Raw genomic sequence first — 72,089 nt, 5'->3', positions numbered from 1 at the left:
CTAATGGATTTGTTTTTAGTTTGTCTGTATTCTTTTGCTATCTTTTTGTTATTTTTTTCTCTTCTTTTAAATTTTGTATGTCAGTGGCTTTTTTGTTTGTTAGTATGCTGGTGTTGCTGCAGTTGACGCCATGTTCTTATGTGCCACTTTGGTGCTGTCTAAACCATCCACAATTTTATGCGTATATTACTATATCTGTAGGTCCACCTAGATAAGATTGGCTGGACAAACAGTGTGAGAAGAAAACAACGGGACCAATGGTTCAGGAGGAACATGAGAGTGTGGGAGGTAGGCGAAGGGAGAAGGTGTTGACCAACCCAGGGACAACAGAACAACGAGTGGTTCAAACCAGTGGAGGGAGGGGATGAGAGGACTGGTAGGGAGCAACCAAGGGCTAGGTAACTGAAAGGAATTACTGAAACCAGAATGAAAGAATGAAGGCTGAACATGGTAGTGGGACAGGCGGAAAGCGTAAGGAAACAGAGGAAAGGAGTAGGAGGCAAAACACATACAGAGAAGCCTAAATACAGACATGTGCATATGTAAATATATTTATGACTATGGGGGAAATAGACCTAGGTGCATATATTTATAGGTTCAGTAATAGGGTAGCAGGTGGACATTGGACCTCCTCGTGTGCATTCCCTCAATACAAGAGCACCTTGCTCAGCTAAACGGTCTTTCCATGATACCCACCTTCCCGACATGATCACTGAAGACAGACGTGTGGATAAGCAAATGGGGTGAAGAAAGCTGATGGTGCCTGGCTATCAAATAGATATAGCATCTGGGGTCTTAAAGGCTTGAAGGCAAACAAGCGGCCATCTAGCTTGGAAGCAACAAAGCCCACAGAGAAGAAGCACACAAACCTAGGTGAACATGGGGTGTTGAAGGGATCAGGTAGCAGACACCAAAGAACAAAAACCATGTGTGTGATCACCTTCCCCACATAAACGCTGAAGACACATGTGTGCATAAGTAAGTGTGGTGAAGAAGGCTTACGGTGCCTGGCTATTGAGAGCTACAGCATCTGGTGACTTAAAGGCTTGAAAATAAACGAGCGGCCATCTAGCCCAGAAGCAGCAAAGCCTGCATGGAAGCAGCACACCAACATGTGTGATCATGAAGGGCTGAGGGGACCAGTTTTCCAGCAACAAAGGTGGGGGAAAAAATCATATCATCATAAATGAGTAGAGTGCATGATGGGACCCAATGCCCATCTGTAGACAGCTGGACATCCCTTGCAGAGGGGTAGTGGGGAGGAGATGAGTCACTCAGGGTTCAGTGTAGTGATAATGAAACTCACAACCTTCCTCTAGTTCTTAAACACTTCCTCCCCTCCAACTATCATGTTCCCAATTCTACCTTGCAAAACTGGTTAGACCAGAGGATACACAGCGGTACAATTGGGATCTGGAAACACAAGGAATCTAGGACAGATGAACCCCTCAGGACCAATGGTGTGAGTGGCAATACCAGAAGGGAAGGGGTAGTAGAAAGGAGGAACTGATCTTGGGGATCTACATATAACCTCCTCTCTGGGGGATGGGCAACAGGAAAGTGGGTGAAGGGAGATGCCGGACAGTGTAAAATAAGGTAAAATAATAATTTATAAATTAATAAGGGTTCATGAGGGAGGGGTAGGGGCAGGGAGAAGGAGGAGGAAGGGAGAGGGAAAAAGAAAATGAACTGATTTCAAGAACCCAAGTGGAAGTCAAATTTTGAGAATGATGAGGGCAACGAATGTATAAGGATGCTTTACTCAATTTATATATGTATGGATTGTGGTAAGAGTTGTATGAGCCCCAGTAAAATGATTTTTAAATAAATAAATAGCATCTTGGGTCTTAAAGGCTTGTCTCCAAACAGCCATCTACGGGACATGTCAACTAAGTCAACATGGAAGAAGCATGCCATCATCAGTCACTGAAGTTTGGAATCCGTATAATCTGAAGTCGAAGGAGGATCAGTGACAGAGCTTAAATTATGAGAATCTGGTGCGCAGACGGTGATGGTTGATAGTGGGAGGCCAAGATTCACGTGTGGAACTACACAGGAAAGAAGCCTCCAGAGAACTCCCTCCATCTAAAATTGCGGGATGGGAGGAAAGCCGTCACAAAACAGAGTGCTTGGGAGAGAGGAGTATAGAAGATCAAAGACATAATCTGACCTAAACAGTTAAAACTTCTGGGGGGTCAACCCCAATATAAATTATGTAGACCCCCCTGCCCAAAAAGAATGTACTTCAGAGGACAGCACTCAAGCTACAGCTTGGGGAAGGGACACATCTGATTAGAGCACACAGGAGAAACGAAGAGTGAGAGGAACATATCCTGGCCCACCAAGCCCTGAGGATGATACTCCTGCTCAGAGCAGACAATGCACAGAGAGGACCAAAGGGCTGATCCCACCATGAGACACGATGTCCCTCACTGAATCATAGTGCTAGGGAGGACAACACTGGAGACAAAGCATGGAAATTGTGCCTAGTCTGACCACATCCCACTGTGGCAAAACACTAAGGGCATTCAACAGAGCAGCAAGTAGAGCAAAATGATGAAATACACGGGGAATACTGAAAATAGGCTTTGGGGACAGCATGTGGCACCGCAACAGACTCACCTGGAAAATATTCCTAAAGGTCAAAAACAGACCTGGAACTATTTATAGGCGTTTCCTTTTTTTTTTTGTAATCGGCTTTCTTTGTGTTGCTATTTTGTTTTGGGATTTTGTTCTTATTGTTTTGATGGTTTTGACTTCCTTGGTTGTTTTGTTTGGCTTTGCCTGGTTTTTGTGCTTATTAATGTCTGTATGTCTATCTAGATAAGATAGGCTGGATAATTTGGAGATGAAAACAACGGGAATGGTGGTTTCAGGGGGAATACAGGAGAAGGGGAGGTGGGAGAAAGGAAAGGGTGGTCAACCAACCCAGGGACAAGGGAACAACAAGTAAACTAAAACCAATGGAGAGAAGGGCATAGGATGCCTAGTGGGGCTTGATCAAGAGCAAAGTAACAGCGAGGAATTACTGAACCCGAATGAAGGAGGAACATGACGGTGGGACAAAAGGAAAGTAAAATGAAATAAAAGAAAGAACCAAGTGGCAAAATACATTTATAGAGGTTTAAATATAGGCATGTACATATATAAATGTGTTTATATATAATGATAGGGAAATTATCTATGTACTTTAATCTATATGTCAAGAATTAAGGTTACAGATGGACATTGGGCCTTGACTCAAGTACTCCCCGACACAAGAATACGTTGTTCTAATAATCTGGCGTTCTGTGATGCTCACCTTCCTGACACGATTGCTGAAGACAAAATGGGTGCATTAGCAAATGTGGTGAAGAAAATTGATGATGACAGGTTATCAAAAGATATAGCATCTGGGGTCTTAATGGCTTGAAAATAAACAAACACCCGTCTAGCTGAGAAGCAATAAAGCCCACATGGAAGAAGCACACCAGTCTGTGATCATGTAGTGTCGATGGGATCAGGTATCAGGCATCTAAGACCCAGAACAAAATCATACCAATGTGAATTTGATGGGGGCGGGCAGGGTGTGTGCGTACATGGAGTAGAGACCCAAAGCCCCTCTGTAGACAATTGGACATCCCCTTACAGAAGGGTCACAAGGAAGACATGAGCCAGTCAGGGTGCAGTATGGCACCAATGAAACACACAACTTTCCTCTAGTTCTTTAATGCTTTCTTCCCCCTCACTGTCATGACTTTAATTCTACGACAAATTGGATTAGGCCAGAACATGCACACTGTTACAGATAAGAGCCCCCAAACACAGGGAATCCAGGAGAGATAAACTTATCAGGACCAACAATGGGAACAGAGATACTAGGAGGATAAGGAGAAGATCGGAGGAGAAAGGGTGAATTGATCACAAGGATCAACATATAACCCCCTCCCAGTGGGTGAGGGATGAGAGAGGATGAGGTAAGATATTAAAACAATAATTTATAACTTATCAAGGGTTCATGAGGGAGGGAGAGTGGGGGAAGGAGGGGGAAAATGGGGAGTTGATATCAAGGGCTCATGTGGAAAGAAAATACTTTGAAAATGATAATGGCAGAATATGTACAAATGGATAAATATATGGATTGTGATGAGATATAAGAGTCCCCAATAAAAGTATTCACTTTAAAAACAAAACAAAACTTTTGCAGTAAACCACTCTCTCCCCTATGAGCTGATGTGGTTTCCAAAATTTTCTGTATTTTGGTTTTTATTGTTTTGTTTGATGTTTGTTTGTTCATATTAGAGTGTATCTCAGAGGTGTAGTGTAATTGGAGACCACTCTCTTAAAGGTGTATTATCTGCTTTTCCATTTTTGGTTTAAAGAACCCGAGATTGATGAACCTATTGGGACGGTGAGTAAAATACGGTGTTCTGGAGGAGAGGGCTATAGTAGTGGGCCTAGGGTAAGATGGAGACGAAATCAAGGTGTCCGTGTAGAAAAATAATGGTTGGAAATTGATAGGCACTTCATCAGACTTATTGGAAAACATTTATAAAGGTCAGTAGAAAGGCTGGAACTATTTATAGGCTTTTGTTGTTGTTGTTTTATTTTGCTGATTTTCCCTTTTTTTTTTTCCTATCGATATAAAATAAGTAGAACAAGCAATCCCGGGGGAGAAAACAATGGGATTGGTGGTTCCAGGGTCATGGGATATGAGGAGGCAGGGAGGGGGATGAGGAGCCAACAAACTCAGGGACAAGGGAATACAGCAATCTAAAATTGTTGGCAAGGAGAACATAGAATGCCCAGTAGGGTTTGATCAAGTGCAATGTGTCCGACAGGAATTACTGAGAGCTGAATGGAGGGTGAGCATGATAGTGGGGCAGGAGGAAGGGGAAAGGAAACACAGGAAAGACCTAGGAGGCAAAAGTTATTTATAGAGGCATAAGTATAGGTATGTGTAAATGTAAATATATTAATTTATATATTAAGTTATTATATATAAATGTAAACATATAGGTCAATGTATCTATATTTATATGTTAAGTATTAAGATAGATGGATTTTTGGCCACTACTCAAGACCTCTGTAAACACAAGAACACTTTGTTCTAATAACCTGGCACTCTTTGATACTCACCTACCAACATGATCGCTGAAGACAAAATGGGTGAGTAGGGCAACTGTGGTGAAGAAAACGGATGATACCCGGCTATCTAAAATAAATCATCTGGGGTTTTAAAGGCTTGAAGTTAAATAAGCAGGCATCTAGCAGAGAAGCAATAAAGCTCACGTGGAAGAAGCACACAAGCCTGTGTGATTGTGAAGTGTTGACAGGATCAGGTATCACGTATAAAAAATCCAAAACAATTATATTGATGCCAACAAGGGAGTTTGGAGTGGAGATCCAAACCCCATCTTTAGACAATTGGACATCTCCTCACAAAAGGGCCCCAAGGAAGGGATGATTCAACCAGGGTGCAGTATAGCACAGGCACCGCACAACATTCCTCTAGTTCCTTAATGTCCCACTTCCACCACTGCTCCACATTATCATGACCCAGTTCTACCATACAAATCCGACTAGACCGCGTAGTATGTACACTGATACAGATAAGAACTCTCAACACATGGAATCCAGGACAGATAAACCCCTCAGGAATAGTAACAGGGGCAGAGAGGGCAGGGGTGGGGGAGAAGGGGAACTGATCACAAGGTTGGATATATACCCACCCAAAGGGGATGAATAATAGAAATGTAAGTGAAGGGAGACAACGGATGGTGTAAGATACAAAATAACAATAATAATACATAATTGATCAAGGATTCACAAGGGTTGAATGGCGAGGGGGGGAAGGAGGGCAGAAAGAGGAGTTTATACCGAGTGCTCAAATAGAAAAGAAAATGTTTAGGAAATGATGATAGCAATATGTGTACAAGTGTGCTTAATATGATTAAATTATGGGTTGTTATAAGATCTGTAAGAGTCCCCAATATAATGATTAATAAAAGAAATCAGACTGTGGATATAAGGCATACAGATCTAGGAAAATTGAAAATCATTGAAAATGAAATTCAATGCATAAAGATAAATATCCTTAGCCACAGGGAGCTTATATTGACTGGTATTATCCATTTCCAATCAGAAATCATGGTTTACTTCACCTGGAATGACAAATCCAAAAGGAATGGTATCCTGTCCATCTTCAAAAGGGGCATTTCAAGGTCTATCTTGAAAGAAGTTGTTTAAGAAAAGCAAGAGGATACTGACTGGTTTAAAATCAGGAATGGGATTGCACCAGCTTGTATCCCTTCACCTATTTAGTCAGTCTTTACGTTGAGCAATTAAGTCAGAAGCTGAAGAACCGGCATCAGAACAGGAGAATCAGTCCTTAACGACCTGCAATATTCAGATAGCATAGCCTTGCTTGCTGAAAAAGAAGACTGGAGGCACTTACACAGAATATCAAAGACTAAAGTTTTTAGTATGGATTACAACTCATCATGATCTCAACTGGATCAATTCACAGCATCGTGAAAAACTGAGAAAACGTGGAAGTTGTCAAGATTTCATTTGACTTGGATCCATAGTCAACACTCATAAAAGCAGCAGACAGGAAATTAATCTTTGTATTACACTGGGAACATCTGCTTCACTAGACCTCTTTAAATTACTAAAAAACCAACATATCTTTTGATGGCTAAGATTCCCCTAGTCCATGCCATGATCAGTTGCTTCATATGCATAGGGAACCTGGAAAATGAATAAGAAAGACTGGATTCAAATTAAAACTTGACAAAGAATATTGAAATTATCAAGGACTGCCAGAAGATCAGACATACTTATCTTGAACAAAGTACAGCCAGACTGTTCCTTAGCAGCAAGGAGAGAATTTATTTTTCTCCTTTACCTTAGACATGGTATCAGTAGAGATCATTCGCTAGATAAGGGCATTATGCTCTCTAAAGCAGAAGGACAGTACAAAATAACAGATAAAAGTAAGACCTGCAATGTGATGGAGTGGCAATCTGCTTGCAACCATGATCTCAGTGTGACAATTCTGAGGATGCCACAGTACAGGTTGTCCTTCTTTGCCTTGATGTACATATGAATGTTGTCACCAAGAGCCATAATTGAGTTGACTCAGCCTAACAATGACAGCTTCATGATACAAATGGTTTTACATACATTTAAAATATGCTTGATTCAATTGATGTATCATGTCTTATTAGACAATATCTACAGTGTGTTTAAGAGGAAACTTAAAAGTTGTATAGACTTTACTCTGATATTATAGATGTTTACCATCTCAGAGTTTGTGCCACTACATGCCAATCAGATGAGCTGGTCAGCTATCTCTCTGCTTCCCTAAAAGAAGGCCATATTCTACTCATGAATCACTGCTGGAGTTTAAGCAGATGAACCAGAATGAAATTTCTCGAGCACTTATTTCAGCTTAACAAAATCAGAAAAAATTCTTTACTGGCTCACTTTCTGGACAATGGTGGAAACAGGTTATGGTACACACGTACTGAATTTGAATGTGGAGTGTAAGACTTGAGACTTATGTTCTGCCATTCCATAAGTGAGCTGGAAGACTGAAACTTCACCTCCTTTTGCTTCTTCTTGTGCAAATGTGGGTACTTATTTATTAATTTTTCATTAAATACTTTTATTGGGGACTCATATCTATCACAATCCCTTGTGTCAAGCACATTTGCACATATGCCGCCATCATCCTTTTGAAAGCATTCTCTTCCCACTTGAGCCCCTGATATCAGCTCCCTATTTCTTCCCCCTCCCTTCCTCGCCCCTCCGTCATGAACCATTCAGAAGTTATAAATTATTATTTTCATATCTTTCATCATCCTCTGTCACCCATCGCACCTCACCCAATTTTCTGTTGTTTTGTCTCCCTGAGAGGGGGTTATAGATTGATTCTTGTGATTGATCCACCTTTCTGCCCCCACCTTCCCCTTATCCTCCTTGTATCTCTAGTCTCATTTTTGCCCATGGGGTGCTTGTCTATCCTGGATTCCCTGTTTTGCAGGCTCTTATCTGTAGCAGTGTGCATGTTCTGGTCTAATCCGGTTTGTAAGGTAGAATTGAGGTTACAATAGTGGGGGAAGAAAGCACCAAAGAACTAGAGGAAAGTTGCATGTTTCATCGGTGCGATATCGCACCCTGATCGGCTCATTTCTTCCCTGTGAACTCGCTGTAGGGGGGTCCAATTGTCTACCGATGGGTGTTGGGTCTCCACTCCATGCCCTCCCCTCCACTCACTTAGGGATGATTCTGTTCTGGGTCTCAGGCGCCTGGTACCTGATCCCATCGACACCTTGTGATCACACAGGCTGGTAAATAAAATAAAAATTGAGGACTAAAAGAGATTAGAATGTGGAATAAGTTTTATGTTTTTCATATATAGAAAGGTTTTATTTATATTAATCAGTGAATTGCTGAGCAAATTTTAATCTCTGTGCTAATTTTTGTGTAGTTTGATAAATGTTCTTTCTCTGTGCATCAAGGGACTTGCTTGTTTCACTGTTCTAAGATTTAGCTGTGTTTTAGAGTGACTTTATTAAGGAAATCCTTCTAAAGCAGTATTTTCAAAGTATTTTCTAGCAATTGAATACTGTCCAAAACAATTTAGAGAAAGAAAATCTTACTCCACACCGCCCAAGGCTGATTGCCATTGTGAGCTATGTCTCCACTCTACATTCTTCTTTGCTTCTAATCTGACACCAGCCATCCCTCCCATCCACTCACTCTACATCTCTGCTGGGTTCAATAATCTGTTGAAATGGCTACACAGAATTCACAAACAATCGTTCAGATTCTGGGGGATTATTAGAGAAATCAACAAGTCATAATCAGAAAGAAATAAGGATATAGGTTTTAGAACATGTATACAAAACGGCTGCATTTCCCTTCAAACATCAATCCTTCGGCCGTGCATGTGGTCGCTTGGCTTTTGCCTTGTTCTGTGGTCCACGAAGCTCCTCATCTCTGCCTCAGCCTCAGTGTGGCCTGTGCTCTGCCCCACGGCTTCTGGGATGTGACCTCTGCAGCCTCTGCCACTTCAGACGGGATCATACGTTTCTTCCTCGATGTACAGAAGACTCCTCTCGCTGCCTCTGAGATGGCTCTTTCATAACTGGAGGAATGACGAAACTGACCATTCCCCTCGATTAGTGTTTCACAGAATCAATCTATTTGCATAGTCCTGTACAATCATTTGGTAAAACTGTGAGTCGGCACTGACTAGACGGCAGTGGGATAGAGAAATTGTTAGAAGAGCCATAAATAATTCTGCTTCACCACACCAGGATCCTAACTCTGAAAAATCTTCCCTGTTGAATTGATAATTCATACCCAAACGTACTGTACTGGCAACCCAATCCCTTCATTGCTTCCCTCCTTTAATTTTGCCTCCTCTCTTTCTTTCCTCGCCCATCCTTCTTCCCTCCTCTACTTTCCTTTCTTTCTTCTTGTAATAGATCTATCAGTAACCTGCCTAAAATAATTTCATAGAAAATATTTTGGCATATATTTTCTAAAGGTTCCTAATGGCTCTTCTTGATATACTTTGCTTTCAAAAAGATGGATTTTGTTTTGTGTCCTGAATGACACTGACTAAGGGGCTTTTGCAGGGCTCTGGTGTGCATGCTTGTTTCAATCTCAGTAGGATATTTATGATGACATATTCTTACATATAACTTTGTTATTTTTTTCATATTTTGTTTGTAGTGAACTTTATCATTCTCCAAGCGCTTTTACACATATATATTATCTCTCTTCATTCTCAAGGATAGCCCCATAAACTAGAGAAGTGAAGTACTATTTTCCTTGATTAAAAACACAGCTTCCCAAGCTAACAGTCTCACTAGAGGTCACACAGCAGTTGTTATGTGATAGTAGAAAGAAAGGGCCTGTCTTTGAACTTTTGAATGGAGCTACCTCCTACAAAGTTCTGGGGACTCTTTTCCTCTCCGCCCGTATGCTGCCTCTTCTCTCTGTTATCTTTGCCAAAAATTCAGTACACTTTCTACTTCAAATTAGACATTTGAAAAGTGGACTTTACTTATTTACTGTTACAACCTGAAAACTACATTTCTAGCATTCTTGGATACAGTGTATTTGGAAATGTAAAAGACAGCTTTGGTGATAAAGAGTTAGTTAGCATTTCTTTTTTTTTTTTAACAATTTATTGGGGCTCATACAATTCTTATCACAGTTCATACATATACATACATCAATTGTATAAAGCACATCCATACATTCCCTGCCCCAATCATTCTCAAAGCATTTGCTCTCCACTTAAGCCCTTTGCATCAGGTCCTCTTTTATTTTTTTCCCCTTCCTCCCCTTTCCCCCCTCCCTCATGTGCCCTTGGTAATTTATACATCGTTAAGTTAGCATTTCTTAAGGAAAAGTCCTCCCCCCTTCTCAACTCCAGAATGACAACAGATTTAATATAATGTAACTCTGTCAGATTTTTAAAGATTGAGTCTGAAAGGTTGTACTACAGCTATGGAATTTTCCCTGATGAGGGCATGCTTTCTAAAAGGAAAAACAGCTGTTAAAGTGGTACCCATCCGGGACCATTAAAAACCAAAAATATACTAATGAAACCGAGAGAACAAACGAAAAGCTTGTCACTCAGGTACCTTCCTGCATATATTTGACATATTGGCAGCTCAGTAACATTCCGGACGTTTCTGAGCTAGTCAGTAGAGCAGCGTATGAGCACAAAGTGTGACTTAGACTACGTGGCCTGATGCAGCCCAGGGTCTCATTTAGTTAGCTTGCCCATGATAGGCTGGTTGGCAGGTAATTTATATGCAATTGATTTGATGGTTGGAACAGTATGAAAACCACAACATGTACTAAAATTTGCAATCACGTGACCATTAGTTTCAATTTTCTCCTGACCCAAATTGTTGGTTTTTTGTTTTCAAGGAGGCAACATTAAAATCAATATTTTATGAAATATTGACTTAGTGGTAAAATATGGTGCTTCTTATTTGCATTTCTTTAAGCTTAGAAATTGTTGCAATGTAGTGTTTCACGAAATCTCTCAACACAAAATTAATTTTAAAATGTTTTTCAATCATTTTATTGGGAGCTCATACAACTCTTATCACAATCCATACATACATCAATTGTGTCAAGCACATTTGTACATTCGTTGCCCTCATCATACTCAAAACATTTGCTCTCCACTAAAGCCCCTGGCATCAGCTCCTCATTTCCCCCTTCCTACTGCTTTCCCCTCCCTCACAAACCCTTGATAATTTATAAATTATTATTTTGTTATATCCTACACTGTCTGATGTCTCCCTTCACCCACTTTTCTGTTGTCCATCCCCCAGGGAGGGGATTTTCTGTAGATCCCTATAATAAATTCTCCTTTTCCACCCCACTCTCCCTTCCCCCTCCTGGTACTGCCACTTTCAGCACTGGTCCTGAAGGGATCAACTGTCCTGGATTCCCTGGTCTAGCCAGATTTGTAAGGTAGAATTAGGATCATGATAGTGGGGTGAGGGGGTGGGGAGGAAGCATTTAAGAACTAGAGGAAACTTGTATGTTTCATCATTGTTACACTGCACCCTAACTGACCTGTTTCCTCCCCTCCACCCTTCTGTAAGTGAATGTCCAGTTGCCTACAGATGGATTTTGAGTCCCCACCCTGCACTCCCCCTCATTCACAATGATATGAATTTTTTGTTCTTTGATGCCTGATACCCGATCCCTTCGACACCTTGTGTTCACCCAGGCTGGTGTGCTTCTTACATGTGGGCTTTGTTACTTCTGGGCTACATGGCTGCCTGTTTACCTTCAAGCCTTTAAAACCCCAGACACTATATCTTTTGATAGCTGGGCTCCATCAGATTTCTTCACCACATATGTTTATGCACCTATTTGTCTTCAGAGATCATATCAAGGAGGTGAGCACACAATGATATGATGTTTTTGTTCTTTCACGCCTGATACCTGACCCCTTCAATACCTCATGATCACACAGGCTGGTGTGCTTCTTCCAGGTGGGCTTTGTTACTTCTCAGCTACATAGCTGCTTGTTTACCTCGAGCCCTTAAAACCCCAGACACTCTATCTTTTGAAAACTGGGCTCCATCAGATTTCTTCACCACATTTTCTTATGCACCTGCTTTGTCTTCAGCGATCGTGTCAGGAAGGTGAGCATGATGGAATGTCATTTAATAGAACAAAGTATTCTTGCATTGAGGGAATACTTGAGTGGTGGCCCAATGTCTATCTGCTACTTTAATACTAAACCTTAAATATATGTACATAGATCTATTTCCCTCTCTTCCTCTATAAATAATTTACACATGGACATGCCTTTATTTAGACCTCTATAAATGCCCTTTGCCTCCTAGCTTTTTTCTCTATTTCCTTTTACTTTCCTCTTGTCCCACTATTGCTCAGCCTTCATTTGGGTTTCAGTAATTCCTCTCGGTTACGTTACCCTTGATCAAGCCCTACCACTCTTCCTACTCCGTCCTCACCACCGATTTGGATCACTTCTTGTTCCCTTGTCCCTGGGTTTTTAACACCGCTGCTTTTCCCTCGACCTCATCCTCTCCCATGTCCCCCGGAACCCTCAGTCCCATTGCTTTCTCCTCCAGTTTGTTTATTCAGCCTATCTTAACTATACAGACCTGTGGAAATAATAGCATGCACAAAAACAAGACAGAGCAAAAATAATCAACAAAAGAAAGGAAAACAACAACAAAAAGCCAATGACAAAAAAACCCCACAACAACAACAACCAAAAGCTTGTAGTTAGTTCAAGGACTGCTTGTTGGACTTTAGGAGTGTTTTCTGGTCGAATCTGATGGGGGGCCAAGACCTGGCCCCCAAATCTATTTTTGATATTCCCTGGGGACTTTGTTGTAAAATCATTTTTATATTATATATTTTTAAATGGAAACTATATGTATGGTTTAAGTTTTTACAGTCAATTTTGTAAGAACAACTATAGTACAGTTATAAAAATAAAATGGGGCTCATATTTCTTTCTACTAAAATTAACCTTTTTTTCATATAAAATATGTATTGGCCATCATATTGGGGGTTAAGAGAGCTGATGAAGAGAGATTTATGAGAGAGTTAGGCAAGCCAGAGTTTGTATTAATAAAACAGTTTATCATATCTTTCATCTACATCATCAAATATTGTCCGCTTTTTTTTTTAGCAGTGACCTGTGCACAGGAGACTGACCTCTATGAATCATTCCCTGAAACACTGTGCCTTTCAGATTAGTTCAGGTAGTGGGTCTGAGAGGAAGATTATTTATATTTCTGGCACAGGGACTGCGGGGTTGGCTGCGTTCTGAAGTCACAGGTCCCGACAAGGACTTCTCTCAATCCGCTCCGCAGCTGCTTCTCTGCTGGAGGCGCTGCACCAATGCTCAGCCTGGCCACACTCGGCACGCTGCTGTAAATGCTTTCTTTATTTTGTTCTTCTTACATTTAACTGTAGGAAAGTATCACATTTGACCTTGCCCTGCCTTGTCAACAATTCAACTTTGTTTGCAGCTGTATAACCAGTCAAGTAGGCTTCAGTCGGCAAGTGTCTGAAGCAGCTTTATGGGACGCTCTTGAATGTAGAAGAAAAGAGCCCTACAGTTTGAGGTGGATCCTTAATCCCTATAGGGGAAAATGACTTTTCTTTCCTAATATACTGGGTATGTGCTGGCTAATCCTTCCACATATACACCCACCCTGGAATAGAGGTGCACTGATCATCAATACATCAAATATATTACTTATATATCAGATATATACATTTTACACATTGACAAGTTTATATGGTTCACCTTAATACGTTTCTAAGGGAAAATGTCAGTTATTTTATTGTAACATTAGTTTTACTGTAATATTTTCCTACCCGTTTTAATATTTAAATTGTGCAAATACTTTAGCATAGTACACATCTTGTGTGTTAAGATTATCTTTCTAAACAATTAAGTATACTTAGAAATCACTACTGTACCAAAGGAGTATCAATCATTTCTTCCACGGATGATACCATAAATAAGATTTGGCAACATAGTCATAGATGGAAATGCAATTGACTTACTTTAACGTGTATGCTTATGTCTATATTATGTAAGAATAATCAATTATACTGATAGTTAATTTGAGGAGATATTAAAATTGAGTTCATTGATAATATACATAATTACTTTAGAAACTCTATTAGAAATATTTGTTTCTTTTTAGGTGGTACAGACCTGTTTTTCCTTGTTAAATTTTCTCAGTTTGGATATGCTGAGGCACACAGTACTGTGGACTCCATGGTTTCTCACAGCAGCGCTCTAATTTTTAGAATTACGCTTAGCAGGTTTTTATGCAGTGATACATTATTGAATCCCTCCATCTGCAAAATAATTTTTAAAAGTGGAATGAAAACTTACTGGACAGATCCTGACTGGGGTGTAGGGAGGAGCGAGCGGTGAAGACCAGCTCCTTACAGAGTGCTTACGGGGAACGTGGTAAATGTGATTGTGTCTTTGACTTTGGAAACACAGTTGAAGTCAGCACTGCTGTTCATTGCCATTGAGCCAACCAGAGCTCCCTGCGTGCAAAGTGAAAGTGCGCCCTGGGGTTCCGTCTGGTATGCTCTGACAGCGCGCTAGGTCTGTCTGGGGTAGGTTTCAACACTCAACCTCTCCGCGACTAGTTAAGGGGTTAATTCTTCACACCAGCCAAACGTCTCAAAATGCATTGGCTGCTTAAATTTTCACATAGTTTCTTATAGCAACATTTGATTCTATTTCCATAAATTTCCCTTCAAATTATTAGTTAAATCCCTCCTTTTTGTTAAGTACTACTTTTGAATGTGATGCGTATACTACTAGTGTGCCACTTGCTCAGCTCCACAACCATCCAGACTGTGACTGACGGACAGCAATGTGACGACCCAGTAGAGATGCGGGTGATAATATATCGAAACTCAGACGAGTGGAGGATAAGCAGTGTCCTCCAGGAAAGTATAGTGAACAAAATGAGGAATGGAAATGTACATGCTAATAGAAAGAGTACTTGTGTAAATTCAATGTATTACAGGACAGGATGAGGAGAAAATAAGATCACCTCTTAGAGCAGAACTACAATTAATAACTGCCAACTCAAGCAGCAAGAATTAGCCTGGAATGATGTAGCGGAACTTGCCTTAGACATGTGTTTTAGCACTCGGCAGGGTCCAAGAGGCAAGTGAGGAGAGCAGTGCACCGGATAGACCCTGTTATTGGCAAGGAATTGGATTTGCTACACATACCCGCAACTGAAAAAGAAGTGAGGGAAAGGCGGAGGGCAGGAAGCAGAAAAAGAGAGAGAAAACTATAAGAAAGAGGGAATTAGCATGGATACTGTTCGAATATGGAAAACAAGTTTTAAAAAAGCCTTTAAAAATGAGGAGAGATTGCTTTAAGAAAGAAGTCATACCAAATAGTAGGTAAAATCTGTCCAATCACTTCTGAGAAATGAGAGCATAAAAAGTCATCCGGTGCTGCCGTCGCAGGAACCACACTCAGGGGGCTTCCCCAGCATCCTTACATTTCTCAGTTTCTCTCGCGAGAAGCCCAATCTCAGGGTGCGGGCACTAGGGGATATATTTCTCTTTCTGTCAACTGAAGGAAGATTTTTTTATCTCCTCTCAACATTTGCACACCAACATTGCTTGAAGATATGTTTATGCGTTGGTATCAGTCTTCTATGCTGAGAAGTCCTCAAATACAAAGGAAAAGTTCTGTCCACCATTCTTCTCTCTCCGTGGTCACGCGCTCCTTGTCCTCTCTGCCGGTGCCTTTCTATTGCATCGCTTGAATGATCCAGGTATGACTTAAATGTGTGACTTGAGTAAAAGCAGGTATTTGAGTAAAGGAGGTGTCTTAAAATGCACCCCCACATTAATCCTACTTAACATATGGAGGATAATATTTACAGCAAAGAACAAAATAATGAATAGACTTCTGGGGCAAGATGGCTGAGTGCACACAGGTAGATCACTCTACAATAAGCAGGAGAGGAACAGTACAAAAGAGAGACAAGGTGATATGTGACCGTGAGAGCTTTTTTGGAACGATAAGTAAATCAAGTCTTTCAGATATCAGGGACGGTGTGAGTGGAGACAGGTGAGTAAAGGGGCAGGCTTATTCACAAGGTGCCCCGTGCTCTCTCTCAGGCACCCAGAAACCCCTGCGCCATCCTAGACCCCATCTTGCTACAGTGAGGCAACCTTCAGTAGGCCTGGCATCATACCTGGCTCACTTTGGCTCACCCATGCTCTCAATGGATATATATCCAAAGTTCTTGGGCTGAGGGAACAATTCCCACAAACTGGTCCTTGACTTTATTTTTCTATTTTCTCTTAATAATAGTTCTCAACTTAAAAAAAATGTCCCCTTTTTTTCTAATTTGTCTTTCCTATTCTTTTTTCTTTCAAAAAAACCTTTTTTCTTTCTCTTTTTATTCCTTTTCTCTTCCCTCTTCTTTCTCCCTTATTCTTCATTTTGTTTTGTGGCTTCAAATGTTTATTTCTGACACCACTTGACAGAGTCAACAACTTCTACATTCCCCAGTAGCGTTCTCCAATGGACATATGTCCGCCTGGGTTCCTACCCCACTCGTGGTACCATAATGTGTTAGTCAAGGTTGACTAGAGAAACAAATTCATAGACACTCGTATGTGTATAAGAAAGAGCTTTATAGAAAGAGTAGTTTTATATTAAGAAAACATCCCAGCCAAGCCCAGATCAAGTCCATAAGTTTTATATTAGCCCATATGTCCAATACCAGTTCATAAATTCTTCTTCAGACTCATGCCACACATGCAGTGACACCGAATGCACGAAGATCACTGGGCAGTGTGTGGAAACTCCTATGGATCCAGTGGCAAGGGAACCAACTCAGTGCTGGCAGGGGTCTCCATGTGGCTTCGCCAGCTCCAGGGTTTTGGCTACCTCAGCATAGCTCCATGTTTCTTGTCAACAGCCACTTCTTCCATGGAGAGTATGTGTACCACCTCCCAAGAGGAAGACAGGAGTTCCCAGAATCCTCAGGAGAAGACCAGGCCCACACTGAGGCCTCATTGGCTATAACCTGGTTTACAGGCTAGACTCCACCCCTTCACTCTAGTTGACTGTGGAATATTTAACTGCCACAACTTCCAACCCCTAGTGGTTTTACCATGATATACGGTGGAGATGAATTAATACACGCACACACACAACACACCCAAAAGAAAGAAAAATAGGTACAGACGAGTGAGCAACACTCATCTCTAAACAAAATCTCTCAAGAATGAAAGACTCTGGAACTACCAGACTAACAAGTCAGAAGTATGGCGTTTGACTGCCTTCAACTATTGAGGAAATAATTTGAATGAACTAAAGGAAACATAGAAGTACTAGACGAGTTACAAAAACAACAAAACAGAAACCTAGAATATGAAGAGGAAGACAACATAATTAGACAAAACTTTAAAAGAGCAGACTAATAGAAGTGAGATAATGCAATTAGTGACCTTGAAAACAAATATGCTTTTCTTCCCCAATTTATGAGAACAATTGCAAAAAGAGAAAAGAAATCTGAAGAAATTCTAAGTAGTATATAGGACAATATCAAGAGACACAACTTACATAAGTTCATTGTGATTCCAGAACAGGAAGCAATGAAAAAAATCTACAGAGAAAATAGTACAAGATTTCCTTCCTGGAAACATCCCTAACAATGAAAAGAAGAAATGAAAAGAAATAATAGTATAAAATAACTATCCAAGAAGTTTAGAGAACTCCAAGCATGCTAGATCTTAAAAGTGAAACATTGTGACGTATCATAGACAAACTTGTCAACATGAAGGACAAGGAGAGTTTCTTAAGAGTAATTGAGGAAAAAGAACAGTAATCTACGAAGGAACAGAATAAGAATGAAGTTACAATTCTCAGCCGAAATCATGCAGAGAACCTTGCCTCACAGAGCATCCAGGATCCGCGTTGCTGGTGTTATTGGTGCTGTGGAGTTGATTGCAATTCATGGTGACTTTCTGGACAAGAGAACAAAATACGGCCCCACCCTGCACGGGGCCATCATGGAAATGAGTGTTATGGTTGAGTCCATTCTTGTGGCCACTGTGTGAACCCCTCTCCTTGAGGGCTTTCCTCTCTCTCACTGACCTTCTACTTTATCAAGCATGACGTCCTTTTTCAGAGGCTGGTCTTTTCTGATAACAGATCCAAAATGATGCAATTCTCTATTGGAAGGAGCTGTTCTTCTTCTACAATAGATTTGCTTTTTCTTCTCAAAATTCACGAGACTTTCAATGTTATTTTCCAATACCCTAATTACAGTGACTCCGTTCTTCCTACACTCCACCTTATCCATTGTTGAATTTTTGCATACAGATGAGGTGATTGAAAATACCATGTCTTGAGGCAGTCACACCTTAGTATTCAACGTGGCATCCTTGCTCTTCAACACTCGAAAGAGGTCTTGTGTGGCAGCCTTGCCCAATGCAATATGCCATTTGGTTTATTCACTGCTATTTCCATGAGTGTTGACTGTGTTAAAGCAAAATGAAATCCTTTAAATCATCCTTTTCTATTTTATCCTGTGATAGTTGGTTTCATTTCTATCACCAAGATCATATTTTCCAACTACTCCCCCTTCCTCTTTGTTGCCAGCTGTCCCATTCCAGTCTCCAAGAATTACCAAGACGTCTTTCTGACAGGTTTGATCAATTTCAGACTGAGAAAGTTCACAAAATTCTTCCACTTCTCCAGGACAAGCTTTAGAGATTGGCACGCAAATTTGAACAGTAGTTGTGTTAACTGGACTTTCTTGTAGGTATATGGATGCTATCCTATCACAGACAGCAATATACTTCAAGATAGATACTAAAATGTTTTTGTTACTATGAATGGACACTATTCTAGGCTATGTCATTTCTGTCAAAGTCTGACTAAAATTGGCTAATGTCGGTTCATTTCAGCTCATTAATATCTACAATATTGATCTTTATGTATTCCACTTCATTTCTGTTAACTTCCAATTGTCCTAAATTATACTTCTTTTACTTCACATTCCAATTTATCATTGATGTTTTCAGCTGTACTCTTTTGCATCATGACGCATTAGCAAAGCCTCACCTGACCCACACCATCATTATTGATGCATTTACATTGCGGAGACAGCTCTTCCCCCAGTTGTATTTTGAGTGCTTTCCAACCAGAGTGGCTCGTCTTCTTGCATTATGCCAGATGTTTCATTGCTATTTATAAGTGCCTAATCCCTCAGAAGTGGACAGTACAGCCTATTTCTTCATCATAATCTGTTCTTAGTCTGGAAGATCAGATGAAATGTATTCACCTTGAATGACCCTGCTGGCATTTAAAAATATAGGTAGCATAGTTTCCTCCATCTTAGAAATGGGAAACCACATAGTTCAGCAAACACACAGAAAGACCGTGACCCTACTCCAAAAGAAGAACCACATTGGTGGCACTTGGGTCTCTGAATGTAAAGGTTGGTGTCCAACCAACAACCCTCGAAAATCTCTACCTCCTCATGTAACCCAAATTATATTTTTAATCATATGATTTGAAAATCTGTGCCTAGTGTAAAGGTCAGAGAGTTTTGCAGAACAATAATATAAAAGCATCTATTGTTTTTACTATATACTCTGACTCCATATGCATTAGTTCATTTTATGATTAAGTAATTTTAGTCCCATGTACATATGGGACTAAATTAATGACTTGCCTGTGGTCACTTAACAGGGAATGCGTAAAGCCAGTATGCTTAGCAACGCTTCGTTCCATCAGGACACAGGGACTCTACTTGTTTTCGGTCTTGTAGCTGCGAACTTGAATACATTTCTGTAACTTTTGGGGGCTCAATATTTTCTTTATATAATGGGGATATATTATTCAATGAACTCTAAGAAATATTTTATATGCAATATTTAATCAATCCCTTATGTATCGAGCTTATATGAATTGTGCACCTATTTAAAAATAGGAAACTGAATTACGTAGCATCATAAATCCAACACACTAACTTTTCCTGGATTGCCTTTTCATCGGACAATTCCATGAGGTAGAAATAAGCCACCATCTGTCCTTATTTGATTAGATTCAATTAATATTTTTGCTTTTTCACTGATCACTTTCCACAACCAATATCATGGACACATATATGAATAATTTTCTCACCAACTATTGGGACACATCCTTCTTGATTTTATTTACTCCAGAGATAGATTATACTTATTGTAAACCATCTATATATATGTAATCTACTATCTACTTGTTTTTCTCATTTTCTTTCAGCTTTTTAAAAAGGAAAAGTGAAAAGGGGGTCTGAAATGTTGTTGTTTGTTGAAATCTATTTGTTGAAATCTATTATTTGGACCATAAAATTGATGTCAGAAAAACACAATGTATTTTAGGATCACATATTTTTGTATGTGAGTGCTACAAATGCTCCTCACGCATGTAAAAGAAAGCCCTCTCTAATATGTGCTCTGTGTTGCCAGCAGCCTTCCGCACTCTGAGGCCAACAAGCATTACTCTCATTACGTTGCTCTTTTGTTCACAGATAAAATCTACTTTATTCACGAAATAAAAGTATATTTTCCATACATCGTGCTAGTAACAGCTTATGGACATATAGAGTTCTATGCTTGTAGAATAGGCTTTCATTTTGAAATAGAAATATTTTGTTTCTCCTCCTTTTGAAATAGTAAGACTCCCTAGGGTTAACTGGTTTAGCACTGTTAACTGAAAGATCGGCTGTTCAGACTGGCAGCCATTCTGGGACAGAAACATGTAACAGTCTGCTTCCATGATGCTGGATAAACTCGGAAGCCTCTCTGGGGTAGTTCTACTCTGGTCTATAGAGTCACTGTGAGTTGAAACAATGTCAGTGCAATAGATTTTTTATATTTGAAATAATAATTCCAGAAAAGACTGATTTCTAAATCGATATTGCTTTACTTTTGGTTGCACTGATCACTCCATAGCCTTTTTCACAAATCAGCTTTTCACATAACTTAGAAGGTCAGTAGTTCTGGGTTTTTGCTGGTTTAACGTTTACTCCACTAATCATTTACCTATCCTTCACACCCTCTTTTTTATTTAACAAGACCCAGCGTTTCCCCACCACAAGACTTCTTTTGCTTACTAGCTTCTCATTAAGGTTAGCTAGTAGCGAGAACCAGGGGGTCAATGAGGAGACATCAGGCTATTTCTTCTCCTCTTAATAGAGGGTTAGGTCATGTCACAACATTTTTGATAGTGACTCAACATTCTACACATCTAGAGAAGAGAAAGCTCCTTCCTCTAGACTCCAGTTCAGTCCCTCTCATTCCTCTTGCAAGTCTCTTGCTTTTAGATCTGGCATCCCCTTGTCCTGTGTTCCAAGCTACTAGTGCTCCCAGCAATATCCGTTCAGGGTTTGATCATCAGTCCTGACTGGTTTACTGTAACATTATCACTCATATAACAAGGTCATCTATGTAACAATTCCCTGAATTATATTTTCTCTGTCTAGAAGACCTACTATAGTTTCTGGTTTGGGACAGGACTCATATATTAATAATTACCACTTACAGAAAGCTGTAGTTGACAAATTGCTTACACTTGCCTAATAATCTAAATGCCGGAAGTTTGAACACACGGAATGGCACCACCAAAGAAGGGCCAAACATCTGCTTGCACCCAGAAAGATTACAGCTACCAAAAAATCTTATGTAGCATCATTTTATTGTATAACACTTATTTAATCCATGAGTCTGAATTGACAAAAAGGCAACTTTATTGTTCTTCATCTTTTTAAGAAAATTCATTTCACATGGATTCACCAGTTCTTAATTACATATAGAACTTATGCAAGACACCATGCTGGTATTTTAATGTAATATGAATAAGATTTACACTGTTTGTACCTTGTAATAAAATGAGATTACAGGAGCAGCCAGAATGCTTCTTAGAAGCAAAGATGGCAAGAAAGTTTCATGTACTTTTACATGTTCTAACAAGAAATCAATCCCTAGAAAAGGACACTCTGCTTGACAAGGTAGAGGGTGACAGACAAGAATGAACACCTTCAAAAAGATGATTGACACACTGACTCACTGACTATGACAATGGACTGAAAGGTAACAATTGTGAGGATGGCGAAGGATCTGGGAGAGTCACAGTCAGTCGGGATTGACTCCACAGTGTAACGACAGAAATATATAGAGTGTATAATGAATTATGACTGTGATTCATACCACGAAAGATAAAACGTCTGTTAATTAAATGGGAAAGTTAAAATGAAATGAGGGATGAAGACATTTTGGATTAATGATGTGCTGTTTCAAATAAGATGGAAAATGTGAGATAGTCTTGGCCCAGTGTGTACAATATGAAGAATATGTGAATATATATTTATGATTTTCGCTTTACAAGTTATCTATAAAATCTTTTTCAGTATTTGCCATGAGTATGGAGAATTAGGAGGTTGGGATATGGAGAAAGGAAGAATTTTTTGTGTATAGTGTTTATAATTCACTTTTTAAATAGTATATTATCTAGCTAAAAATAACAAACCAAACTTGGTGCCAAATCATAATGACCCTATAGGATCTAATACATCTGTCCCCTACGGTTTCAAGGCTGGAATCTTTATGCAAGCTGACTACCACATCTTGACGGTATCAAAATGCCCAACCATCTGCTTTGAAGCCCAAGGTTTAATCACCACACCACCACGACTCCTTGCTCTATCTAGACATGAAGGTCAATCAAAAAACATGGCCTACATTTATGGAACATCAGTAATTGCTCATGGAAGGGCTTCATAAAATGCCCACCACAAATATCTATAAGATAAGCCTCAATTAGGGCATGTTGCTGCTGTCGTTAGGTGTCCTCAGTCAGCTCAGAGTCATCGTGATCTTGTGCACAACAGAATGAAGCATTGCCGCACCCGCACCATCCTCAGATACGTTGTCATGTTTCTACCCTTTTTTGAAGTCCTTGTATCAATTCATCTCTTTGATGATCTTCCTCTTGGTGCTGACTTTCTACCTTATCAAACAAGAAATCCTTTTTCAAGAACTGTTCTCTCCTGATAGTTCATCCAAAGCACATGAGTCAGATTTTGCCATATTTGATTATAAGGAGTATTCTGGATGTAATTCAAAGACAGCTAAATTTGTTCTTCTGACAGTTCATGGTACTTGCAATATTCTTGTCCAACACTGAAATTTCAATGCATCAATTCTTCTCCAGTCTTCTCTATCCATTGTTTTAAGTTCCCCACACTGTGACTTGGGTGAGAGGTACTGTAATCTTCAAAGTGAGCTCCTTTGTCTTCAACACTATAAAGAGGTCCCGTGCAGCATATTTTTCCATCAAAATATATCATTTGATATCTTGACTGCGCCTTCCATGAGTATTTACTGTAGATCCAAGCAGAGTAAAATCCTTGACAAATTCAAACTTTCCTCAGTTTATCATCAGCATTTGTATTGGTACAGTTGTGAGATTTTAAAATTTTGAGTCATAAAATCCTTGATTTTTGTTGTTAAGGGCATCAAATCTTCCTCACTCTCAGGAAACAAGGTTTTTCCATCTATATATGACAGGATGCTACTAATCTTCCAATCCTGATGCTGAGTTCTTCTTCATATCGTTTAGTTTATTGGATTATGTGTGCAGTGTAGTGAAAGGAACCATATAATATGCCCTTGTTCTGTTCATTAACTCCCTTTTGTTCCACTTACAGATTCTAATTGAGCCCAATGAAGTGTTCTGGAATTTCCATTCTTCTCATTGTTTTTTTTTTTAAACATTAATGTGTCTTTTTATTTACATAAACATTTGTACAACAGATTTTTAAACAAATAATTTTCTTTTTTTTTTTCTTTTTTTTTTTGACACACAAAACTCACAATTCTGTAGGTTTATTGGGGAAGCGAACAGTTTACAACCAGTCTGGAGTAGTAAACAGTAAGCATGCATTCATTAGAGCACAGCAACATCTCTTCTCAGCTAACAGCTGAGTTTCTCTCTGGTCCCCAGCCTCTCAGCCACATGGTCCCTTGGCTTACTGCCTCTGTGGACCAGGAAGTCCACCTGCCTCACAGTCTCATAGTCCTGGCAATGCTCCTCTGTTCTGTCTCATGGTCTCCAGGTCTCAGCCTCTGGTCTCAGCTTCAGTCCTTTGTTCCATGGTGTCTGCACTATATGGCCTCTGGTGCCTTTGATCTCAGATCCCGTCACTTCAGACATGCTCTACTGGTAGCTCCTTGTCCTCACTCATTCACTTACAGAGTCGATGCCATATCATAGAGAGTCTATAGGACAAGGTAGAACTTTCCCTGTGAGTTTCCAAGACTGCTAACTCTTTACAGAAGCAAAGTCCTATCTTTTTTTTTTTTTTTTTTTTTAACCATCATAGAGGCATTTTTCTTTTCTGTTTAAAAAAAATTTTAACATCATTTTACTGGGGGCTTTTCAACTCTTATCACAATTCATCCATTCATCCATTGTGTCAAGCACATTTGTTCATTTGTTTCCATCATCATTCTCAAAACATTTGCTTTCTACTTGAGCCCTTGGTATCAGCTCCTCATTTTTCCCTCCTTCCCTGCCCACCTCCATCATGAACCCTGGATACTTTACAAATTATCATTATTTTTTTCATATCTTACACTGTCCGATGTCTCCCTTTACCCACTTTTTTTTTTCTTCTTTTACATTTTATTAGGGACTCCAACAACTCTTACCACAATCCATACATATACATACATCAATTGTACAAAGCACACCCATACACTCCCTGTCCCAATCACTCTCAAGGCATTTGCTCTTCACCTAAGCCCCTTGCATCAGGTCCTCCTTTTTTTCCCCCCCTCCCTCCCTTTTCCCCCCTCCCTCATATGCCCTTGGTAATTTATACCTCGTTATTTTGTCATATCTTGCCCTATTCGGGGTCTCCCTTCCCCCCTTCTCTCCATTCTTCTCATTGTTATCGTTGCTGTTGTTGTTGTTGTTAGGATCATCAGATCAATTCCAATCCAATCCTATACTCAACAGAATGAAATCCTGCCCAGGCCGTTTCATCCTCGAGCCCACTGTTACAGCCACTGGGGCGATCTGTCCCATTGAGTGTCTTCTCCCTTTCTTGTTACCCTGCTATGTACCAAACATTACCTTCGCGAGGACCAGTTTCTCTTGACAACATTTCCAAAGTATGTAAGATTGCCTCTGCAGCCTTGACGCTAAAGAGTCCTCTGGCTGTCCTTTTTCCAAGGCAGCTTTGTTTGTTCTTTTGGCAGCACCTGAGAGCTTCAATAATCTTTGCCAGCAGCACAATTCAAATGCATCAGCTCTTCTTTAATCGATCTTTCCTATTCAATGCCTAACATTCACATGAATAGGAAGCAAATGAAAGTACCAATGACTATAAAGAATATTACTCCTCAAAGTAGCCATTTCACTTTTCAATAAACAAAAGAGGTCTGACGCAGGACACTTACTCAATGCAGTATGTCCTTTTATCTCGTGACTGCTGCTTCTGTCCAGTGGTGGGGATTTTGGACCTCTTTGCATTAACTTGTAATCCATAGTGAAGGCCAAAATCCTTGATCTTCATCTGCAAGTGCTTCCAATGCTCCCCACATTCAGCAAGCAAGGTTGTGTCATATGCACATTGCAGGTTGTTAATAAGCATCCCTCCAGTTCTAATGCCAATTCTTCTTCAGTTAAGTCTAGCATACAGATTGAATAAGTATGGTGAAGAGATACAAACCTGATACACACCATACCTAATTACAAGTCATGCAGTATCCCCTTGTTCTGTCTGCACAACTGCTTCTTGATCCATGAGCAAGTTCCCCATGAGCACAACGCAGTGTTCTGGAATTCCAAGCTTCTTCTCTTCAAGGTTACCCATAGTTTGTTATGATACACAGCTAAATACTTTGAAATAATAAATAAAATACAAGTAAACATCTTTCTGATGTTCTCTGCTTTCAGCATGTGTCTGTTTGACATTAGCAATGATATCCCTTGTTCCGTGACTGAATCTCTGACAGCTCCCTGCCACGATAATACTGCAACCATTGTTGGATGATCTTCAGCAAGTTTTTGCTTGCATATGATATCAGTGATATTGTTAAATAGTTTGAGCACTCTTTTGGGTCACCTTTCTTTGAAATGGGTACAAACATATCTTTCGGTCAACTGGCCAATTAGCTATCTTCCAAATTTCCTATCATATAGAAGTAAGTACTTCCAGTACGTCATCAACTTGTTGAAACATTTCCACTGGTAGTCTATCATTTCCTGGAGGCCTGTTTTTGGCTAACATTTTCAGACTTCTTTCTTCATTACTATTAGTTTTTGCAACTATGCTTTCTATGAAATGATGCAGTGCTGACCGGTGACTATGAAATCCATCTCTCCGTCTTCTTTGGATGCTTCCTGCATCATACAATATTTTTCCTATAGAATCTTTGAGTTTAAATCCAGGTTTAAAATTTTTCTTGAGTCCTTTCAGTTTTGTATATGCTTAGCATGCTCTTCCTCCTTGGTTTTCCAACTTTTTGCACATTTCATTCTAATATTTGTCTTTTCATGGTGCAATTTGATATGTTCTGTTCAGCTCTTTGACTTCATCATTTCTTCCAGTTGCCTTTGCCACTCTATGATCACAACCAAGTTTCAAAGCTTCTTCACACGTCCACTGTGATATTTTCTTTCTTTCCTGCTGAGGTAATAACAAATCTCTAACAACGACTTCATAAACTATTTCTTTAAAGAGCATTCTTCAAAGAAATCCACATTTAATTGGATCAGCCTGTGAAGCAATATATGACCTAAGGCTTTATTGAAAATGTTCACACAATCAATTTGCAATTATGTAAAGTAAGCACACTGCCTTCAAGGTAGGGAAGCTTAATAACTACTTGTGGTCAGTGAAAGGGACAAAAAACATCAGATTGAAATCATTTTCATTTCATTATGACTGAAATTTCCATTTTAGTGGACAGATGCAAATGTAGTGCCGCCTTAGAAGCAACATCAGAAGTTTCCCATCTGCAGGAGAGGACAATGAATTGGATAAAATAATTCAATTAATAGCTCAACAAATACCAAATCAAGTCAAATAGCAAGTCTTGGGAGTGGGACTCAGTGCTCACCACTCTCATTTACAATAAACAGTCATATTATTTCTTTCGCAGTTTTCTCTTATCAAAACTACTACTTTCAGATGTTGGTTCTCTTGCATTTATCCGAAATTTCTTAACCATTTTCCCCTCAATTTTAGCTTTTTGTTTTTTTCTCTGCTCTCTAAGAGGTTAGGAGTCCTGGTAGTACAGTGGTTATGCTTTGGGCTCCTAACCACAGGTCAGCAGTTTAAAATGACCAACCAGCTCTGACTGTGAAAGACAAGGCGGCTTTCTACCCCCATAGAGCTATATTCTCAGAAACTCACAAGCGCAGCCCTACCCTGTCCTGTACAGTAGCTATGAGTCAAAATTGGTTGTAAGCGATTGACTTTTTGCTTTTGATTCTAAGCAATTGACTATATGTACCACTCCTTCCACTGATATATTTTCTCACATATTTTTAATTTCTAGAATTATATTATTAATCTGATTTTTCTTTTGTTTTCTGGAATCCTGTTCTATTGTCATGGACAAATTTGGTTTCTCTATAATTTATATATATACAAATATATAAATTTATATGAAATATATATTATATTTACTTATTTTTGGACACCCTAACCCCCATAACTGCTTTAGACTCCATCTTTTACATATAAATCTTCCTCAAAATAACTGATGATTTTTGTTTACCCCTTCAGTTTAGGTTTAAAAAATTTTTTTAAACCAACAACATTATGCATATGAGTATAGTGCTTTTCCCGTTAACGTATAATCTATGCATTGATCTAGCAGAGATGTAGAATTTTTAGAAAACTTGACTTTCAGGCCACAGTTCCGATCTAATGAATCCAAATCACTATTTTAGCAAGATCCCAGGTGATCCATGTGTGCATTGGAGTTCAAGGAACACTGGTTTAGTTTGTGTCACTATAATAATTTTAGGTTCTTCCACAGACCAGTACATATATTGTATATAAATATTTGGTCCCCTGGGTCTCTTAGTTTCACTAGAAAATAATTCTTTCATTGTGGGGGTGTTGGGATGTAGTGAACCAGTACCTTTATGTACCCCTTTGCTATGGTCATGTTTTTTTTTTTAAAGCTTGAGAAAAATCTACTTTAAGCTCTGAAGATTTACCTTTGTCCTAGTTCTTTGGAGAAAGTGCTCAGGGGCTCCCAGGTTCTTTTCTGCTTTTTCCAGGCTGGTTGCCATGTCGTGGGTAAGCTGAGACAACTTGATATCGCTAATGATAATGTTTGCAGTCATGAGCCACTTCTACCCTGTGATGTGTCTATCTTGCGCATGTTACAGAAATGTCTTAGTTCACTATTCAAATCGTATGACTTGTGCACCGATAAAGTTAATTCGATCTGCTGGGGTGTCAGTACTTGGAACTTGACAATGAATCTGTTTATATAAGTAGTCAACCAATCGGAGATTGTTGACAAGGATGAGAAGAGAAGCAGAGAGAGAGAAAACAAGGACCTTTCTCAAAGAGCTATCACAAGGGTCAAAGGCTTTAAACATTGGCGACCATGAGGAACCCAGAAGAGGCTTCGTAGCAGAGTTGTTGGTGATATCAGACAGCTGCCATTCAGAAAGCAACTAAGAGAGCTGAATAAACTACCAGTTAGCTGTGGAGAGGTCAACAGTGGGAGGTGAAGGCCTATAGGCACACTTGGCCTAGAGGGGACTTGTTCTCAGGGGTTGACAGGGGATGGGTCATGGCTGAGAGGAGGCTTGCACAGCCTAGAGAAGAGCCTGTCTAGGAAAATAGCTTAGAACGTTTTGACGGAATCATCCTGATCAGAAACAGCTGTCCTGTGACAAAGACTGCGTCACACGCTCCAACTTGGGGAAGCCATCAAATGATCTTGGTCTCAGTCGGAGCCTGACTTGTTCCGGTTGTATTCAAGTTGGTTCTGATCACATTTTGTCATCTGCTCCTTCTCTAATAAATCACTTAACTCTAAATATGGTCTCTGAGTTCTGTGTAGCTGTTCTGTGATTGTCACAGTTCAAGAATCCTAATTCTTATTGTCCCCCAGAACTTTAGATAAATTCTTCTGGGCTATAAAGCTCATTCTAATTTTTGTCTATTAGGTTCCTTAAAGTCTTGAGCTTTTCATGGTTCCTAATGGTGTAGTGGCTATATGTTGGGTTGCTAACCACAAGGTCAGAAGTTAGAAGCCACCATCCTCTCTGCAGGAAAAATGAGACTTTGTACTCCTGCAAAGAATGACAGTCTCGGAAACCCACAGGGGCATTTTTCACCCGTCTTATAAGGGCAGAAGGGTGTTTTCTTTTGGTTGTCAGGGAAAATGGCCTTGCTCTTCTTATGCCTGTCTCTCTAAAAGAATTTAGGTTTTGTCTTCTTCTGTCTATTAAGTCCATTGTGATTATTCTGTTTTTCATGTCTTCGCTTATTAAATTATTTTTCTTCCCTCATGATAATATATATATTTTTAATATTTACTGTCATTTAATTGGGGGATTGAAGATAGTGCATAAAGATTGATGGAGCATCAGGGAGGTGGATTTGGTGCCTTTCAGAAGCATATATTTCAGTAGGAAGCCCTGAATAATAAAGAATAGAGCCCATTTGTTCCAGAGAGCATGATTGGCTGGGGGAAAAAATTGAAAAGCCACTGAAAAAGAGATGGGTGGAATGAAATCCCCTGCTTTGCTATTTTAGCTTTGCTTGATCCTCTCACCAGGTGTCAATCTCAGTCTCAAACAAAATCCTTGTTAGCTCAACAGAGAGGAGAATTTAGGTTAATGTAGATCATCTTGCCCCATTACCTTCAACTGGTGAAGGCAAGAAACCTTTTAGTGCCACCATGTGTCCTAAATTGTTCCATGACCCACGTAGATTCTGAGAGAGTGATTGGAATAGTTAATCACAGAGGTTTCTTAGATGCGGGATTATAGGAATTATAGGGAAACTGATAGTGCTAGAGATTTCCACGCATGAGAAATATAGTATCTCCAGACAAGCATGTGGTAAATGGGATTTAGAACAGCAGTTCACTAAGGGTGCTGCATGCAACATTACCCCGATCTACGCTCCCGGGAAAAAGGAGCTCTGCATGAATAACGTCGAAGTGCTTACGGACTAAAAGGAATAGTGTTTACACACACCATGCATAAAAATAAATACATTAGACTGTGAAAGATAGTGTCTAACATAATTTTGAATTTTCCTCATGATAAATTCATCGATGAGCTCAACACATACTAAACGTCATTTTAATATTTCCTTTCTCCCAATTTTGCTGGAATCCCAAATAAAGAAATTAGCTTCCTAATAGTGGGTAGCTGGCAAAGTTCAATAGATAAATGATTTTACGGTGTGATGCATTCTCCCTAGAAAATCATAGCACATGTGAGTATATTAAAAAACCTTATAGAACAGTGTTAAGTGCGGTGTTCATTAACTCAGGGCTCCAAAGTCTGACAAAAGAGCTCATTTTTAAAGGGATTTTTGATATAATTGGAAAGATTTTAGTCTTCTGTTGAAATGACGGTCTACAAGTGCTACTCAGAGACCACTGCGCAGGCGTCTTAAGTTGGGCAGGGCAGACATCAGGCGCACACAAGTTCCATTGCGTTCGCTCCACGTACAAATAGACCCAATGGCACCAGGGACTAATCTTGAAAAGCATCTGCTTTTCTCATATGAAGCCCAACCAGCTAAATATAGTTTCTGCTTTAACCAGATAAAATGTTTTCTGTACCTAGCTCTAGCTAACATTACTGGTGCTATTTTAATCGCCACTAGATATCATCTAAGAAACAGCTGGCAATGTTTTGACTGTGACAGGATTGACAGACGTTGTATATGTGTATGTGTCATGTAATTTGAAATTCTCTGAAGTTTTGATTTGTACTTAAAAATAATGTGCGCTTCAATAGATGATAAATCACTCAAGATATTTGAGATACTACCAATCTGGTATTGATTAGACAAACCGAAAGTACATTTAAATTAGGTCTAAATTGAAAGTAAACAAAAAATAGGACGTTCATCTGTTAACATTCTATGCAGTACCACAGGGTCTCTCCCAAATATATTTTTAGATAAAGCCCATCACACCCAACCATAAATCCACAGAAATATGTGGCTCTTTTGCACATAATAAATATAAGAGTCAAATAGAGGAATGCCAATTTGATGGGTGAAGTCTGCTATATTTTGTAATCTTCATATGGTAATAACAGGGAATTCAGGGGTGACAGATTGAATAACTCGACTTGTCATATTCAGGCTATTTTTCTAGTATAACACACAAATTTGTGTTGACTCATCACTCTGACTCCACATATTCTTTATACAAATGGTATGAATTAAAAATAAAAAGGCTGATACTATTTAGATGGTTCTCCATCACCATATGGGTGGGGGTGGTGCAGAAAAAAATTTTCTCAAATGAGAATGGCAGTGCCCTTAACTGATGTGTTTTACCAAATAAATTTAGTTTGTCCTCAAAATGTGGGTGATTCAGACATATTGTCATGAATAAGTCAATTCCTGAGACAGAGGTAGAAAGGAGAATATGAATATGTTTTGAACACTGGTATCCAAGAAGTAATCCATATTTGTACCCATTCCAAAGAAAAGTGACCGAAAGAATATAGAAATCACTGGACAATACCATTAATATCACAGGCAAGCTATGCTTTACTGAAGATAACTTGAATCCACAGTCAGTGCTCACAAAATCTGCAGTCCAAAAGCAAAAGGTATATTGCATTGGGTGAATCTGCTGCACAAAATCCAAAAAAACAAATATGTCACTTTTTAGGACTAAGATGTCCCCAACCCAAATACATGTGTGTGACGATGCCCGGCTGGGTTTTCTAAAGAATCAATACCAATGACACTGAGGTAGCATACACACACACACACACACACACACACACACATACACAAACCACAATTTTTTTTCCACTGTGCAACCCACTTCAGTGCCTGAAGCCCACGGGGGTAAAGCCAGGCAATGGTTCATGGTGACAGTTTGCTTTCACCTGGGACACTGTGAGAGTACAATTTTTTTTCAAAGTGATGTACTTAAATTTTCTAATAAAACAACCTTATCACCTTCAAAATACTCTCCAATACACTTAATATATTTGTCGATTCTGTGGTTCCATTCTTGGAAACATTTTTACAACTTATCTGTTTGGATGGCTCACAGCACCTCTCTCATTTTTTTCTACGCCTTTTCTAACTCACCAACTTGCTGTCGTTTTATGTCCCTTTGCATTCATGAAAACAAAAAGAAGTTGCAGAGTGAGGTCAGGTGAATAAGGTATGCGGGGCAAGAGAGGCATGCTGTTTGTTTGTTTGTTTGTTTTTTGTCCAAACAGGCACACTGAGATGACTGTGAGAGCAGGTGCTTGTCATGGTGGCAAAACCAGTCACTTGTCTACCACAAATCAGGTCTTTTTTGTCTCGCACTGTTACCCAATCTTCTCAGAACCTCAAAATAGAAAGCTCGATTCACAGTCTGGCCTGGTGGAACAAACTCCAAATCCAATATGCCCCATCTTTAAAAGAAAAAAAAAAGCATCAACTTGAGCTTTTTGGGCGAGGTAACAATGGCGTTTCCCACTGACTTGACTGATGTTTGCTTTCATGGTCCTTAGGATAGCACCATGTCGGATTACTAGTAATCACCTCGGGGGGAGGGGGGTAGTCTAGGTCTCTCAGAGCTGTTCTTTGAAAGCACGGCATGCTTCCACTGGACAATTTCTTCCTGGTCAGTCAGAACCTGAGGCACACATGTCACAGTGACCCTTCTCATTCCCAAATCGTCTGTGAAAATTGCCTCAACAGAGCTCCAAGTTATTCCAGATAACTCCCCATCTCTTCTGTGGTTTGTCACCAGCCTTTGAGCACAAGGGCATGAATTTTTTCAACATTTTCCTCTGTTTGACAAACATCCAGATAAAGGTTTGTCATCCATCAATATTTCACATTTTTTGAAATGAGATACCCATTCATACAATTGAATTTTTCCCTTATTAGCTTTGTTCAACATCTCAACAGTTTCTGCGGCATTTTTCCTGAGCAGGAACAAAATTTCACAGTCACATGCTGTTCTCTTAAATTGGCCATCCCAAACAATGAGGTTTAAGAGAAACTGCTTTTATGGGGAAAAAAAATCACTGTGACCAGAGAGAACTTTCCCAGGTGATACTATGAGTGCGCTAAGTCAGAGTCAGTTGCTCAATGCTCACCTAGTGGGGGAAAAATGCATGTGAAATGAAAGTTGGACATTGAATAAGGGAGATAATGAATTAAGATTCACAATGAATTTTCACGGAAGTAGTAGTCAAGAGATTAAAAGATGGAAGGCAATGGCCAAACCTCAAGACCTTGCACAAGACATCTTTAGAGTACTGAAAATGAAGATGTTACAGACCCAACCCATATGAGATAGTTAAGGTTTGTTGTGCCAACCTAGCAGATGAACACACGTGGGATGGATTGAAGGCCGGAGAGATAAATGGTTCAGTGAGCTTCGCCTTTCTAGTTCTCAGGTCTCTTGCTCTCTGATGGTCAGACGAGGATGCAGCTGCCTTAGCCAGTTCCTGCTTCAGTTAACAAAGCTCATTTCCTGTAAGACATCCCTGAGGAGAAGCCACAAGGACCTACCCCGATGCAGCCCTGGGTGCTGGAGCAGTGGTGTGGAGACCCCTGCCAGTGCTGAGATGCCTACATGCTCACTGATTCGGGTTTCCTCCTGCAGTCGGCATCATTGCATTTCTTTTGTGAGATTGAAGAGGGCTTTATAGATTGGTGTCAGATATATGGCCTAATGTTGAAGTTAGGGGTTTGGGCAGCACTGGGTTGGGATGCTTTCTTAATGTACACTTACCCTTTATATAAAACTCTGTTATATACATAGGAGTTTGTGTGGATTTGTTTCTCTAGTCTGCCTAAACTAACTCATTATGGTACCTTGGGAATGGGGTACCGGGGAAACAAATCATAAGATATAGAGTAGTGTTTGTTCGACCGCTCCCTCATGGTCGTTTTCCTTTGTCCAGCCAGAGGTCAGATAAAGCCACACTGTTTACTCGGTTGGTTCTTGGAAAGAATATGGGAAGTTAAAGTTTTGATTATTTTGTTTGGTTGTAGTCTTTGATTATTCCTGTTTAAAATGCCAAAAATGAATGTGATTAATGTATATTTTGAGCTCAGCGGTAGAAATCACCATTTGAATTTCTCAGAAACCATGCTGCTTAAGGAAAATGGCTGACAGAAGGTCAAAATGCCTGACAAAGCCTGGATCTGGTTTAATGCTCTCAGAGACCTAATCCCATATTGTTATATCAATACAATAGTTTAGATAAGGATTTAGATAAGCTAAATAAGGATTGAACTTGACTGTTTTAAGAATTGAGTTTAGTATCTGATTCTATTTTTGTTTATACTGATTTCTTCTGCTTATTATAGATATGATTTATAGAAATGTTTATTGGGACTATGAAAATAGAAAGCTTATAAGCCCACTTGCTTTCAGCCATTAAAATTTGATTTTTAGATATGCCTGCAAAGAAAACTTTGTAAAGATATGCCCCATTCAGTGCTATGGAGTACTCAGGAACCAGTGGTCTTTGTTAGAAGCTGGAAAAAACGTGGAACCATGAAGAAAACTCCTCTCTGGGACTGAAAATTAAAGGGAGCCTGTGAGCAGGCTGAAGTGCTTGCTAGGTGACCATCTGGATCTACTTGTTGAGTGGAAGAGGGAGAAATGCAGCAGTAAAAAGACAGGTTGAGTTTGGCCACTGAGTCCTGTAGACTTGGCTTACAGGAAAAAAAAGAAGAAGATGAGAGCGGGTTGACTAGTCTAAAGTTCATGGCTTAGCACGAGGGGCTAGGCTTGTTGAGTATTGGGGAGAGCCCATGGTCTAAAGGCAAGGTGACTGAGTTAGTTTATTGTGCCAACCTGGCCGATAAACACAAATGGAGTTAATTAAAGGGCGGAGGGATAAATGGCTCAGTGAGCCTCACCTTTCAAGTTCTCGGGTCTCTTGTTTTGTGATGGTCTGACTAGGGTGCAGCTGCATTAGCAGTTCCAAGCTTGAGCTTGCAAGGCTCACTTCTTGCAAGACATCTCCAAGGAGAAGCCACAGGGACCTACCCCGATGCAGCCCTGGGTGCTGAAGCAGCCACGTGGAACCCCTGCCAGTGCTGAGATGTTTAAACATTCACTGATTTGGCTTTCTTCCTGCAGTTGGTGTCATTGCGTCTGCTTTGTGAGCTGGAGGAGGACTTTGTGGATTGGTGCTGGACATAGGGGTTAATGTTGGACTTGTGAACTTGGACAGCACTGGGTTGGGATGCTTTCTTGATGATCAAATAACTTTTATATAAACCTCTCCCTTATACATGAGTTTCTGTGGATTTGTTGCTCTAAAGTACCCAGACTGACACATTCTGGTACCTTGGGAGTGGGGTACTGGAGAAACAAATCATGCCAGAGGTCAGCTAAAGCCACACTATTTACTTGGTTGTTTTTCTGGAAAATATGGGAAGTAGGAAAATAGAAAGTTTGTAACTCAATTTGCTTCAGTCATTAAAATTTGGTCTTTAGATGGGTTTAGGCCATGCCTGTAAAGAAACTTTGAAAAAATATATGCCCCACCCAGGGCTTTGGAGTACTAAGGAACCAGTAGTCTTTGTCAGAAGCTAGAAAAAACCTGGAACCATGAAGGAAACTCCCCTCTAGGACTGAATGTTAAAGGGAGCCTGTGGGCAGGCTGAGATGCTTGCTAGGTGACCACCTGGATCTACTTGTTGAGTGAAAGTGGAGAAATGCAGCAATAAAGAGACAGATTGAGTTTGGCCACTGACCACTGTGGACTTGGCTTACAGGGGAAAAAAAAAATGAGAGCGTGTTGACTGGTTTAAAGTTCATGACCCAGCACAGGGGGGCTAGGCTTGTTGAGTATTAGTGAGAGCCCAAGGTCTAAAGGCAAGGCGACCAATGGGCACCCTGTGGAGGCTGACTGAGGCAGTCCACATTGAGTTGACTAGAACCGGCCAGCTGGAGATTTTTGAGCCTGTGAACTGGTGCATATTGTTACTGACTTTACAGATGGTCCGTCCGGATTTGACTTTGCTTGTGGATGCAGACTTCACAAGTTTCCAACTGGAATGAAGACTCTTCATGTTGAAAAATATGATTGTCTTCTCAGAGAACTGAGTTGATGTAAGTGGGCAGTCTATAAATTTGATACCTGAGATTGGAGGGGGGAGTGGTGGGTAAAAGCAAGAAATGGTTGGCTTACAAACTTTCATAGGTGGGAGAATATATTCATAGGATTATAGGATTAAGGGGTAGGTGTTACTTAACTGCAATTGTTAGGCTAAAGAATTGTATACAGGTGCCAAGTTGACAAGGGGTGGATTGAGATAATTAAGGTTTATTGTACCAACCTGCTTGATAAACACGTGGCATTAATGGAGCGCCAGAGATATAAATGGCTCAGTGAACCTCGCCTTGCTAGTCCTCAGGTTTCTTGCTCTCTGATGGCAAGACTAGGGTGTAGCTGCCTTAGCCAGTTCCCTGTTTCAGCTTGCAACGCTCATTTCCTGCAAGACATCCCTGAGGAGAAACCACAGGGACCTACACTGATGCAGCCCTGGGTGCTGAAGCAGCCGGGTGGAGACCCCTGCCAGGGCTGAGATGCTTACACACTCACTGATTTGGGTTTCCTCCTGCAGTCGGCATCACTGTGTGTGTTTTGTGAGGTTGAGGGTAACTTTGTAGACCAGTGTCAAAGATGTGGGCTAATGTCGGGCTTAAGGACCTGGGCAGCACTGGGTTGGAGTGCTTTCTTAATGTACACTTACCCTTTATATAAAGCTCTCTCGTATATACATTTGAGTTTCTGTGGATTCGTTTCTCTAGTCTACCCAGACTAACACCAGAGCATGTTCAATTTTCTTATATGCATGAAAGGTAGACATTGAACAAGGAAGACCAGAGAAGAATCAATGCATTTGAACAGTGGGACTAGTGAAACACATTGAGTAACATGGACTGCTAAAAGGACAAAGACTTGTCTTGGAAGAAGTAAGGCCAAAGTGTTCTTTCATGACAAGGATGGGAAGACTTCATATTACATAATTTTGAGATATTGGCAGGAAAACCCAGTCCCAGGGGAAGGACATCATGCTTGCTAAAGTGAAAGGGCATCGGAAAAGAGGAAGGCCCTCAATGAGAAGATTGACACAATGGTTCCAACAATGGGCTCAAGCATACAGGGACAATTGTGAAAATGGCACAGCACCATGCAGTGTTTTCTTCTATTGTTCATTGGGTCACTATGGGCCAGATGGCACCTGCAACAAGAAGAATCAATGCGTTCAAATTATGGTTCTCTTGAAGAATATTGAAAGGACCATGGACTTCCAGAACAACAAACAATTCTCTTTAGGACAGTCAGAATTATCCTTGGAAGCAAGGTTAGCAAGACTTTGTCTCATTTACTTGGGACATTTTATCAGGAGAAACCAGGACATGGAGAGGGGCATCATCCTTCACAAGGTTGACTGGCAGTGCAAAAGAGGATGGCCCTTGTAGACGTGGATGGACATAACCATGGCAGCAGGGGGTTCAAACTTAACCACAATGGTCAGAGCGGCAAGGGATTTGGCAGTCTTCCACTCTGTGGAGCAGCGGTTCTCAACTTGTGGGTCCCGACCCTTTGTGGGTCCAGCAAACCTTTTCACAGGGGCCACCTAAGACCAACGGAAAACACCTATTTCTGATGGGCTTAGGAACCAAGACACCGCTCCTCTATCCATATCCAGGTGGGTCCGCCCACATGCCGATATGCCCACATACAAGTACCCAGTGTGAAGACTGTGACCCATGCTATACCATGCTTGAAGACAAAATTTCATTTATTTGTAATTAGAAATAAATATTTCACAATATGTTTTTGTGAATCATCACTGTGCTCTAATGTTCCATTTGTAATGATGAAAATCCATCCTGCATATCAGATATTGACATTACAATTCACAACAGTGGCAAAATTACATTTTGAAGTAGCAATGAAAATAATTTTATGGGTGGGGGTCACCACAACATGGCATTAGGAAATTTAAGAACCACTGCTGTCCAAACCAAATTGATGGCACTTAATGACAATAATATTCAAGAAGACAGAGTAGCTCTTGCTTGACAAAATCTCTCTTCTTATTCACCAGGTCAAGGGGTGTCAGTTATGACAGACAAAAGGAAAATCACCGCAATCAAAATCATCCTTTGAGGCTTTGGGCATCTGCACAATGCCAATGAGACCCTTCTCAGGGACATGTGCCTTTTCCCGTGCAAAGTAGAGATTAAAACCAAGAACTATTTCACATTGTTGCTCTACCTAAATAAATGAAAGTTTGAGATTGAATGGCATGAGTAAATGCACAAGAATGGTCCCGTATCAGGATATTCATATAGAATCACTCCTCCAATGTAGCAACGATGGGGTTGGTCCTTTTCTTCTTCTCCCAGGGCAGCTCTCTTCACTCGGGTGTAATGTACCAGGGAGTTGACTAAACTTAAGGAAGAAAACATTAAAAGGACGTGTCCTCCGGTGTGAAAATTAATGTCTGGGTTCCTGGGTCCCCAGGCTTTCAACAGGAACTTGCTGCTTTGCTCAGAGTTGCGCAGTAGGGTTTCTGTAAGAAACAATACCCAACTGGAAACATAATCGTTAATAAGGGAAAACATTTCCAAGCTAGCATACTAGTTCCTGATATTTAAATGTTAATTAAAATTCCCATGTCATAATTTCTTATGCCACCCATTCACTTAAGGAATGACCTGTCAACTGCCAATCAAATTGAACTCACTTCTCAGGGCAGTTATGATTTTGAGCAGGACAAAGGGAAGTACCCAGTCCTAGGTTCAATGAGTTTCCTAAACAATGTTTCCAGTATCATTTTCAAAGTATGGTTTATCTTCATTGTCTTTCCAATAGATTTTAGCTTTCAAGAAAGGTGAAATCCCCATGTGAGTCCTGATGCTTGATTGGTGTCCTGGGGAAATTTCACAACAAACCCTCATATTGTTTCTCTGGATAGACAGCCAATGCCTAAGCGTGGGTATGATCCCCTTCAGAAGTGCTTTAAACATTTCCATTATTTTTTTTGTTTCTACAAGGGTAAGCCACTATCCATCTGGGAAAACTCACAGTGACTCTGGAGGACGGGGTAGAATTGCTTCTGGGGATTTCAGAGATTTCTACAGAAGTAGAAAGCCTCTTTTCCACCTACTACCCATCTGGTAAAGAGATCCACAAACAGAAATATACATCTTGGTCATGTATGGCTGAGTGATACACTTGTTGTCCCCCTCTTATCCTCTGTCACAGCCAATGTTACCAGTGCTTCTCCTTGGGGAATCTTTTTTTTTTTTCCAGAGGAGAGCGCGAACACAATCCCCCACTACCACAAATTATGCAGTCGAGTTTCCCACATTTGGGGAAATCGCAGGGGTCAGCACATCTGGAGTGCAATGGATAAGCCTCGCCCTGGGAAAACCACCTTCGTGATCACGGCATCTCCCCTGCCAGGTAAGTATTCCTTGGGGAATCTTTTTGCAATTTATGAATGTAAACTTTATTTTATGTCCATTAGTGCTTGGTGTCATTGGTTCTGACAACCACTGTCAATACCTAGGCAAAAAGTTGATCAGTAAATGGCAGGGGATGATGTTGTTGTATGGCCTCAAGTTGATTACCACTTGTAACTCTGTATGACAGACTAGGCTCCATATGACAGAGTAGAACTGTCCATTCTTGTACAGTTATTTATGTTACTAAATCTCATCTTCATTATTCACACCTTTCCCTTTATAGCCAATCTCCACATGCAGATTGTGTGTAATATAGCCAGGGCATAACTAATGATGTGCATCTACACAAACATCTCTCTCAGTGTGAAAGCTACTAGGGGCACAGCTTGTCTTCTTTGTTCTTCTATGATTGATAGATCTAAATAAAATTTTAATAAATTAGATTTAATATGGAAACAAATAGATTTTAATAAAATGTAAAAAAAGAAAATGATTAGGGAAAAGAATGTACAGATGTGCTTTATACAACTGATGTATGTATACGTATGGATTGTGATAAGAGTTGTATGAGCCCCTAATAAAATGTTTAAAATAAATAAATAAATAATAAAATAACAGTAAAGAGTGGAGAAAATATTTTCTCTATATTTCAAAGAAATCATATGATTATATTTGATGATGGAGTATGGCATATCACAGTAATACAGTTTTAAATTTTGTTTAATTTATTTATAATATCCTCGTGTATACATATATTTTAAAATCTGTTTTCTCACTCAAGTGATTCTTTGAAAGCCTCCTTTCCTTCTTTAAGTCTCTTTCTTTCTTAGTCCCCGAATGCACTAATCAAGAGTCCTGATGGCACAGTGGTTAGGTGATCAGACTCTAATCTAAGGTGATCAGATGTCCCACTTTTGGCGGAACAGTCCCGATTTTTAACAAATTGTCCCGCGTCCCGTGGCGATTTTAAAAAGTCCCGATTTTTGGAAAGAATGCACGACAAGCTGGGGAATGGCGGGAGAACGGGAAGGGAATATACATAATGCATAACGCCATTCAAATAACTGCTGATTTGTTGCCTGTAGATGTGGAAAATATTGTTATTAAAATATATTCTCATTTCTATATATACGCTGTGTGCGTTGAAATGCTTAAAGAATTTTGTGAAATTGCGGAGGTCGAATATTAGAAAATACTTGGATACAGTAAAACGCGCGGGTTAGCTCTTTCGCCAGCTGTAGAAAGAATTTTGAAAATATACGATACTTTGAAATTCTACTTTCTATCACAGGATAAATGTCATAGAATTTCAGAATAGTTTTTTGAAAAAGAATCTTCAAAAATTTGGCTAGTTTGTACTCAATCAAGCAACTCTTTTTCAAAATGCTATAAAACTTACTGAAGGTGACAAAATTTCGGTAATCAGAGTAGCAAATGAAGTTAATAATTTAAAATTTCAGTGTCAAGAGCAGTTAGAAAATAATTTTCTTCTGTTAACTATCCATAATAGTATAAGCCAGCTAGAAGAACAAGGTGCAATAAATTGTGCAGATATTATGAATTGCGTTTAAAAGTTCTATAGTAACTGCATAGATTATTTAGAAGAGAGGACGTTACATTACAATGATATTGAACATTTTCATTGGGTTACAATAAAACAAGAACTTAATTGGAATGATGTGCAAAAATCATTCAATCATATTACTCAAAATTTCTAATATAGTAAATTATTCCAAAAATGATCTTTTTAATGAGGTATCATTATTAACAAAATATATTGATAAGGAAAAGGTTAAATCTTGGGCATCAGCAGAAACCACAATAGAGAACAAACGGTTAGAAATACTTCATCATTTTGAAACAAACCATGTTCCATACAATAATGCACTAAAACTTGTGGAATGCACGCTGTCCTTACCAGGAACTAATGCTGCGACTGAACACGTTTTTTTTAACGGTAAATAAAGTGTGGACATCAGAAAAGTCACAATTAAGTGTTGAGACATTAAAAGCCATTTTATGTGTGAAATATAATTTAACAAATTCTTGTAAAAAATTTCTTGACAGCAATCTACTAAAAAAAAATCCACTCAAATGAGAAATATGCCAAAGAATAAAATAATACTATACATAATTTTGATGTATTATATTTGTAAATTTTACTTATGTTGAAATTTTAAAAATATATTACAATACTACTTTTGCGTTCTATGAAAATTTTTGTTGTTCCATATATACCAAATTTTTGATCAAGAACACCTCCCCACCCCGCCCCAGTCAATGGTGTCCCGCTTTACCAATGTTAAAATCTGGTCACCTTATATAGAGCCGCTGTGTATCTGATGGACTGGAAGGCAGAAGGTAGTGCATAATTTTACATTTATTGTGCACAGCTCTTGAGTGGCTTAGTAGCCAATTACTTAAGCTTATAAGAAAAATTGTAACCTCACCTCTTTGTACAGTGAAACAGATAATTTTACAAGTTATTTTGTGTGAAGGAAGTATCATTATATTATGAGAATTTATGTCAGTCACATGTTGTTGAAAATGTCTGACATCTATGAGAAATCCTTTCAAGCTCTGAATTTCAAGCAGAAGAATATATAGCCAGATGAACACTGTAAAAGTGCAATAGCTAGTAAACATAAAGGTATTGAATTTATTAAAAGAAGTAGGAGTATAATAACATGTTTACTTCGTGGAAACAGTGTAGCAATTATCTGGATCATCTTCAGTTAGAGATCACAAATTTTATTGTCATTATTTTCTTTTGAGGACAGCATCTCCAGTGTTCTTTTACTTACACAATCCAAGGAGAGTTTTCAATATACACAAATGATGTTCCATGACTGACACAGGAGTGACATGCGCCCGAGACAAAGAGAAAAGTCCAAGGTGATTTTGGGTGCCATGATTTTGCAGTTCTTTTTAAAATCTCATTTAATAGCTTTAAGATTTTCTCAGGTAATTTCCTTTTTACTTTAATGTAGTGGACGTCTTCCAAAACAAATTCCGTAACTATATGAATGAATACTTAGATCTTAATCTTGAGTAATATTTTCCATTCTCCTGTTCTTATGATTTTTTGTTAGCTTCAGGAAAATGCAATAATATTACTAATATAACAAAGTCACTTTCATAAAGTTTACATGTGTTGGAGTAAATAATAGTGATTAAATTAGCTGAACTAATGGATCCACCATGAAAAACAACCCCACACAATTTATTAAGCCATAATTTTAGCAACTATGTTAATAAAGAACACAAGTGGTACACTCTTGAATATGTCAACTCAGTTTATTGAACATAAGAACTTTATATAACTATTACTTATGAAGCCCTGGGGACATGCTGGCCTGCTAACATTTAAGGGCGGCCTTTCCAAACCACCAGCTGCTCCGCGGGAGGAAGACCAGGCTCTCTAGTCTCTACATGAACTACAGTGTCCAAACCTGCAAGAACAGTTCTCCCCTGTCCTATCGAGTCGCTGTAAGTCAAAATTTGTGCCATGGCAGACAGTTGGTTAAATGTCTGGGAGTTCCGGTGACGTTGTGGGTTACAGGATGGGCTCCCAACAGCAAGGTCCCCATTTACAAGCCTCCACCCTCTCTACTGGAAGCATGTGAAATATTCTGCACTCATAAAAAATTACAGTCTGAGAAGCCCACACGGCTGATGCTGTCCTATCCTATCGGGTCCTTGTGAGTCTTAATTGCCACTATGGTGAGTTTTCTTTTTAAACTTGGCAATGGAGGCAAGGAGGGAGGGACTTAAGGGTTTCATCAATATTTCTACAATGATCTGTGCCCTACAGTGGCATTATACCATAAAATAATCATATATGAAAATTGGGTAGTGTCTTCTCTTGGCTTCTCCATTCAATAACTCCCTCTTTTGTCAAATATCTCACACACATGAGAGCCATTGACTGTCAATTGACACGTGACTTGACTTCTGCCCTCTCCAATTCATACTCTTAAAATACATGCCCAACCTGACAATTTCAGAAAAGTTATCACAGATACCTGGAAGTTGACAGTGTAAGATAATTGTTGAGGAAGAATTACTTTTATCAGTTCTTCCAAGATAGAAGTACTATGGATTTCTCTATTTAGGAACCCAGAATTTCCCTGATTGAATCTTTTGTTTACACATTTTAAAACCCACAGGTTGGCAGGAATTCATCAAGCAGACAGTAGAAAAGCATTTCAGGATGTGTAAGCCAGTGAAGAGTCTTTGAAGTAAGGGAGAATGTTGTGTGTTTGGGAAACGAAAGGGCCTCTGATCTCTTGTATAATCTGTAGTCAAAGGCAGGAGGCCAGATTGTTAAGGGCCTGGCAGAAACCATACAAAGTTTGATGTTTATTCCAAGAGCAACAGTACAGTTTGGGGGGTTAATAGAGCGGGGGGGGGGGGCCTAAATCTAGTTACCTTTTAAAAAAGTATCCTGGCCGCTATTCTGAAAAGAGGAGTGAACAAAGAGTAATCCATATATTGAAACCAGCATATGCCCAGGGGGCAGCATTGTCATCTGTAATTAAACGCTTTGCACAGAAGTGTGTTTGGATCCAAAGACGACCATCCCATTTCTGAGAGAGACACTGAGGTCATAAGGATATGGGCTCTGACCATCAATCTTACAAAGCGCTTTGAGGCTAGCATAAAATTGAGATAATTGATGTATTTGGACCCTTAGTTTATAACTTAGGATAGAGGATAAATTATTTTTTGAAACGTTTTGAACATAGATGAATTTTACTTTAACTTCAGCATCAATCCTGTTGCGCATTTGGCTTAGATTGGAGCAGCAGCCTCAAGAGCTTGTCAAGGGCACATGTGCTGCAAATACACACCTCTAAGTGGCTGAAATGAAATACTGGAGGGGCTTATGTAAAACTGTCTATTTCCATCTTGAAGCATGTCTCCAAAGAAAACAATGTTAGTATTTATAGACTTGATGCCTAGTTACTATTTTTGAACATAATTAGAAGGTGGGCCAGACATGAGCCTTATTTAACACCATCTATCCTATTACCATTCCTGATAATTTGAGTTACAAATAGTTCCTGACACAGACTTGAACAGCAGTTTGATTTTAGAAATAAAAATTCTATATGTAAGACAATTAAAAATAGAGAAAATAAAAGCATGGATTATTAATGTTTTCATGGATCAATGATCAACAGTTAAAATGGTAACACTTCATAATTTTCTTAAAACTCATAATTCAATTCATGCCACACAGATGACAGATCTCAAATCTACAGTATAAGACATGAAAAGAACTTTAAGAGTGTAAGTTACAGACTAATAGATTTCTTTGGGGGCTTCTTCTTCAAAACGCTCTGCTGTTAACTTGCTATTCTATCTCACATTGAACCATAATGTGTGGATGCATGACGCGAACTTCTTCAGTCTTCTATTCGCCATTATCGTGGGAAAAGTAATATTTTTAAAGTGCAAGATATCAATTCTCCTTTCTTACCTCCTTGCATAAAATTGCTCATTTTCTTAACAGAAACTGCATATATTTAAATTCTTCATGTGGTAAAATGAATAAATAAACACACACCAACACATCTACCTCACGTGCCACTTTTTTTTTTTGCTATATATATTCAGTTCCGAGAGAGATGGGGCATTCTGCTGGAGACTTGAAGCCTTGGGCACGTACAGGACAATTTATACTCCAGCTTACAGGGTCCCTGTGAGTCAGAACCATCACTTGTCTGTCAGGTTGTGTGCCTGTGTGTTGCCGTGATGCTAGAAGTGATGCCACCGGTGTGTCAAATGCCAGCATGGTCACTCAAAGTGAACTGGGCAGCGGGCATTCCAGACTAAAAATAGACAAAGAGGGACTCAGCTCCTTGCAGCAAGGAGCCTCTGGGGATCTTACGCAGAGCTTTGAGATTTCGTCACGGAAGACTACTGACTAGAAGAAGAAGATTGTTGGACATAGTGCTAGAGATTGGGCCTCTGAGGTTGGAGGGCACTCAAAATGGGACAGAGGGGAAGCTGATGTCTCAGCGTGGAGTCCATCATGGTGACATGAGTCTGGAAAGGCTGTGGGAGTAAAGCATTTGGAATCTTCATTTGCTGATGCAGCCTGACTCAAGTTAGAGGAAACAGCTGCAAGAAATTGCAAATGATCAGAACTTGGAATGTGCTAAGTATGAATCTAGGAAAATTGGAAGTGATTAAAAATGGAATGGAACATGTAAAGATTGATAGCCCAGGCATTAGTGAGTTGAAATTGACTGGTATCAGAAATCATAAGATTTACTCTGCCAGAAACAATACAATAAAGAGGAATGGCATGCATTCATTGTTAAAAGGTATTGCAAACTTAATTAGGAAGTGCAATGTTTTCTGTGATAGGATTATATATATCTGCCATCAAGGAAATCCAATCAAACAACTATTAATCAAATTTATACACCAAATATAAAAGCTATTGATGAATAAATTGAACAATTCTAACTACATTTTCAACTAGAAATTGATAGAACATGCATTGAAAATATTGAGGCTTGGAATGCAAAATTAGGGGGCTGGGGGAGGAACGGTACTAGGAAAATGTAGACTAAGTCATAGAAATGAAGCATGGGACCACATGTAGAATTTTGTAAAACCAACATCTGTGGGAAGAGATGTCAGAAAAGCTGCATATCAGCAGCTGAAACCAGAGCAGATGCTGATTGTGGAAAAGACTCAGTTGTCCATATGTAATCTGAAGAAAAATTTTCAAAGTCCATGAGAGCTGAAATATGACCTTGAGCCTATATCACATGAATTTCAAAGCATTTCAACAACATATTTGCTGCATTAAACAGTAATGATAGAAGACCCAATGAGTCACGGAAGCACATCAAGAATGTCATTCAAAGTAGAAAGGAACGTGTCATTTAAAAGACAGGAAAGAAAACAAAGATCAAAGTGGATGTCAGAGCAGACACCGAAAGTTGCCCTTAGTCATGGAGTAGCTACAGCAAATGGACAAGATGAAGAAATCAGAGGTCCAAGTAGAACATTTTAAAGGCAAGCTTGAAAAGCAAAGTCCTAAGTTGCAATTTTGAAATATTCTGTGAGCAAAATATTGAACTTTACAGGAAGCGTCCAAAGAAGATGGAAAGAATACACTCATCCACTGTACCAAAAAGAGCTAGTCGACATTCCACCATTACAGGTAGTAGCTTTTCCTTAAGGAAAAAGTTCAAACTGCACTGAACAACATTAGCCAAAAAAGTCTCCAGAATTGATGGAATATCGATCGAAATATTTCAGAAAGTTGAAGATGCACTGGAAATACTCGCTGGTCAATGCCAGGGCATGTGAAAGACAACTACTTGACCAAATTTCTGGAAGGGAATATTATTTGCACACATTTCAAAGAAAGGTGACTCAGAGGGAGAGGTGGGGGAAAGGAAGGGAGATCCAACAAACCCAGGGACAAAGGATCAACAAGAGATCTAAACTTGATGGCGAGGCGGGAGTAGAATGCCTGGTGGGGTTTGATCAAGTGCAATGTAGCCAAGAGGAATTACTGAGAGCTGAATGAAGGTGGAATATAATAGTGGGACAGGAAGTAAGTAAAAGGAAAAAGAGGAAAGAACTAGGAAGCAAATGGCATTTATAGAGGTATAATACAGACATGTGTATATGTGAATATATTAATATATAATCCTAGGGATATAGGTCTATGTGCATATATTTTTATGTTAAGTATTAAGGTAGCAGTGGACATTGGGGCCTTTACTCTAGCACTCCCTCAATACTAGAACACTTTGTTCTAATAACCTGTCATTCTGTAGTGTTCACCTTCCTGACAGGATGGCTGAAGACAAAATGGATGCATGAGCAAATGTGGTGAAGAAAGCGGTTGGTACCTGGCTACCAAAAGATATAGTACTTAAAGACTTGAATATAAACAAGCAGCCATTTAGCTGGGAAGCAATAAAGTCCACATGCTAGAAGCACACTAGCCTGTGAGATCAAGAGGTGTCAACAGGATCAGGTATCAGGGATCAAAGACACAAAACAGTTAGAGTTCATGGCACATGGAATGCACGACAGATAAACCTTTCAGGGACAATAATGGGAGTACTCCATTATTGAGAACAGAGGGAAGGTGGGGGGAGGTGGAGAAAGGGGAAACTGATAGCAAGGATTGACATGTAACCCCCCACATGCACACACACACACAGGGTGATGAACAAACAGAAACATGGGTGAAGGGAGGCAGTGGATGGTGTAAGATATGAAAATAATAATTTATAATGTATCAAGGGTTCATGAAGGTGGGAGGGTGAGGGAGGGGGAAATGAGGGGATGATACCAAGGGCTCAAGTAGAAATGAAATGTTTTGAAAAGGATGGTGACAATGTAAAATGTTCTTGACACAATGGATGTGTGGATTGTTATAATAGCTGTAAGAGCCCCCAGCAAAATTACTTATAAAATGAAAAAATGAAAAAGAATGGTGACTCAATAGAATGCTCAAATTTTTATAATAATATCATTGATACCATCAGCAAGTAAAATTTTGACAAATATTTCCAACAACAGTTGCAGCAGGTGCATCGACAGTGTTCAGGACAGATTCAGAAGAGGAAAATGGAACAACAGATATTAATTATTGCTAATGTCAGATGGCTGTAGGCTGAAAAGAGAGAAAACCAGAAAGATGTTTCCTTGTGTTTTATTGACTATGCCAAGACATTCAACTGTGGGAAGCCTAACAAACCCTGATGTCCTGGAGAAAAGTAGAGTCCCAGCACACTTCATTGTGCTCCCATGCAAATTGTACATGGAACAAAAGCTGATGGTGCCCGGCTATCAAAAGAGATAGTGTCTAGGGTCTTAGAGGCTTGAAGGTGAACAAGTGGCCATCTAGCTCAGAAGCAACAAAGCCCACGTGGAAGAAGCACACCAGCCTGTGCGATCACGAGATGTCAAAGGGATCAGGTATAAGGCATCATAAAAAAAAATCTTACCATAGTGAATGAAGAGGGAAGTGCAGAGTGGAGACCCAAAGCCCATTTGTCAGCCACTGGAGATTCCCTCACAGAGGGGTCTAGGGGAGGAGATGAGTCAGTCAGGGTGCGACGTAGCACCGATGAAAAATACGGCTTTCCTCCAGTTCCTAAATGCTTCCTCTCCCCTCCTCACCCCCCCACCCCCCACTACCATGATCTGAATTCTACCTTGCAAGTCTGGATAGAGCAGAGGTTGTACACTGGTGCAGATGGGAGTTGGAAGCCCAGGGAATCAGTGAAATGATTCTCTAGATAATCAATGATACCTTAGAGTAGGGCTATCTCAGTAAAAGAACATATATTACCAATTTAGAGAAATAATTGGTAGTCATTTCAAATCTTATCATTTTAAAAATTGGCTCCATATCTGAATATTAAACTCGTTAAAAATCTGAAGAAGTTCTCACTCAATGCAACACTAAAACAGATACTATATGTGAAGGACATTATACAGATATAAATAAAACAAAGCAAAAACTCTGTTTAAAGATATGAAACAAAATATGTATCTAAGAATATCTTTCGTTCTTACATGTAAGAACTAAAACTTGTCACTAAGATTGTTGTTGTTGGCCGCACTTAGTTGATTCCAATTCACAACAATTTCATGTAACAGTGGAATTGCCTGATAGGTTTTCCTTGGCTGAAATATTTATGAATGCAGTTTCTTTTCTCTATTGTATTGTAGCAAAAAAAGTAAACTGAGTTTGAATAAAAATGTTTAAATAAGGCAAAGGGAGAATGAAAATCATCTTTTAACTCCATTTGAAGGGAGAATATTATCAAATTAAACTAATATTTTTGAAGAAGGTAAATGCCATAAGAAAGTAGAATGTTCAGATTTCTTCCTTCTCTCTAGTCCGCTTTTGAGTTTTAAATGTTTATAAATTAAGACTTCTATTGTTTTGGATGTTAAGCCTCATTTTGCCTTGTATGTTTTTTGTTGTTTAATATTTACATAACATGTATTCCTCATGCAAATTTTAATAATCAGGGAATTTACTTTCTTATCACAATTCTGGTGTCTAATATTTTCATTTAAAAAATTGACATTTTCAATAATGAAATATTTCTATTTTTCACAGAACAGCAAAGGAAAATTAATTTAAAAACACATTAGGTTGCACATATGTTTGGAATAAAATTGTTGTTTGAAATGACTTAATTAGAACAGTTTTTGAGGTTTACTGGAAACTTGTCTGATGGTATTATTTTAATCACTGAGTTCTGGAAGATATCAAATGAGAGGGAGTGAGATGTACTCTTGAAACTTTATTTTTTTTAAATCATTTTATTAGGGGCTCATACAACTCTTATCACAATCCATACATACATCACTTGTGTAAAGCACATCTGTACATTCATTGCCCTCATCATTCTCAAAACATTTGCTCTCAACTTAAGCCCCTGGCATCAGGTCCTCATTTTTCCCCGCTCTCCCCCCTCCCCCCTCCCTCATGCACCCTTAATAATTTATAAATTATTATTTTGTCATATCTTGCCCTGTGTCCCTTCACCCACTTTTCTGTTGTCTGTCCCCCAGGGAGGAGGTCACATGCAGATCCTTGTAATCAGTTCCCTCTTTCCAACCCACTCACCCTCTACCCTCCCAGTATCGCCACTTACACTGCTGGTTCTGAAGGGATCATCCGCCCTGGATTCACTGTGTTTCCAGTTCCTATCTGTACCAGTGTACATCCTCTGGTCTCGCCAGACTTTCAAGGTAGAATTCGGATCATGATAGTGGGAGGGTCGGGGGGAGGAAGCATTTAGGAAGTAGAGGAAAGTTGTATTTTTCATCGGTGCTACATCGCACCTTGACTGGCTCATCTCCTCCCCTAGACTCCTCTGCAAGGTGATCTCCAGCGGCCAACAAATTGAAGCTTTATTCTTTTGTGCCTCTCAGAAACATTCTATCCGGCTGATTATCTCCATGGTACTTGTCTCCACAAACCTGAAATAGTCAGAAAGATGTAAAATTTAGAGCAGAGCTATTCGTTTTTCAGTTCAGTCAAATCATGCGTCTTCAACATTTGATGCATGGACACACCTTTTTATCACAGAATGTGGAATTACTCTGAAGAGAATTTGAGTTCCAATAACTGATTTATAATTCAAACACAATGAGTGAAATACATAGCGTAATTCTAGGCAAAGGCCCCATTTTCTGTTTGGCTTATGTGAGGTTCCTAGAGTGCTTTTCCCAGGTACCTGTGTCCACAAAGAAAGCAAACGCATGGTTCTTTCTTATTTGTACCGCCCTATTATTATATATGCATTAAATATTCTGAGAATAATAAACCATTTCAACTTTCACATATGCAGATTCATGTATATAATTTAGGATGTTGTAGAAAATATGTCTCCCACAATCACACTCCACTTGCCCAGTCCCTTCCAAACATACAATAGTAGCATTTCAAGTTTCTTTACTATGTCTCAACCAAGTCTTAATTAAGATAATTTTTCTCCTTGCCACTTTCCAATAGTAATTATCCTGTTCATTTCTTATGTCCTTGGATTACAGCCATATATATATATATATATATATATATATATATATATATATATATATATACATCACTTGAATGAAATTAATAATGCTTTTGAGGCTAAGTCCTTTTTATTTTTATATGTTGTCTCTTCATTCAATGCATATATTTCTTATGTGTTCCATAGTATTGTCCAAGTGCATTGCCATCAGAGAATTGTGGGTAGTCTTGGGCTCATGACACATAGTGAGTGAATGAGTGACTCAGATTGAACAGGAGGAGAGAAGTCTGTTACTCTCAGCTTCTAAAACTACCCTTGGGAAACATTTAGAAAGAACCTCTGTGATAGTAAAGTTTCTTATATGTCAAAATTTTAAAAAGGAAAAAATAAAGTGGGTAAGAATTTTGACCCAATTTCAATCAATATCAAGAACCAAAATATGTGGGAGTTGTTGAATGGAAAATCAATTTTTATACAAATGTTCACCCTAACCACAATAAAAATTTTAAAATAATTTGACCCCTCCCAAAAAATAGGAATGGCATTCTAAGAGTCTACAACAATAAAGGTCAGAACAATAACGAATGGACCACCATACATATCAGTTAAAGCTGAGACCTTCAAGCAAACATCCCACTCACCCTTTTTGAACAAAACGTTAATATACAGCTAATTTCTGAACAAAGACATTTAAAATTATGAATTGAAAGTCTGAAGTTTATATCATGGGTATTTGTTATTCTTTTCTAGAGGAAAAAAAACCCCTTAATTCAAGGCATAGGTGGCATAGCCTCAAGGTCCTATGTTGGCTTCCGTGGACATACTTTAATTTTCTTTATATGAGCAATTGGTGGGCTGTTCCATAGTCAGCTCCTGGCCTGATTTTAGTTTCTGATAGTGTCTCCATCACCTCTTCCTGCAGATGTTGTCAGTTAGATTTCTGTGCATTCCATTAGGTGAAATTCATGTGTTTCTAGTCACCATTTGTGTTGTTGAAAAAAGCAATTTGCTCTGAACAAGTTGTTGGATTCTTGCACAGTAAGCAATATGGTTTTCTGATTAAAAATGAACATTTCAGTCCATTTCAGCTCACTGGTGCTTAGACTATCAATATCTTGTGCCATCTTTCATTTTTGACAACTTCCAATTCTCCTAGATTCATAGTTCATATACTCCAGGTTCAGTTCCTTGATGTTTACAGGTAATTTTTCTTACTTTGTATCATGTCTGTAGCTAAGGCAAATGGAAGAATAACAAAATAAAAGTCAAAATATTTCGAAGGGAAGCTCTAGAAGACAAAATAAAATATGATGATGAAATATGCAAGGACTTAGTATTAGAAAACCAAGAAGAAAGAACACCCTCAGCATCTCCTACAATGAAATAAGATATTGAAACCTTGAATTGCAATACGGAAACATTCTGTGGGCAAAATATGGAATGATGCAGGAAGCATCCAAAGAAGACGGAAGGAATGCGGAGTCACTGCGCCCAAAGCTCTAGTTGACATTAAACTATTTCAAGAGACAGCAAGTACATAATCAAGAACCAACGGTACTGAAGAAAGAATGCCAAGCTTCACTGAAAGTGGTAAGCGAGCCAAAAACAAGTCTACAGGAATTGATGGAATGCCACTAGAAATGTTTCAACGCAGAGAAGAAGCAGCATGTGCGCTCACTTGTTGACGCCAAGGAAGTCGAAAGACAGAAGACCCAATGAGCTGTGGGAAGACATTGATAATATAATACATGAAAAAACAAAAGTAATTTAAAAGACAGGAAAGAAAGAAAAGGTCAACGTGGATGTCAGGAGCGACTCCAAAATCTGCTCTTGATCATAGAACAGCTAAGGCACATGGTAGATACGGTGAAGTCCAAGAGCTGAGCAGAACATTTCAAAGGGCGGCTCGAGAAGACAGAAGAAACAATTATACTAAAATGTTCAACGATCTGCTTGAAAGCTGAAAGGGAGACCACACTGCGTATTTGAAGCTGAAAGAATTGAAGAAAATATTCAAGCCTCAAGATGCAACTTTGAAGGTTGGGCTTCTGAGTGCTAGGTAATCAGGTTGAAGTTACCAGTCACTCTCTGGGCGAAAGACGAGGCTTTCTATTCCTATAAAGAGTTACAATCTTGGAGACTCATAGGGCCAGTTCTACCCTGTTCTGTAGGATTGGTGTGAGCTGGAATTGACCCGAGAGCAGTGAGTTTGAGATGAGGACAATGCTAAATGGTGCCGAAAGCATAAAAGGAACGTGATAGGGATGCATAGAATCATGATACCAAGAAGAAGTTGTAGACATACAGCCATTTCAAAAGGGAACATATGCTCAAGGAGCAATGGTACTGAAGAGGGCAAAGCTGCACTGAGAGAAATGGTGAGTGCAATGCTTCAAGTGCTCACAGAACACCAAGTGCAAAGTTTTATCAGGCTGGTGAAGCACTGGAAGTCCTCATTCTTCTATACCAAGAAATTGGGAAGACGGCTACCTCACCAGAAGATTGGAACAGATCCATATTTGTGCCATTTGTACCCAAAGAATTAGGCTGCATTCTCTTGAGGAGCAAAATCAGTGACAATCACATATGTATATAAAAAGAGAAAATTGTATCAAAAAACATGGCTTATACAGTTATAGAAACAGTCATGTCCACTTAGTTCAAGTCCATGTGGCAAATGTCAAAATTGGGGGTTTTCCCTGACTCATGTGCCTGCTGGGACTGGGAAGCCAGGACGCCAGAAGACAAAGCAGAAAATGAAACACCACAGTCTGGTAGATTCAGAGTCAAATCGACCATCCAAATGTTATAGCAGTCTGCTGATAGCTCCCTGGACCAGCAGGTGGCATGGCAGGTCCTGTCCCCAGTTCAATGAACTGGTAGTGAATGTGACAGATGCAGGATTCACACTAGTAATAAGGGAGAGAGAATTCTTCACAACATCCCTTTTAGGCTAATAAATAGACCACACACCTAAGGAAATGTCACTGTGCTTTGGGTTGTAGCCTGAGTGAGAGTTTTCTCTTCACATATATCTTCTTAAAAGTATAGCCAAGTGGACACATACCTAACCATCACCCAAATGTCCCATGTCTGGCCCTGGCCACCATTCTGGCTACTGCCTTTCCTCACAGGTATGGTTATGAGATATGAGAATGGGACAAGAGGAAAGTAAAAGGAAATAAAAGAAAGAGATAGGAGGCAAAGGACATTTAAAGAGGTATAAATTCAGGCATGTACATATGTAAATATATTTAAATATAAAGTGATAGAGACATAGATCGATGTACATTTATTATATGTTAAATATTAAGGTAGCAGATGGATATTGGGCTTCTATTCAAGTACTCTCAAAGCAAGAACACTTTATTCTAATAACCTGGCATTCTGTGATGATCACCTTCCTGATATGATCGCTGAAGACAAAATGGGTGCAAAAGCCAATGTGGTGAAGAAAGCTGATGGTTCCTAGCTAAGAGACATAGCATCTGGGGTCTTAAAGGCTTGAAGAAAAACAAGTGGCCATCTAGCTGGGAAACCACAAAGCCCACACAGAAGAAGCACACCAACCTGTGTGATCATAAGGTGTCAATAGGATCAGGTATTAGGCATCAGAAGACTCAAAACAATAATATAGATGCGAACATAGGGGTAGGGTGTGGGGAGTTGAAGTGGAGACTGAAAGCCCATCTATAGTTAGACATCCTCTCACAGAAGGGTCACAAGGAAGGGATGAACCAGCCAGGGTGCGATATAGCACTGAAGAAACACACAACATTCCTCTAGTTCTTTAATGCTTCCTTCCCCCAACTATGATGACCCCAGCTCTGCCCTAGAAATCTGGCTGGACCAGAGCATGCACACTGGCACAGATAGAGTTCTTGACACAGGAACTCCAGGATGGAGAAGCCCCTTGGGAACAATAATGGGAGTAGCGATACCTTGAGGGTAAGGGAAAGGTGGGGGCAGAAAGGTGAACCAATCACAATGATCGATGTACACACACACCTTCCCTAGGGGGATGAACAATAGAAATGTGGGTGAAGGGAGACAGCAGTTGGTATAAGATATGTAAATAATTATAACTTATAAATTATCGAGGATTCATGAGGGAGGGAGGAAAAAAATGAGGAGTTGGTCCCAAGGACTCAAGTAGAATAGCAATGTTTTGAAAAGGAGGATGGCAACATGTGTAGAAGTGAGCTGTAAGAGCCACCAATGAAATGCTTTAAAAAAAAAAAAGCCCTTTGCCTCCTGTTTGTACTACATCCAATGGTGAATTAACTTGTATTGCTATTTGAGATCAAGTTTGCCCAAGTACAAGTTTATTTCAAACAACACATGTTTAACTAGATCTCTGCAATCAGTAGATGACTGAACACAAGTTCCCTCAGTAATATACCTAGGAAAAGATCTAATCTAACCATGTTTCTAAGTAAAAGTGTCTTCTGAGAGGATATGCTCAGCCAGTTAAATTCAAACAGAGAAATCAGCTCACAATGTTATAGCATATTTTATTATTATTACTGTTTTTATCTCAAGTGGGTTCTATTTGTAGATATTTTTAGGAAGAAGTTCATGAAAACTAAAATTTTTGGTAAGAAAAAGACCAGGAAATTTGTACTGAGGGCACTCCATCCCCATGGCCATAATGCACCAGCTCTTTAAGGGGAGCAAGGACTGTCTTATGAGAATGTCATTGGTAACCATAGCGCCCTCCACCCTACCTCCCTGATCATGCCCCTTCTAACTTCTTTTGCTCTCAACACTCAAACAATGTTAAAATGAGCACAATTTAAATCCCTGTACCATGTCAAAACTGAAATTTTGACACGGGTAGGATTCTTTGGGGCAGAGTTAAATGCCAATAAGTAAGTTCTGCCTCATAGTGGCCCCACGTACAACAGGATGAAACACTTCCTGATCATGTGCCATCTGCACAATTCTATTTTTGGACCCATTTGTGCAGCCATCGTGTCACTCCATCTTGCCAAAGGTCTGCCTCTCTTTCACCGTCCTCTACTTTACCAAGCATGATGTCCTCTTTCAGGGACTGGTCTCTCCTGACAGCAAGCCCGAAGTTCTGAGGCAGTCTTGACATTCTTGTTTTGAAGGAAGGCTTAGAGAGATGGAATCAACTCCTTCAGAAGTATATAGACTTAATTGGAAGAGATAGCAAGAAACAGTATATTACCACTGTGATATTTTGTTTAATAAAGTTTTTCCTATTTTGTAGCAATACTTTTTGATGCACTTTTCTAGATATGGATATACGTATAGGACACACCAATACTTGTGTAGACATGGTGTCTGCCAAACTGATATATGATTGTGGGTCTATTTTATCTTCTTGCCTATTTGCCTCAGAATCCACTTGTAGACTAATGTTTTATGATGGATACAGATAATGCTTATTATTACTGATTATTTTTGTAATGCTCTTTTGCTTCATGGTATTGTTTTTAATCTTCAAATCATTGACTGTAAAAATGGCTAAAGGGATACTTTTTTCCTTCAGGGCAGGCACCTATGTACTACAGTGAGGAATTTTGCATGACAAGTAGCCATTGAGGTATAGTAATCTTTATCAGTCAAGTATTAATAGCGAATGATGATAGATTGTAGTAAGAGTCCCCAGAGTGAGACTACATTATAAAAACTTCCACCAAAATAATCTCACAACACTTGTGTTCCTTTTTAGCTAGCTGTGGTTCCCCCTGTTTCAGTGACATGGTGAGTACATGTTATTACCCAGTGTTCCAGACAGAACGGCAATGTAATGAATTTAAGATGTTGCTGGTGGTTTTAGAATGAGAACAGCTCACACTTGTAGAAGGCAGGGAAAAAATACTGCTAGAAATTCAGAAATTGAGCAAAGTATGAATCATATCCTGTTCTAGTGCTTTTTGCGGTTCTATTTGATTTATAAAATTTGGTTATGGGAACTGGCCTCAAGAAATGTGAATGAATGTTATTTGGACTGCAAAGCACAACACCAGAAAGGACACACAGTTTCAAAAAGAGGAAATTACCACATCGGGGGAGTAAAGCTCTGGCAGGTCCTCAAATGTGTTTTCAGTGTCCAATTAAACACAATAAAAAGTCTAGTTATCTTTGGGTCTAATGCTCAGGAAATTCACCCAGTAAAGGTAGCAACACATAGTTTTATAATGAATAAATGAGCTAATTAATGAATTTTTGGTTAGTGTCACTAGAGGGAAGAGATCTCCATGCATTTCTTATAGGAGGGATTGAAAGGGTGAGTAGAAAACAATAAAGTGCATATATATTGCTATTAGGGTTCGTTTATACATGTAAGGATTATTCCAGACAGTGTATCTGAGCATGTCTGCGCTCAGTGTACGGCTTCAGAGAAGTGCTCTCACTGATACACGTTTCTTATTCTCATTAGTGTGCATTTAAAAAAAAGATATCCATGTAGTGGCTCTGAGTGGATCTGTCGGGAAATGCAAACTCAAGGCTGAGAAGGCAGCTCAGAAGGTTTTGGCAGTCCTGTCTTGTGGTCCCAAAGGGGTGATCTTGATAGATTTTCTTAAAGGTCGAAGGATGATCTTGGAAGATTATCATACAGAAGTTTTCAGAAAATTGAAGACGACATAGATAAGGATGGGAGAGCTATGGAAAGGGAGTTTTTGGTTCCCCACCCACCCACCCCCGCACCCAGCCCACCCTGACTTCAACAACAGAAGCACTTTCTTATGAAACTTTCTTTGGGAAACTTGATCCACCCAAACTACAGCACTGATCTTTCCCTGCAAACTTCTTTTTTGTAACCCAAATTCGGGCGTTTAAAAGGAACCTGAGTTGAGCTCCTCAGAGATTCCAAAACAGCCATCTTGATGTGGTATAAACAAGGAGCACGGAATTCTTTGGGAAATGATTAAAGAGATGGAAACTCAGTAAAGTACAGAACTAGATAGAGGATATGTTAAGAAATACTACTTTCACATTTTGACACTTTTGTTTATTAAAGTTTTCTTTTTTGTAACAATACTTTTTCACTTACCCTTGTACATGAAATTCTGAGAGCTCTGAAAATCTAGTTACTAGATTTTAAATCATGATAAGATTTCACATATTTTGATTGCATCCCCACTTCTACTTATCACCATAAAAATATTCATCTAAATACATTATTTTTTAAAAATCACATTCTCATTTAATACCTTAAGATTATTTTTGTTTTGATTTTAGTTTGAAAAGAGAGAGATTAGAAGCTCTTGAATTTTAAACTGCTCAAAATGACTATTCAATGAAGACCCCCAAAATCACTGAATACTAGACATGAAAAAACTTGGGGTTAGGTAGAGTAGCCTTCTCTTCCATGCTAATTTCAGATTATGTATACAGTTTCTCTGAGAAGTGGGTACAGAGAAATGACTAGACATGAAATTGATTTTTGGAAAGGAGATGTTTGCCGCAGGATAAAGGCAAGGGAGCTGGAGACCATGATGCAGGTCTGAATCTGTGGTGGCGATGGGTATGACAGGAGGGAAGGATTCCTAACACAAAACTCATCGCCATGCAATTGATTCCTATTCATAGAAATCCTATAAGATACAGTAGAATTGATCCTGTGAATTCCTGATACTGGAAACCTTGATGGGAATATAAAACTTCATCTTCTGTGAAATGGCTGGTGGTTTCAAACTGCTGACCTTGTGGTCAGCAGCTGAACTATGCCATTAAGACTGGGTTGAATCTCACTGCAGATTAGATCTAAGGAAGTGGCAACAGTCCAATGAGAAATTTCTACACATTTACACCTACATGCATTTGGTCAAGGCTAGGAGCAGCCCATGTGAATTAGGAGGGGGGAGGGGGGTTTGCTGCAGGAGGGGAGGGGCTGACGTGGTGGTCTCTATACATTTTTATGGTTGTATCAAAATGGAAATATAGATTGTCTTTTTATTTTAATATTTTAATGTCTCTCATTTCAGTTTTTTGTTATTAAGGGAAGTGCTATATTGCTATACATTAAATAGTTACTACAATATACCAACTCTCACCAATAAGGCAGTATTTATATTTCAAGTTTAAAATAAAAGCAACTGTCTTCAGCCATGTTCCTCCTGGTGGTGTTGTGGAATAGATGTTGGCTTGTTACCCCAAAGGTCAGCAGTTCGAAACCATATGCTGCTTCAGGAGAGAAAGCTAAGGTGTGCTGAGTGTCGGTGAAGAGAGCGGGCTCATGAGGAGCACCAGAGAACTGGGGTCTCAGCTGAAAGACAGCCACCCCTAAAAAAGGAGCCCCACAGGAGAAATTCTACTCTCTCCTCTGGGGTCACTCTGAGTCAGAATTGACTCTACGGCCGTGAATTTGTTTGACTAAACAGTTCGATGTTTAAGTCATCCACTGGTTACTTTAGTAACTGCAATTTATATATGCCTCTAGTTCTTCATTTATCATACTAAACACATTATATATTTCTATAAACATACCACCATGAAATGAAAATATTAAATGTAAGCCTCAAGTGCCCTTATTTTAGCAGCCTTCATTTATTTTCCATTTAACAAGACATACTTGAAATCTTGACCAAAGTATCATTTTGTGAAATGATGTTGAGGAATTGAAAAATATGCATCCTTGAGGATGGCTTAGGATAGCGGTTCTCAACCTGTGGGTCGCGACCCCTTTGGGGGTCGAATGAACTTTCCACTGCAGTCACTCGATTCATAACCATAGCAAAATGACAGTGATGAAGTAACAACGAACATAATCTTATGGTTGGGGGGTCATCACAACCTGAGGAACTGCATTAACGGGTGGCTGCATTAGGAAGGTTGAGGCTAGAAGCCCATGGTCTCATCGCTGCTCCCCAGAGGGAGTTCCAGCTGGGCCGAGACAGAAGCGCTGAAGTTTGTTGCATGACCCTGAACTCTATCTGCAACGTGAACAACAGGAACGGACACTACATGTTTGCCAAAGTGGAGAACTTCCTCCTTTCTTGGTTTAGCTGGGAATTTTTTTCTGATAGTTGAAGAGGATGACTGGTCCCAAACTCATTTTTCACACAAGAAAGGCTTTTCCGGAGTACACTGTGACTTTTAAAAGGTCCGTTTGTGAGGATTTCAGTAACCAGGATGCTGTCTTTCAGTTGAAACCCAAGTCCTCCGACCATCTCGAGCCCACTCTGCATAATGATACTCAACCCAATGGGTATCTGTAGGCCCTGTCACTCAGCTCACTTGTTCTTATTGCTAGATAATAAACTGTTGTATGAATGTAGCACTTTGCTTAACCACTAACTTTTGGAAACATGTCTTGATTATTTCGATGTTTTCAATTATTAATAAATATGTTACAAACGTGCAATTTTAATGTTAACACATATTTTCAATTATTTGGATAAGTATCTAGAAATAAGCTTACTGAATCATATGATAGTCACATTTAGTCTTATAAGAAACTGCCAGAGGGCAGTAAGAAGCTTTGTAAGAAACCGACTAAGGCTTCTACACTATCAGCCAAAATCTACTTGATGGCAGCGAGTTTGAGATTGAAGGTGACATGTTAATACATAAAATACTGCCATAATATATTGGTGAAAAGTGAGGTTCTGGGAGATCATGCATTTGATATTTTTCAGCAATTTTATTAGATGAATATAAGGAAACTGGTTGGTTTTTACTACCTAAAATAGACAAAGTGGTAAAGGAGAAATGAGTTTAGCATGTCAGTCTCAGCTCAAGCACCACATAAAAATTTAAAGTTCCTGTCTGTGTCACTAAAGAAACCCATGTGTTTTTTTTTTAATTAATGAAACTGGTATTACCAAAAACCAAAAGCAGAGTCTTCTCACCAGCATGGCTGAATTACAACTCCAACTGAGTTATCAAGTTTGACTAGTCTCTGATGTTAAGGTGAAGGGACTGATTGGAAAAAAAAATAAAAACAGGACCCTGCAAATTGTGTTGGGGATGAATGGGCAGGGAACTAGGGAGATGAGGATACTGGGTTTCTAACTTCCATTGAATTACTTCATCCAACAGCATTAGCCCTCCCATTAGAAGAAATCAGTCCATCATTGCCTGCTTATCCTTTATCAGAGAAACAATGATCTCCTCCACCCAAATTTGAGGAGCTGACCCCAGCTGTACATGCTGATGTGGCACCTGGGGCTTTTGTAAAGCATCACTGAGGCAGATGCTGAGGAGACATTGAGCAGGTTTCCGGAAGAAGCCCTCACCTCCCTCTATTGCCTCTCGACCTATAAGGAAACTTAAGTCCCAATGAGCCCAAAAGGAGAAGTACAAATGCTCACCCATGAGAAGCTGTGCTATATACGTTGCTTTCTAATATTTACAGAGAGACACCTGGAGAATATGTGTGGGAATGATTGATAAGAGTGTGGGATAATAGGCACTGGGAAGGAGGATAAGATTGCATCCGCCTGAGTTTGTTGACATGGGTCCAAAAAGTACTGATTCTTCAGTCAATGTTTTCACTCAAGCTGAAGAAAAATTCAAAAACCTTCCACTTCACTGAAATAGCCCGGAATCCAGTGGTATGGGGCATGTCTAGATAGGCCTCATAAAGTGAAAGAAAAAGTATTACATCTAGCCCCTCCAACAACACGGAGGCACCCTGCCTGGGGGGCTTTTTTGGATGTTGGAAGCAGCATGTACCTTTTTGGATGTGCTACTCTGGCCTATTTATCAAGTGACTCAAGAGGCTGCTAGGCTGGACTGTGGGCTCTACAGGGGTTCAAATTGCCATGCAAGTCACTCTGCCACTTGGACTATATGAACCAACTGATCCAATGAACCCAAGTGTCATTAGCAGAGAGAAATCAAGCTTGGAGTCTTTGGTTGGCCCTCATTGGGGGATGACAGTGCCAAACTTCAGGATTTGAGAGTAAAACCGTGCTGTCCTCTGGGGATAACTTTGTCTTTTGAGAAACAGCTTCTTGCTTGTTAGTTGAAGCAAAGACTGAATGCTTAACTCTTGGCCATCAAGTCACTGAGCTGACCAAGGTGAGCTGAGTGTCATTGAAATCAGAGTCACAAAATTGGAGTGTATAACAACACGTCACCATTAAATGTAAGTGGCATAAACCAGAAATTGGGCTTGAGTGTGATCCCTACAGTAAAAGTAAGCCACGTGCCAAAGTAGCCCAAATGCCATGATTTCCATTTCTGTCACATTATCTTCCTTATCCCAGTGCACACCTGTGGTCTCATGGGGATTATGATCAGTTCTCTAAAGACGAGAAAACTTATGTTTGGTTTACATATGGCACTGCATAATATGCTGCTATCACTGAGAAATAGACAGAGCAGGTGCTTTCTGATACCTCCCTGAAGAGAATAATAGAGGTGATGCCTCCCAAAGTGCACAACTTTGAGGAGTACACCTGTTTTTTGTTTTTGTTTAATTTGGTTTTTCATTTTGCTTGGAAGGAGAAATGTCCAATTTTGGGAATGTACACCAGTTCATAGGATGTAGCCAGTGGTTTTACTATATGGCAGGGAACTGGAAGGAGCATGACTAAAAAAATTGGTAACAAGGTGTGGTGAAGAGTTTAGTAGAAATACTTTCTCTGAATAGACCAAAGAATGAAATCCTTATGTCTCATGTGAGTGCTCACCAAAAGGTCACCTCTGCAAGGAGGATTTTTACAATCCAGTGGATAGCATGAGACGTTCTGTGGAAATATTCCAGTCTCTTTTCCCAGCCACTCCGGTCATTTTCCAATGTGCTCATGAACAAAGTGGCATGGTAGCAGGGATGGAAATTACGCATGTGCCCAGAAACATGGACTTCAATCCACCAAGGCTTACTCTGCTTCTACCACTGCTGTGTGCTCAATCTTCCAGAAGTAGAAACCAATACTGAGTCCAAGATATGGGACCATTCCTTGGGGAGATCAATCTGCAATTTGGTAACAAGCTTATTATTATATCAGATCATTTCCTTCCTGGCAAGGGCACTGTTGTGCTCTGGGCTCCAGATTTTTTCCAGCTTCTGGCACAAACTCTTCAAACAGTCAAGTTCAACCCTTATCTATTTTATCTCAATCCTGATCTAAACTATTCAGTTGATACAAAATATGGCCTTAGGCCTCTGGCTTCATTGCCTCAAGTCAGGGCTTGCCTTCTGTCAACCATCTCAACTTTCTATCAGCCATTTTCACGCATTAACATGGTTTCTGAGAAATCCAAGTGGTGATTTCTATCCCTCAGCTCACAATACATTGATAACATTCATTTTCCCCATTTCAAACAGGAATAGCCAAAAACAACCAAACAAAATAATCAAAACTTTAAGTTCCCATATTCTTTCCAGAATACAACCCAGTAAACTGCCTTGTCATATCTGACCTCTGGGTAGCCAAAGGGAAACAGGCAGAGGCAAATACATTTCTGTTACGGCTTAATAGAATAAAATAATTTGTCTTAAGTTACTCCATTTTGAAAAGCTAAGTGCCACCCCCATTCTCAGAGAGGCATGTTATCTTGGAAAAGCAAGTCACTGTGACCTTACAAATATCTGCTCGTAATATGAGCAAGAAGTTTTGCAAGATCATCTGGTCCAAGATAAGCTGAGCAGGACGTGCCGAACTACCCGCATCCCTGTTATCTTGTGTAAACCCCCTTTCCCGTTCCTTGCTCAACCCCTCCCCGCCGCACTAGCTTCGATTATAAAAAGAAAAGAAAAATTTGACTCGGTGCTGCAGTGTTGGACCCTGCGTGGCCATGCTGTAGCCCAAATCCGGATTTGTCTTTTTATCTATTTGTCTTTTTGTCTTTCTGTAATAAAGTTTTGCTTTGTTACTTTACAACTGCTTGTGGGTCAGTGGTCTATGTTGGGCGCAACTCCGTAACAATTTCCACTATCTTTCTTTATGATTTGTTTCTCTAGTACCCCACTCCACAAGTACAAATTTGTTACACTGGACTGACTAGAAAAAAAAACTGGAGACACTCATATGCTTATTAAGAGAGCTTTATATCATGAAGCCATGCAATGATGCTGAATGCACAAGATCACAGGCTAGTGGGAAGAAAATCTTATGGATCCAGTGGTGGTGGAAATATCTCAGCACTGCCGTGGATCTCTACATGCGTGTTAGTCTGGGTAAACTAGAGAAACAAATGCACAGAAACTCACTTGTATAATAGTTTGATATAAAGAGTAATTGTGCATTAAGAAATGATCAAGGGTAAGGTTGCTTAGAGAAGAGGTATACTCTAGCCCAGGTGGCGATGAAGCATGGTAGTAGGGAAGGAGGAAAGTCAAGGGAGATGGAGGAAAGAGCTAGGAGTCAAAGGGCATTCATGGAGGTCTAGACAAAGACATGTACATGCAAATATATATAGGAGGATGGGGAAATAGATTTATGTGTCTATATTTATAGGTCAAGTATTAAGGTGGCAGAAGGACCTTGGGCCTCTACTCAAACACTCCCTCAATGCATGAATACCTTCTTTTATTAAATTGGAACTCTATGATGCTCACTCTCTCGACACAACGGCTGGAGCCAAAGTGGGTGAACAAGTAAATGTGGTGAAGAAAGCTGATGGTGCCCGGCTATCAAAAGAGATAGTGACTGGGGTCTTAAAGGCTTGAAGATAAACTAGCGGCCATCTAGCTCAGAAGCAACAAAGTCCACATGGAAGTGATCGAGTGGTCCCAGGGGGATCAGTTACCAGGCATACAAAGAACAAAAAATCATATCATTGACTGCACACCTCCATGATAGGATCGCTGAAGACAAATGGGTGCATAAGCAAATGTGGTGAAGAAAGCTGATGGTGCCCGGCTATCAAAAGAGATAGTGTCTGGGGTCTTAAAGGCTTGAAGGTGAACAAGCGGCCATCTAGCTCAGAAGCAAAAAAGCCCACATGGAAGAAGCACACCGGCCAGTGCGATCACGAGGTGCCAAGGGACCAGGTATAAGGCATCATGCAAAAAAAACCAACAACGATATAAGTTTGTGTATATATGTGTATATGTATATATATACCATATTAAATGAAGGGGGAAGTGCAGAGTGGAGACCCAAGGCCCAAGTGTCGGCCAATGGAGAGCCCCTCATAGAGGCGTTTAGGAGAGGAGATGGGTTAATTAGGGTGCGAGGTAGTACCGATGGGGAACACAGCTTTCCCCCAGATCCTGGATGCTTCCTCCCCCAAACTACCATGATCCGAATTCTACCTTGCAGGGCTGGATAGGGCAGAGGCTGTACACTGGTACATATGAGGGCTGAAGACACAGGGAATCTAGGGTGGATGATACCTTCAGGACCAAGGATGTGAGGGGCGATGCTGGGAGAGTGGAGGGTGAGTGGGTTGGAAAGGGGGAACTGATTACAAGGATCCACATGTGACCTCTTCCCTGGGAGAGGGACAGCAGAGAAGGGGGGAAGGGAGACTCCGGATAGGGCAAGATATGACAAAATAACGAGGTATAAATTACCAAGGGCACATGAGGGAGGGGGGAAAGGGGAGGGAGGGGAAAAAAAAAAGAGGACCTGATGCAAGGGGCTTAAGTGGAGAGCAAATGCTTTGAGAATGATTGGGGCAGGGAATGTATGGATGTGCTTTATACAATTGATGTATGTATATGTATGGATGGTGATAAGAGTTGTATGGGTCCCTAATAAAATGTAAAAAAAGAAAAGAGGAGAAAAAAATGATTAGGGCAGGGACTGTACAGATGTGCTTTATACAATTGATGTATGTATATGTATGAACTGTGATAAGAATTGTATGAGCCCCTAATAAATTGTTAAAATTAAAAAAAAAAGTTCAAATCTTAAAAAAAAAAAAAAGAAAGAAAACATCCTAACCCAGTGCTGCCCCAGCCCATAAGTACATTAGCCCCTATATCCGACACTGATCTACAAAGTCCTCCTCAATCTCACAAAACAAACGCAATGACGCCAACTGCGGGACAAAAGCTGAATCAGTGAATGTTTTAGCATCTCAGCACTGGTAGGGGTCTCCACAGCTGCTCCAGCACTCAGGGCTACATTGGGGTAGGTCCATGTGGCTTCTCCTCAGGGATGTCTTGCAGGAAGTGAGCCTTGCCAGCTGAAGCAGGTAAATGGCTAAGGCAGCTGCACCCCTCTTGTTCTGACCATCAGAAAGCAAGAGACCCAAGAACTAGAAAGGTGAGGCTCATTGAGCCATTTATGTCTCCACCCTTCAATTAATCCCACATGTGTATATCAGCCAGGTTGGTACAATAAACCTTAACTATCTCAATGTGGCTCCTCCAGTTCCAGGGCTCTGGCGGCATCAGTGTAGCTCCATGTGACTTGTCAGCAAGAAGATGAAGCAGAGAATACCTGTACTTCACCTCTAGGGAGGAAGATAGGAGTTACCAGAATCCCCAGGAGAAGGCAATGCCCACACAGAGGCCTCATTGGCTATGGCTCGATTGACAGGCTAGGCTCTACTCCTTTGCAAGTTGACAGGAGACGATGTAACTGCTGCAGGGTCTAAACCAGCAGCTGCCATGTAATTGTTTCTCCAACAGCCAGGATTCAGGGGTCTCGTAATTAAGGGGTGGAGATGAGAGTAGCATCATCCCTAATAACCTACTCAAAACATTTTTGCTTCCTTCCCTTGAAATCTTAAGCTCCTCAGCTACCAAGTAAGGACAACCATCAACCACTATGATCACACTAAACTGGCAGTTAAGAATGTCCCCAAAGTGGCTCCTCATGCCGCTGATCAAACAGGTAATTAAGGAGTTACTACATTGACCAAAGTGCTTAATCCTGATTATAAATGGAAATTGGATTGACACTACAAAATTGAGATAAAAAGGAATGTATCTGGAATGCAAACAATTCCTTAGAACAATTTTCAGTACTATCATGTCCTGTGAATATAGTCAATGGTACAATACAACAAACAACCCAATTCTGACATGACTATGAAGGGCCCAGATCTCTCCAATATGAAGGCTTAAGTCATTCCACTAAGCAAAGAGCCACAACCAGCTGAGGTGTTTGCCCAGGGAAAGGGAAGTACAGAACTAGTCGTGGAAGAAGGTATTTCTAAATATCAACTATGGTCACATAACAGCTACAGAAACAAGGGTTGTAATTATTATGTGCCTTTCATTCTTGTATATATGCACCAAATGTTTCTGCTTTGTTCATTTATAAGATATAAATTTTAAGTAGAATAGTTTATTTTTGGTAGTGCATGTCAGTTGTATCGTATAATGTGCAACATGACTTTATTATTTATTCTGTATGGTTAAAGTAGATATGTACAGATAAGTACCAAGTTGACAATGGTTGAAATATGATTGTTAAGGCTTTTTGTGTAGTTGGCTGAGCCAGGACACAGTGGTTTGCAATTATGATGGGACCTAACATAAGGTAATCAATTTAATTATGGGATATTCTGGAGCCTTGGTGGTATAGTGGGTATGCATTGAGCTGCTGACCACAAGGTCAGCATTTTGAAAGCACCAGCTGCTTCTTGGGAGAAAGGATAGGGCTTCTTTACATTCTCATAAAGGGTTGCAGTCTCAGAAATCCAGAGACAGTTCTACCATGTACTATAGCAACAGTTCTCAGCCTGTGGGTCGTGACCCTTTTGGGGGTTGAATGACCCTTTCACAGGGTCACCTAAGACCACTGAAAACACATATTTCCAATGGTCTGAGGAACTGACACGTTGCTCCTCTAGCTGTCTCTAGATGGGTCTGCCCACATGCAGATAAGCCCTCATATGGGTACTCGGCGTGATGACATCATCACACCAACCTCATCACATACACCCCATACAAATACAGGCATATATGACAGGGTTGGCGCCATAATGTTCTTATGCGGACCAGGACACATATGCGGACATGTGTAGAGAGCAGCTACTGTGTAGAAAGCAGAAGTATTGGAGGTAAAATGACATTTCATGAATTATATTTACTGGGTAAATGTAAAATCATGTACTTTAAAATCATCAACTACTGCAATACATATACACACCATGGGAACTTAATCTGGATGCTGATCAGGATTTAATATTCAGCTGTGGTTGATGTGAATACTGCCCCCTTGTGATAGTTACAGGAATGTAAAAAATGGTAAATGATAGGAAGCTTAATGAACTGTATTGACTGAACATCATCTTCTGTATTATTAAAGCTATTGTTATATGTTATTTTCATTAGAAAACCATCCCATGACAATGGATCATGTAGAGAAGAACGTTAAGAAAAGAGAATATCGTGAGGATTTTTATAGTATGGTTTTACCTCAATAATGACATCAGGGATTGAGAAACTGCTATGTGCTATTTGTCATGAAGTTCTATCAGCCGAATCTATGAAGCCGAACAAACTAAAACACCATTTTGATAGCAAGTATCTGAGCTTTGCCGGCAAGGATACCAACTATTTTAGAAGCAAAGCTGACAGACTTAAGAAAGTCTGGACCACAAACAAAACGCAGCAGCCATTGAAGCTTCATATTTGGTGGCACTCAGAATCACCTGAGCTATGAAACCTCACACCATTGCTGAGGATTTACTGTTGCCGGCGGCCAAAGACATTGTTGGAGTTATGATCAGAGATGAATTGTTATGAAATTGAGTGCAGTTTTCTGATCTAGCAACACTGTCCACAGAAAAATAGATGACATGTCTGCTGATATTCTTGATCAGGTAATCCAGGAAATTAAATCTGCTCCACTTCCAATATTTAGCATCCAGCTTGATGAATCTACAGATATTGCAAACTGTTCGCAGTTACTGGTTTATGTGAGATGTATTAATGCTGGCGACTTTAAAGATGAGCTTCTTGTTGCAAACCTCTTGAAACGACAACTACTGCACGTGATGTATTTGACACAGTGGGTTCATTTCTGAAAGAACATAAGATCTGTTGGGAAAAAGTTTGTGGTGTTTGCACAGATGGTGATCCAGCTATGCTAGGATGTCAATCTGGACTTCAACGTTTGGTACTGAATGAGTCACCCAAAGTCATTGGAATTTACTGTATGATTCATTGGCAAATATTAACAATGAAGAAGCTGCCATGAGAGTTCAAGAAGTAACAAAAAGCATCATAAGTTGTGTCAATTTTGTAAAGGCGACCACTTTAAACAGTCGACTATTTTCGCTACTGTGCAATGAGTTGGATGCTCCCAGTAATGCTCTGCTATTGCACACTGAAGTGAGGTGGGTGTCGAGAAGGAAATTGTTTTAAAATGTGTTTTTGAGCTTCATGATGAACTCAAAACGTTTTTTAATCAGAAAGCAATACCGCAGTTAGAAGCACTTTTCAGCAATAAAAGTTAACTTCAGAAAATAGCTTACTTGGTTGACATCTTTGCCATCTCGAATGAGTTAAATTTATCACTGCAAAGACCAAATGCAACATGCCTCGATTTGTCTGACAAGAGTCAGTCATTCCAAATGAAACTTCAGCTTTGACAAAAAAAAAGGATGAAAATAAAATTTACATGTTTTGTACCTTATCTGCTTCTTTGAGGAACATGACATTGAACCAGACAAAAGAATTACAATAATAATATCTATGAAAAAACACTTGCACATGCTTGCAGATTAATTTCATCATACTTTTCCATACTTTCCAAATCTTCTTGACATGCCATTTACACTTGCAGGAAGCCCATTCACAGTCAAAGTGGAAGATGTTCCTGAGACAGCACAAGAGGAGTTCATTGAACTTATTAACAGTGATGCAGTGAGAACTGATTTCTCTACAATGCCAGTTACAAAATTCTGCATCAAGTGTTTGCAGTCATATCCTGTTCTGTCTGAGACTCTGTTGCACCTTCTTCTTCCATTTCCACCAACATATCTTTGTGAAACAGGGTTTTCCAGCTTGTGGTTTGTCAAGACCAAATACAGAAGTAGACATGTCGAAGATGATCTTCGTTGTGCTCTTGCAGACTGCCAGAGAGCTTCTGATCTGGTGAGAAAGAAGCTAACTCAACCTTCGCTCTGATGTTGGTTTTTTACACATACTGTCACAAAATGTAGCGGTGTAGTTTACTGTTGTTATATTAAGACTATTACCCATGCTACGCCTTGCTTCAAGACAAAATTTCATTTATTTGTAATTAGAAATATTTCATAATATGTAATTACATATTGTTTTTGTGATTAATCACTATGCTTTAATTATGTTCAATTTGTAACAATGAAAATACATCCTGCATATCAGATATTTACATTACAATTCATAACAGTAGCAAAATTACACTGATGAAGTAGGAATGAAAATAATTTGATGGTTGGGGGTCACTGCCACATGAGGAACTGTATTAAAGGGTCACGGCGTGAGGAAGATTGAGTACCACTGTCCTATAGGGTCAGCATTGACTCGGTGGGTCAGCATTGACTCGGTGGCAATAAGAGAGTTTGTCTGTGAGCAGCCAATCAGTTGTAAAAAGATTAGGGTGAAATGCAACCCCCTTCTACAGGCTACACCCCTGGTATAATAGAAACAAAGTTTCCTTGGGGGGTTAACCTATATTATTTTCTCTCTTTGTGGATATGCTAAAAATCTTCTTTGGTTTTCACTTTGCCTGGATGCTGTATCTAGCTTATTCACCTCAAGCTTTTGGATTTGAGCCAACCATCTGATTTGAAAAACTTTGATTCATTCAGTTCTTTAATCATAAGCTAACTACTGACCTTGGATTCATCTGCTGCCTGTGGTCTCCCTGTTGATCTTGAGTTCACCAGTTCTGGAAACTACTCAAGACAGAAACCTCCAGCTTCACATCTCTTCCACTGACTTAGAACCTCCCTGACTTAGTACTTGCTAGTTTCTACAACAGTGTGAGCTATTTCTTGAAATAAATATCTCTGTATATAGACATTTAAAAAATTCTTTTGCAGAAATGTTCTTTTTTCTTTTTGTATATAGACATTTATTTGCATCTCTGACTTTGCTTCTTTAGAAAACCAAGCTAAACTGTCACCTATGGCATGAATACAAGTTATGTTAAAACTCATTTGTCTGTGAAACAAACAAGAAGAGTAGGCATCGCTGCAAAGCAGTTTAGAAGTTGAATTCTGGAGTAAAACAGAATTTGACTTCATGCTGCCCCTTTCTGAATATATGACTCAGACCACTGTAAGCATCTAGGGCGGTCAGAAAGTGATTTTATAAACATTTACACACTTATAATTCCTATATATGGCTTCTTTTAGTTGGAATTGACTCCAGGGCAATGGATTTAGTTTTAATTTTGGTATCATTTACCGGGATCTGCACACAAGGTCAGTGATTCAAATCTACTATTCTTTCTGTGTGAGAAAAATTAAATTGTCTGCTCCCATAAACAGTCTCAGAAACCCCAAAGAAAATTTCTACTCTGTGCTATTGGTCATTATTATTGGAATCAACTTGATGACAGTGAGCTTGAGCATGGCTTTCTTATTTAAAAGAAGTAATAAAAAACTGGAAAATGAAAAACACACACACAAAAATAAGATAATATATGTAGAATACTTATAACAATGTCTGACACTAATAAAGTATCAATAAACCCAGTGTACTATTATTTTCATATAAGTGTTGTTTCTCTTCATTTCATTACTTTTAATAATGTTTTAACGCTTAGTTCTATTTTTTTAATTTGTCACCTTTTTACATTAAGCTGTTATGTATAACTAGTAAAATACAATAAAAATGCAAATTTGACAAATTGATGTTTTGTCAAATCTGTGAATCTATTCTTGTAAACATTTTTCAAACTCATCTGTTTGGATGGCTGACAGCATCTCCCTTGATTTTTCTTCACTTCTTCTATGTCT

General features: G+C 39.5%; 1 non-coding gene across 1 annotated transcript; it reads right to left on the bottom strand.

Moving 5' to 3' along the window:
• Window positions 1-39,619: 39,619 nt before the first annotated feature.
• On the bottom strand, window positions 39,620-39,783 carry LOC142442149 (U1 spliceosomal RNA). The gene has a single exon (XR_012783383.1). It is a non-coding gene; the product is annotated as a U1 spliceosomal RNA (small nuclear RNA).
• Window positions 39,784-72,089: the final 32,306 nt, after the last annotated feature.

The sequence above is a fragment of the Tenrec ecaudatus genome, chromosome 2 (assembly GCF_050624435.1).
Source record: "Tenrec ecaudatus isolate mTenEca1 chromosome 2, mTenEca1.hap1, whole genome shotgun sequence".
Taxonomy (NCBI): domain Eukaryota; kingdom Metazoa; phylum Chordata; class Mammalia; order Afrosoricida; family Tenrecidae; genus Tenrec; species Tenrec ecaudatus.
Note: the sequence above shows the minus strand (reverse complement) of the source record. Positions and strands in the feature narration are given on the sequence as shown.